Below are 71,765 nucleotides of genomic sequence, written 5' to 3' on the forward strand. Positions count from 1 at the left end.
ATTTATCTACAAAAATGACAAGACACTTCAAAGTCTTTATCAATGTTATCTAGAGAAATGTTAACAAACTTCAGATAAGAAAATGCATAATGGGCACCGTCAACATCTTCTCGAAAATAATCAATCGTTTAAAAAGATTTCGCTATTTTTTTGTTTTTGGTTTTTGAGAATGTAAAAGAACTATCGCAAATCAGTTTGTCAACAAGTAACAAGTGTTTTAGATGTTATGTTTATCAGTGACAATAAATTTTATCAGACTTACATTTTTTTCCCTATTCGTCATCTCCATTGAAAGAAGCCCTTGCTGTGACGTAAACATAAACCTGCATGTTTTAATATCAGCTATCTATTAAATTTATTAATTTCCCTTCTTACATCAAAGTTGCTCTTTGTTTTGTTTTCTAGCATTATACATGGCATTTATCAAGTTTTCTCACTAAAAAAGCATGTATTTTGTATACAGATATTGCTTTAACACTGCAACAACCAAAATAACATCTTCTTGAAGACCCTACTTTGAAGCTCATGGGTTATGATAGACACCTAGTACCAGGAGGGGATCTGCCCTCTTTTACCTAGCACAACTCAAAGTTGCGGGTCCTTCGGCTGAGGCCCTTAAAACGAGGCCCCGTGTCACTGTAGACGTTGGCACGATAAAGATCCCTCACTGCTCAATGTACGTAAGTACCGAATGAAGGTCAAAATTTGAAGACCGTCACCGGTATATGGTGACGTCTCTATACATAAAGTGGATGAAGTATTCTTGAATCAGATGTGAAAAAACCTATACAATCATTCAATGCAAACATAACATTTTATTACGAAAAATGCTCATTGATAGGCTTGTTGCCTCGTACCTAAATTAGAATAATTTTGTAATTAAAAATATTGCTTATGAAAATCGTTTGAACCTATATTTTTTACCTCCAACCCCAATTCCCCCACTACCAACCCCACCCACTCCGAAAAAAGGTTTTGTGGTATGTATTTGTGCATGTATGAGGAAAGAAAACCTTTAGATCACCTGCAAAGAAAAGGCCATTTTGATTTACATATTTGTATATGTACCAGTATTGCAAATAGCCTACGTATGTCACAAAACTAGTTTTCATTTTTAATGTTCCTTCACTGAAAATTCTAATATGAGAGAGAGAATGAGAGAGTAAGAGAAAAAAAGTTTCAAATAACTTATGTACATTGTGCATTTTTAAAATGATCCAATGATCGCTTTAAGATGTTTTTATACTTGTTAAATAGAAGTATGCAAGCCTTCGCCTTAATTAACAAAGTATATAAAAGCGAACCAAAGATCTTTTCCACCCATACTTCAATTTAAGAAATAATAATTCTAAATTAATCTGGACTATATTTCTTTTGAGAATGAGACACCCTATCTAAAATGGTAAAGTCATTTTACCCCATGTTTTATAGTACATGCCTTCCATCTCCTATAAAACGCGTTGCTAAAGTTAAAGGTAAATATTTTGACATACAATAAAGTTGATTAACTTTGTTAACATAAAATGACTTTAAAACGTTCTATTTTTCATACAAAAGGGAAACTCGTTTTATACTTGTATAATGCTTGTAGTATTTTTTCCTTTTCAATTGTTAGTTTGATATAATAATATTTCATTTAACATTAAAAAATATTTTTAAAAACTGATAAACATTTTTTTTCTCACAATTTTTGCTGTTGAAACACCATTAGAATTGAAAAAGGAGCATGATTAAAATTTCATCTTTTTCTCTCTTCGGACCTTTTTTTTATGTTCAAAAAACAAAAATCGATTAAAAAGTTTTTGTCACATTTTAATTTCTTTAAAATGAAATAGATTCAATCAAAAGTTAACAAAGAAATATTTATTTTTCCGTGAACTGTATTTGTTCTTCCACCTTACAAAATAAACTTTTTATTGACTTAAATGTGTATCGAAACATTATTTTCTTAGAGTGGCAGTTGTTTTTATTTGAACGTCACTTTCTACTTCTTATTTAGCATAAGAGTGCCAAACTTCAAATTTTTTTAATCATAGAATGCGACGTACTTTTATTGTGATTTTCGTTTTCTAGCAGCATGCTACTTTTATGTTTTCAAAATTACCAAACATAGTCATTGTATGACAACCTCAAAGGAATGACGTCAGAGCAGATACAATACAACATGCATAAGGCATAGATTGAATTGTCAAATCGAACAAATAAAATTAAAAGTAGACATAATTTGTGTACTTGAAGACCCCATACTGATCAGTTTATAGCTAGTTAATACGGATAAAAAATCTTAGTAAACTCTGAAGGACATAGGACCCGTCTACCTCTATTTTTTTATTATACAACAGTTGACCCGGAGAATATTCATTATTTTCCGATAGCTTTCATTCCACACCATTTTTAGTTGTTAAATTGTGTGTATCAATGGTTAAGAACATGCATGAATAATCGATGATAATTGAGGTGACTAGGTTTAGGAATTTATAAGAATACAATAAATATTTTAGTTAATTACAATTTATGTTTTAAAAGTAAAAACATATGCTAACACAAATTGCTTTTAAAGAAAAATGATTCAAATGTCCTTGTAACTAATTTTCTTTTTAAATACAATTTAAAAGAAATCAATACTACGGAAGCCCTAGAGGGACATTGACTTACTTTTTATAACTTATTTGTTTTAAATTATTTGTTTTGAATGTTTTGTTGCTAGTTATAAAAAAGTTGATTGATTGGTTGACTAACTTTTATAATTAAAATGATGTTTAGTCCTATTTTGAATGTGGTTTTTTATTGATAAAAGTTAATAACATACATAATATCAGCTTACTTTATTATTTTAATTGTTATAACTAAATTCTTCATTCCTTGTTTCTCTAATTACTTAATTCTTATATGTAACTTCCAGTTTGCATAATGATTGAAGGCAAGAACATGATTACTATTTTATTGTCGGTAAGTAAAAAGCAAGGGCAAATAATTACAGGCTTCTTTTTGAAACTACACGTCTTGCCTCCATCTTTCACGCCACTTTTTTATGTTATGTAAAATTGTAATAACAAATTTAAAATAACAGAAATTAAGTGATTTCATAAGAACATAAAAAACACATAAGAAGTTCTCCCTTTATCTGAAATTAACAGATAAAAATTTCGTAATCACATCATGTTTTGTTTAACCTAAACTACAATTAATCGTTCAGCGAACCACCTTGAATTTTTTTAATGTAATTATAAAAGTTAATCCAAAAAATAAATGGTGTTTTAGCAACATAAAATTCAAAATGAATAACAAAACAAAGATGTTATAACAAATAAGTCAAAATGCATGTCCTTCCAGGGCTTGCAATTATGAAACTTAATTGTCACAAATACTTTAAATATTTGACAAAGGAGTTTTAAAAATTTTGAATATATTAATTGTTTTTCTGCAATTTCAATGAAATTTGAGTTTTAAAAACATGGATTACAAAAACATAAGTTGATATAAAAATATATTAAGTAATCTGAATTTTTTATATTCACATTATCTCTGATACAAAGTTTGTAAAGTTTATCCACAGTATTTCTTTAAAGTTAAAGATTAAAGTTAATCATATTATATAGGGAAAAGTCTCAAATCTCAATTATTTTTGCAGAAAAAGCGATTTGGAATATCAACAATGCATTTTCTAATTGCAAATTGATCAAAAATATATGTTAGGTTCATAAAGTAGGTAGCTCAGGCATTCAGAGAAAATGTCATTTTTTCTTACTTGCAATTGGTATTTTTGTCCTTCAATTTTGTTTTTTTTAATGTAATTGATAAATCTAATACAAAAAAAAGGCTTTTGCTAACAAATGCAAAAAGAACACTACAAATCACAAATTTATTTCATATCATGCTAATTCGCATTGGTATCTAAGGCTGGATTCAAGAAAATCTTATTTCTCTAAAACTGTATTAAGTTTTTCCTTTTATAGGGTAAAAATATCAACTTTTATAAGTCCTTTTCTAAGACTTCCAAAAACCTTGAATCTTATGAATATGAATACAATGAAAATTGTTGCATGAAAAAAATTAATTTTCAAGCTTTATTTTGATGCTTTTCAAATTAAATATCAATTTTTGCAGAAAAAAGTGTATTGGAATATCAGCAATGGCTGTGGATTGAAAATATATATATAAAAAAAGGCAGATTTTATAAAAATATTTTTCTTTACAAAAACTCTTAGCTACTAAACTTGTGCACGTTAAACTTGTTCTGATCGAGATTTTAGATGATTTATGAGTTGAATATTTACGGTGTGATGAACACTCATCACTATCATAACAAGGAGAGCACAGGGGGTGTGACCAGTCGGCAAGGGATTCGCACTCCAACATGGCATCTGTTCCAACCTCTGATATTTTGGAGGTCCGTGTTTGCTCTGTTCCTATTTTATATTGTTTTGTGGACTTTTGATCTTGAAGACTGATCGTTATCTCCATATATTTAATTCAATAACGGGGAGATAGATGTTCCACTTTGGCCCTTGATTTAACCTGTGATATTTAGAGGTCTGTGCTACTCTGCTCCTGATTTGTATTGTTTTAGTGGACTTTTATGGTTAAGTATTGTTTCACCCCCTTAGTACTTTATGCATTATAGCTACTTCAAAAGTTAGAAGACAATGAACTCATAAGTTCAGTTTGCAGGGGTCTTTTTAAATTGTTGAAAAGAAAATTAAACTCATGTTTTCCCTATATCATTATTCATTTTGAATATAAATATAGTACCATTGAATATTACACCAAATTAACCTGTGTGATAATGTCCATGTACCTCTCAACGTGTGACATTCCGCACTTTACTTTTTTCCATCGAAACACAATTCATTTCTTGCTCTATTGAAGTTCTGTTTGACTTTATTTATATCATAATCAATAATCAATTACCCCTATAAATTGCATTGTGTGTAGCTACATAACATGACGACACATACACTGTTAATGATGATATAAATCATTGAAGAGTGCGTGAGATCTACGATAATGTATTGCATTATGTAGGAGTAATTGAGCAGATAGGCCAAAGCGGTGTCCTAGTGCAGAATATCGCACCAGCAACATTAACAAATGTGAACTGTAGACGATAGTTTATTATAAATCATTTGCAAGTAAAATTCAGAATATCTGCTGTATCACCAGATTACAGACTACAACTATTAAACAGTGTTTTATTATTCATTATCAAAATCACTGAATTTAGTTATGCAACATACTAAGTACGTACTAAGTACGCATGTTCTACATTAAAAGACATGCAATGAGAAATTGATTAAGGGTGATAGTTTTAAGGCAGTCTTATTAATTAATATTCTGGGCCAACAGAGTTTTCGAATAATGGTTTACAAGCACCATTTACTAATTTTTTATACAAACAATGAGTGATAGTCCAGTTACACTTTTCTTCTATGATGTTTATTATTGGTGTTCGTGTAGAAGACACATTATAATTATCTATTTTTAACCTCGTTGTGATATATTGTCATAAAGTCTCCAACATTGTAAGGATATTTTAGATCCGAACTGAAGCGAGATTTGGAAATGTCGGTTCATTGTGAAAGTAAGCATTACGGAACTTTAAAAGAACGTTTAAAGAACCAACAAACCTCTATTTTTGAACAGTAGTCTATAAGGCATGTGAGATCCCAGAATAGACTTTTAAATATAATTATTTTATCAAAGTCACAAAGTATTGCTGCATGCCTCAATCGATATCTATTTCTAAAAAATATCTCAAAAAACATCAACAAAGGCACTTCAACTTTTAAATTAAAGTTTTAATTTAAGAAATAAGAAGGTATTTAAGGACAGATGGATTCCTGGATTGGTATATATTTCTGGGCCTATCTTTGTTGCAAATGGTGCTAATAATACATTTCTAATATTTTAAATAATTGTAAACATTTTATGTTGCTCGAAATCCTACCTTTCTGTGACCATCTTTTTTAATCTATACAAATATTTTTCACTTCAGATCCAATTGAAAAATGTTTAATGCAAAAATAAAAAAAAAAGATAAATAAATAGAATAAAAATAATACGCGGAAAAAACTGGTTCATTTTACTCAGTGATACATGACTCAAATTCTTATTTTCATTATTTTTGACAAAGTTTTGTATCATTTGTCCTTGGGAAAAGTTCTTAGCACTGGAAAAATACCGTTAACAGAAAACATTATTATTTAAATGATGTAAGGATGGATCATTTTCGATGACATCACCTTAATACTGTTACATTATATACTAACAAAGATCATAACCTACGGTTATTCAGTAACATATAAAGATGATTGTTATTTTCATAAATTATCATTATGTAACAAATTGAATAATTTGCATATTCAAACATATTACAAAAATTTAATTGCATTTTAAAAGTGTCTCTTTTTTTCAAAAATAAAAAAAATATATTTTAACAGTAAAGTGTAAACAAATTTACAATTTAAGTATTCTGTACATAAACAACCCTTTCCAAGAATTCAAATTGCATATTGTTTTAAGACTGAGATAAATCTGGCCAAGAGATTTTATTTCATTTTAATCAATTACGTTTAATAAAGTAAACGACGTATTGCAGATTTGTGCATGAATAAGTAAAAAGAAATTTGCAATAAACATGTACAGGGAATGCTATTCCTCTGGACTATTCTTACATTTAGTTTAATAGGAAAGATTGGAAATTCAAAATGAAAAAACAGAATAAATGATGTCATCAATTACTGCATTAGTAATAATGACACATTGGAAACGGAGTACACCACTTTATTCTTAAGTACTTGAAAAGTGCTTTGATCCCTTTAACCACTTCGTAACATTTAAACATTTAAGCCCCTTGAAACATTATATGCCTCCACCCTCCTAGCCAAAAAAGCAAATTCGCAGACATTTATCTATCTCAAGGTCATAATTGGAGTTTAAATCTCATGTTCTTATTTGTTTTACCAGAAACTTTTGTTAGAATGGTGTTGGTCTAGATAAAGCAAGGCCCGTAAACATATAATTCAAATCTAGACCATCTCAAATGGCCATTTTTCTAGTATTGATTAAAAGGTATTTTGATGGGGCGTGCCATTAGCCCATTTAATTACATTTGGAAAATGATATTATTATCTCCCTATTGTTAAATAAGCATACTCAGATATCCTGGCACGATTCTTTACTGAGTCACGTACTCCGCCTTTTAATGCCGATTCTATGCAATATTTCGCAGATTGCATGTGTTGCCTCTTAATAAAATATATTGGAAAATTGGATTAGAGAGAGAAGGTACGATTTAGCTCCCACACAGCAAGTTAGCTTTGTTTGAATGGAGTAGCTGTCAGGACTCGTAAATTCATTGCATGCAGATGGCAATGGTGAAGAATTGGAATATATGAAAAAAAGAACTTAACAGAATGAAATTTGTTTACACGTGGTTGTAAATAGGTAGCTCAAACAAATCGTTAAACAAGGTATTCTTATGAGATTAATTGAATGTTTTAGTCAATTTGACAAGATAATGACAAATAATGATTAATAATTTTTATCATTAAAGGATTACCTCAAAATAAGCAGAAAATTATTTCAGAGATGGTGACCTTTCACATTCTATGCAGGCGATTCATATAAAGCAGATGACCACACAAAGCGTACAGTGCTCTTTACTGAATACGAGAACTTTATGTACACATATCTCTAGGGAAAATGGTTTTCAGTTGATATTAATTCTTTCTTTGTCGGATTTTTCTCTGAATTGATGGTGATTTTCTTCGATGGAGACCTTCGAATGATTTACATCTAAATTATTCTAAAAATCATGATGGTGCAATTTCTTTATATCATTGATGATTATTCAATTTCTTCAAGTTTTGAATATTTTTCAAAAGGGAAATAATTTCAGTCTGACATTAAAGTTCGATTAAAAATAAAACAATATACGCGTAGATATAAAAATGCAGAGATTAGCTTAACAATACAATAAGAAATGTTGCATTATCTACAATATATGTCTTTAGGAAGAATTTGAAAAGAAATACACCGTAAGTTCAAGGAAGGTTTCATAACAACTTTTGTATAAACCAAGTAGATAGAATATTCAATTCACAACGTTATATACGATTTCAAAACGTTCTAACTTTATATTATGTATGTGTATTTTTTTTTTAATTCTTTTACACATGTAACTTGTAGAGGTCTTCACGTCTCCGCCTCTAGCTCTTTTGAATTGTCTGACCTTTGCTTACTTTTTGCCATTTTATGAAATCAATTTTGATGTTGGGACGCTACTAATTACCGATAGAGGGCAGTTTGTTTAGGCCTGTACTCAGCACATATCACACTAAGCAGTATATGGATCTCTTTTTGAGCCTGTTACTCTTGACATGAGACTTTAGTTAATACGGTCTCATCTGAAAGACCAATTCTTATTTTTAGGAGTGGGATACAAATCTGCGACAAAAAAAATATTAACTCCTAACAACAAATTTCGAAACCAAAGTTCTCTTTCCATTCCGTCACTTGAAAATTAGCTTAAAAGAGTTAAAGTTATGTATGTAAGATAGATTTGTACTTTAAATAACGTCAGTGCACTGTATTATGATGGATTATTTTGATAGCCCCTGACTTGTGTTACATATATTTGCATTAACGATTCAATGTACCGGTATGTTATTTGTGAAGGAAGTACATATTTATGTTATGGTCCGACAAAGTCAAAAATTGAAAATGTTACCTTCTACTTGTTATTTATCTTTTAGCCGGTGCTTTAGTATTTACTTGAAATGATGTAAATAATCATTGCTTTCAAAGTCCATTATATAATTACATTGTATTTTGTTTCATACCCCGTTCGAAATTGTTTCTCTTATATAGAGACGTTGCAATAAACCAGAGAAAGGCGTAAAATTTAGAACTTTTCTCGTCATTTAATGCATGAGGGCTATTGAGCAGTGAGGGATCTTCGAATTCATGCCTCGGTTTAAGGGGTCTCATTTTTGGGATTTTTTCTTTAAATTGCCAACCATGTGGCAATGGAACATTCACTACCTAATTTTAATCGAAATAGATCAGTCGCGCTCAGGGCTCGAACCAATGAATGAACTACGTTGACTTTTTTGTTAGAAAGTAATGAAATATGGCATCTTTGATGACAATTTTGATTTTCATTGCAGTTAGATGACAGGTACTTTTGCGTTCATATTATTGATCAAATTTAAGAATAATAAACGTCAATATATCGAATAACTGGAAGAAAATTTAATAACAAAGTCAAACTAGTGCTAATTGTAACGGGAACCGTTACAGATGTTCCCCAAACGCTCCCCAACTCCCTTTTGGTGCCATATTCCCTGTAAGCCTTATTGAAGAAGACAACATCTGTGCATTTTTGACATTAACAACGTTTTCCCAAAAGGATACCAATTATATTCAAATTCTAACATTGCACGCGTGCCCATGTGAATGCACGTGTATAATGATCATATAATCTTGTCTACACTTTCTATATATTTAAATATACTATATATTAAAGCATTCCAGAAGTATTAAAAATCACACATTCAAGTGTATTTTTAATTTCACTCCTTCCAAATGCACGCGCGTGCGTGCACGTGCATGATGACCATACCTTCTTGTAGGAGGCCGTTATATCTGTCTATGTTCTAAATCCCATCCTGTTTGGTTGAAAACCAAGGGAATTATAGCCATCTCAAGTTTCAGCCAATCATATTGCAGCACACGTGCATCCACGTGATTTCAAGAATTTTTTTCTAAATCATATTGTAGAATATCCTAATGCATGACTATATTTTAAATTTCAAAGCATTTCGTCAAGAAACAAAGGAGATATAGCCATTTAAAGTTTCAGCCAATCAGATTGCAGCGCACGTGCATGCGCGTGATGTCATGAAATTTTTTCCATATTATATTGTAGGATATCCTAATACATGACATTGTTTAAAATTTCAAAGCATTTCGTTGAAAAACAAAAGAGATATTGAGATTTTTGTTTCAGCCAATCAGAGCAAGGCGCACGTGCATGCGCGTGAGTTCGTGCTAATTTGACAGTGTCATATTATTAACACTATTAATATATCCTTATGTAATGAGTTTCAAAGCATTTCATCAAAAAATGTAAAAGTTATAGCTATATTAAGTATATCAGTCAATTCACTCATTTCACGCGCACGCACGTGCAGGCGTATGCGCGCAAAATGACCTTCGTTCCGCACACCTACACTACACACCTATTAACCCTAAAAAGGTTTTAGCTCAGTTGGGTGAACAGTTTCTGAGAACACTCGCGGACAAAAAAGTACCGGAGAACAAATAAGAAAAAAAACTAGATGCGATCTCGTTGCAAGCAACGAGTAGGTCTTCCGTCCGATATCTGATGGAATAAGACCTGTGTTGGGATAATTCCACTGATAGGATAAAAAATGTCAAAAAGGCACAAGAATTCTTCAAAATATGTTAAGAAATACAAAAAAATGTACGATCTATCAATTCCAATCAACTTCCGGTTCTACTTCTTCACTTCCGGTGCGACCGTATGTGCTCAAAACTACTTTCAACTTTACATCAAGCAAGCAGTAATCAACCCTGAAAGTTTCGATGGAAAATACTCATTTTTAGACAACTTCCGGTTTGAACAAACCGTACTTCCGGTGGAAATATAAAGATGCTACGCATTCTTTAAATCTCTACTATGAACAATTACATTCATTAGAAAATGAAAAAAAATCGCTTTACATGTATTTAAATTACATGTACTTTCAGTTTACAACGGAAGTGTCCACGGACAAAATGAACAAATTGAAAGCATGCATATTGTTGGGAACATTATTTTGACCATCTTTTGTTGAATATTGCTTATCAAAATATTCACGCTTTTCGAGATATAAAGCGTAAAAGATTTAGCATTCTAGCCCCCTGGGACCCTTTATTACGTAACATATGATCAAAGTTTTAGCATATATTGTTGCAAATTGTTAAGTTGAATATCTTTGCTTCAGTAATGTATCACAAAATATTGATCATTTAAGAGTTAAAGACGAGAGAATTTTGGCCCCTCTATACCCCAAATTTGAAGGGCTAACCCCATTTTCTTCATATCAAATGAAAGGTCTTACTTTACTGCACATTTTTTATTTAGTATGTCTTAACAAAATATTAACCAGTAAAAGATATAAAAGAAAACGTATCAATTTTTGCTAGATGCGTATGAGCCTATTTTTCGGGCCCAGGCGAGCGTCTATGCCTTTTTACCTGGAAAGCTCTATATGCAAAATGTCACATCTACTATCCTTCCTCTACCTTCACTGAAAATCTCAAGTCGATATCTTCAGTCGTTTAGGAGGAGATCTCAGGACAAGCCGACCCTCTAAAAATCAGAAAATCGTCCATATCTCACGGCCGGAAGTGACGTCATCAACGACGAAAATTTCCGACAAGGTTCAGATAAATATCTAATCAGATCTGAAAGTTTGGTGAAAATCGGGCGAGCCGTTTCCGAGAAATCGCGTGCACAAAATCGGTAAGAAAAAAAATAATAATAATAGGGAAAAAGAAACCGAACGAAAACAATAAGGTCTTCCGTTGGAGACGGAAGACCTTAATAATAATAATAATAATAAGAAACAGAGTAAAAACAATATGTTCCCAAACTCCGTTTGGGGAACATAATAAGATAACCATTATAGAGACAATGTCTTATCACTTTTTCCATGCTAACAGACAGATTATTTTAGGTTCATTATAGAAATTTTTAGAAGTGTTAACTATATTTCTGATTTGTGTAACGTCTCTTATTCGTACGTCTACCTAATCAATACAGGGGGTTCACGGCGGGTGTAACCAGTTGACAGGGGATCCATACTCCTCCTTGACACCTGATCCCATCTCTGGAATTCCTGTAGTCCGTGATTTGTGCCCTGTCCAAAAAATTGTAGTCGCTCGCATTGCGCAGTGATAGAGTGACTGCTATGAAGTCGCAGAGTACATGTAAGGAGCTTATGCTTACATCGTGGTTTCGAATCCCGCTGTGGGACATGGAAGTAGAGACCGGTCCTTCGAATGAGACCATATAAATTTAACCGATATACCGTTAGCTGTAGGTGCTGACGAGAAAAAAAATCCCTCGATCACTGTTCAATGGCCCTGCGTGCCGAGCATCGGTCGAAATTTGCAGCCCTCCGCCGGAAAGCGGTGGCATCTCCATATGAGTGATAAATTCTCGAGAGGGAAGTTAAACAACATACGATCAATCAATCATTTATTCACTGTTCATACAGTTCTTTGTTTACAGGCTTTTTGAAATCGATCACGGTTTGCCTATTTTCGTTTTTGCTCTTGAACGTAACAAATACGGATTTCTAATATTATGCCAAATCATTTTCTTTTATACTAGTCTGGTCCTGAGTTTTAAAAAGAAGGCTAGAAATAACTTCTAACGGCAAATAATTATTATCTCGTCCAGCATAGTTTTTTAACCTAATTCGAGTATGCTTAATCCGAAAAAATATGCTGGCCTTCATGAAAATGGCGTTAAATAGGTCAAAATGGCGATTCAAAATGGCGGACATCCAATTTTTCCCAATTTCTCTTAATGTCGTTCTAAATGGAGAAATAATGAGTGAATATCTCATTGAGTGTAATAAAACTATAAAATATATAATAGAATTCTAACATTATTAGTTTAACTCAGAAAATTTAGTCGTTTCTTCCATTAATTCGAATTTTCTCTGATTTTTTTGTTTATTGTTTCTATATTCTTTTTTGTTCAGGATTTTACATTTGAAAATATCCATACGCTGCAGATTTGTATTTTTTTCCTTACATCTCACTATTCTACAATTGAATGATGATGCAGGTGTAAGTTAAAAGTCAAAATGGCGATTCAAAATGGCGGATATTCATTTCTTTTTCAAATTATTTCTTAATGTCGTTTACATAGGAGAAAGGATTTGTGAATATCTTACTGAGCGTAGTACAACCATGTAAAATGAAAAAGAATATTGATATTATCACTTAAATTCGGAAAATTTAGTCGGTAAAAAATTGAAATGTGTTTATTAGCTCAAATGGCAATTCAAATGACGTCTTATACACTCGAATTTTGTAAAATATCCAAACTGCTTGATTCTGATTCGAGAAAATAAATTGAGTTTTTTTTTATTCATAAAATAATGTTCAAATGCAATGAAAGTTGGAGGATATTTCTGTTAATGACTTAAGATTTTTATAACACGGATTTTTGTTTAATTACTTTAATCATTAAGATAAATTTTTGACAATTCTGAAGACATTTTACCTGTTATCTGTCTCTCCATGCCTTCATATAAAAAGTTGATAATATCATATACTAATTGCTGTTTTGAGGACAGTATGAAAATTAAGCTACCCCAAGAGCAGTATTCCCCGAGCATTAAGGCGAGTGAACATTGTAGTTCGAGGGTTGCTAAATCGTATCAGTTGTTGGAAATTCTTGATCTATATTTTATAGTCCAATGTAGAAAAAAAATAAATGTTTATATTCATCTGGAAGGGCTAGTGCAACATAACTTGTATGATTTTTAAAATGATGGACCACGACAATTAGAGGGCTAGTAATTTTTACATCATATACATGTAATTCTGAATATATCATAATATCCAAATATAAACATGTTTATTAAGAATTATCAGTATAATATACGTAAACCATAATTTTTCTTGATTGTCCAGCTCTGATTCTGGGTCCCTACATTTGCATTTTGTTATTCTCAGTCAAAAATTCAACTGCACTCTCAAATATTTTACGTTGTGAACGGATAATTTTGTATTGAACAGTGTATATAAATTAAAAAAAAGTTGAAATTTACAAAATATGAAAGAAGAAAATGTTTGTATTCAATCCCCCCTCTATTCTTGATACAACCTTACACTACCCTAACAAAGAAGTGTGGATCAAGTTGCCTTGTAAAGTTTTTGGAGTGTTCAAGAAAATTTTGTTGTCAAGAGAAGTGTTGACTAGATCGAAGTCTAGAATGGCTTAGGCCTATTGGTACGAAAGCTTGTAAGTGATAGGAATCACGAGGAATCTGCAGGCGCTCTTAAATTGCATAATTATACAACTCTTCTTACCAAAATATGCACACAATGTGATTCCAGATGATAAAGTTTGAGAATTTTCTTGCTAATAGAATGACCTTTCCACCTTAAAAGTCAAAAAATCTATACGCGGTCACGAAATAAAGAGCTACATGTCTTGAATATCAGAGATTTTATTAATACCCCCCACTCCGCTTGAAAAGCGGGAGGGTATAGAGTAATCGGTATGTACGACCGTCCGTCTGTCTGTTACGCTCTGGGGTACCCATCTCTTATCCGCAACTCCTCTCATACCACTGAATGAAGTTTGATGAAACTTTCACAGAATTTTTATTTCATATTACCATTGTGCACCTCTTATTTTACTTTTTGATCCGACACATATTTTGGGTTTCCCATAGCAAAACATGGACACTTCATTATATTCATATGGGAGACAGGGGGTATAATTTAGTGAGCTAATTGCTCACAGTACCTCTAGTTAATTTTCCATAAGGTTTTTGAAAAAATAAACATTAAAAATTTGAACATAAATATGTTGTTTCTTGAATGTTTATTGATTGAATGTATATTGTTTAACGCCGAGTAGGCAATTTTTCAGCCATGTTTCGGCGGACTATCAGTTTAAATAATCGGTTTTTGGAGGATTTAGGTTTCTCTGGCGGCCCCAGTGAGCTTACTCTTTTTCGAACTCCTAAGAAACGATCTTGTCATCCTTAACACGGGGCACCATTTTACTTGAGTGTTGACAATACCAAAATTCCGAAGACAGACCGAAACATTTAGCAAATAAATCTGGAATAGAAAATGTTAGGGGATAATACCAAGTTCTTATAAGTGCTAAAAAGCTGGAACAAAGTGTTCGATGGAACTGGACAAGAATTTCTTCAGTTATATTTGATGGTGTGCTGAGGGATGTTGAAGTAGAAGTGCGAGTTGATAATGACAGAATTCACAGGTGAATTTAGATGGAAGGGTGCTCAAAGGCTTTGGAACACGGTCAAATACGAGGTGGAAAATTTGGAAACTCTTCAGTCGAGTTTGTTTTAACTATTTCCAGGAAAAATGAATCTTTTCTAGTATTTTTGTGTTTGTTCATATTTAATGGACTAATAAATATACTATATATACTATATATACTATATGCTATATATATATAAAACAAACTGTAATTTATTTTCTGCAAAACGAATCAGAGCAGTTTGCGTATTTTACGAAATTCAAGTGAATATGACGTCATTTTGAATCGCCATTTTAACACATTTCAAAGTTAAACGACTAAATTTTCCAAATTAAAGTGATGATATTAGTGTTTTATTGGAAATTTACATGGTTGTACTACGCTCAGTAAGATATTCACAAATCCTTTCTCCTATGTAAACGACATAAAGAAATAATTTGAAAAAAAAATGAATATCCGGTATTTTTAATCGCTATATTGACTCTCAACTAACAGCTGCACCATCATTCAGTTGTAGAATAGTGAGATGTAGAGGAAAAAATACAAATCTGCAGTGTGTGGATATATGCAAATGTAAGATCCTGACCAAAGCAGCATATAGAACAATAGACAAAAAAAGCAGAGAAAATTCGAATTAAGGGTACACACGACTAAATTTTTCTGAGTTAATGTAATAATGGTAGCATTCTATCATCATTTTTATACTTGTATTACACTCAGTGAGATATTCACACATTATTTCTCCTTTTTGTATGATAAAAAAAGAAAATTAGAAAAATTGGATGTCCACCATTTTGAATCGCCATTTTGACCTATTTAACGCCATTTTCATGAAGACCAGCATATTTTTTCGAATTTAGCATACTCAGATTAGGTTAAAAAACTATGCTGGACCAAATAATAATTATTTGCCGTTAGAAGTATTTTTTTTCTATAAATCGGACCAGACTATACCTTCTTAATCTATCTTCAAGATTTAAGCAAATTGGATGTAATTATTGGCCATTTCCTGTATGTTATATTTATTATTAACCTTTAAAGCTAAATATGTTTAGCAAAGTATTTATTCTCAATTTCTAACGTTTGATGTCAAACGTATAGCGATATATGATAGCATTCTTTCTAAAATTAATATAATAAATGATTATATTATTAGAGAAGCAATTCACAAAGTGAAATAAACGATTTCAGTAATAACCCACTAATCTTTAACACCCTATCATTACCAGTAAATTAGCATTATATAACATATCAAGGTAACTGTTAGATCCAGGCACACTACGAACTCTTTGTAAAATAAACGTTCATAGGTCTCCGCACAAATCCCTGGCCATTGTTATTTTTTGTTAAATGATTTTTTTTTTATTTATTGAAAAGTGGACAATCGTTCAGGGAACGAAGTTAGTCGTATTTACCTTTTTTTCTTCTTCACTGGGTAATCTCTACCCAAATTAATACGTCTGAATAGCCTTTGCTATTTAATTATTGAAATAATTATGTTTAAATTCAATGATTATATTTTGCTTATTTTAAAGTTCTGCTCATGCTGCAAAGCTGGGAAAACTGATAGTTTTCCGACAGAGATTGTCAAAAGAATTCAGACATCAATGCACATCGTTATACCACTTGATATTCTCTTTAGATAGACATGTATCTAATACAAACAATGCATGCTGCTTTTCTTCCCCTCCATTACATACTATTGCCCGCGTGGCACAGTGTTAGAGTGTTTTCTTTGGACTTTCAGAGTGAGGAGTTGGAATCCCACTACATGTGGGACGTGGAGACCGGTCTTTCGTATGATACCGTATAAACCGAGGTCCCGTGTACAGTGTTGGCACGCCAAAAATTATCTCACTGCTTCATTACCCTGAGAACGGAGTACATGTGGTAGCGCCTCAAAAGAAGTAAACAATTTTTCGAAGTGATGTTTAAAATGATTACAAATCTCATTTGATTTAAAGTTTAGTCTTTGCTATTTAATCAATTTTTATGTTCCGGCAGTAGTCGGAGATTCGGGGATATTTAGTTTTTCCCTTGTCCATCTGTCTTTCTTTCTGTCTGTTTGTTTGTCTTTTTAATTTTGTCTACAAAAACTTTAACCTTGTCCATAATTTTTGACTGGGTGGGACTATGGCTTTCAAATCGAGGTGTATTCCTTGTGACCTGACCTTTTGACCTTGTTTTGGAGTTGATAGACTTTTACACACAATACTTTTTTTAGTTTTCCTTTGGCAAAAACTATTGAACGGTTTGTGCTAGGACTCATAAATCAAATATTTATTGTTTATTAAAAGTCCTTTCCTTGAATACCAAGAACTTTGACCTTTTGACCTTGACTTTAGCCTAATTTTTAAAAAAACTTTAACCTTGGTCAAAACTTTTGATTTGTAGAGGCTAGGGCTTTCATTCTTTAGATTTGAAATCCTTGTGACAAGACTTTTATCGGATACCGTCAACTTTGACCCTATGACCTTGACCTTGGAGTTTTACCTACTTTCAAATACTTCAACCGTAGCCCTAAGTTTTGAAGTGGTGCTAGGGCTTTCATATATCACAATTATATTTCTTCTGAGAAGTTCTAATTTGGACACCAAAATAATTGATTGGTCTTTGAGAAAGTTTAACCTTACCTATAGCTATGTTGCCATACCGGGGCGTCAGTGTTTCACAAACACATCTTGTTATGAATGCCATACGGTGTTTGCAATGATACGCGGTATATCTCTGTTAAAATGTTATTGCATATTATGTTGTTGGTATGTTTTCTTTCATTCCCATTGTACATATGAGCCTCGTCGGATAGAAATCGACCTTATGGCAATTAATTTATCGAATTTGAGATTTTTGTGTATTTTAGTGGTCCATGTAAAATCACGACAAAAACTGAAAACGGAATCAAAATATCTTCATTTATAACAAAGTAATTACATTTTGGAATTGGTATGTTTGCAAAATTAACTCTTAGCATATCGCAGTTTCTTTACGATTCAATTGTGACGTCATGGTTTTTTCTCAGTTGTTTGGTAGGGGCACCTGTTATCGCTTAGCAATCCAAGTGTTCATCATGTGTAAGTTAAATAAAATGCTTCATTAATGACAAAAATATTTGATCATAATCTACAATCCCCAAAATTGTGTTAACTGTATTATAAATCCTTTAAAAACCGAATACCCCCCCCTAAAAAAATCTACTTTTCTGTCTTTCGTACCGACGGACAAATGAACAACTGAACTTCCATTTAAAAAAATATAGATCTACATGTATGCTGATTTTACGTTTCATCATGTATCCTCAAAGCATACGAGTTAGTTAACACAATTTGTTTGATTTTACGTAATCCTCATGTAAAGGAAAAAGACACCAAATTAATGCGATCGAGTCCAAATTTACAGAGGGTCGATCTCAGAAATACCTCGTTTCTTACAGAAAATACATGAACCATGCAGCCAATAAAATCACAACTAAAATCATGCTACGATAATTATTCTTAAGTTAGATTTTAAAAAATCACAACAATTTGTATATAGTGATAACGTGAAATCAAACATGGTGTGATACTAGCCTTGTGTCTCAAAATTGACTCATTCTATTAGGATTTTTCCTAATACTGTTTCTACTGCAGCCACATTCTATTGTGCCTTACATTAACCCCCCCCTCCTCCCAATGAAAACCCGATCGTCTTTTTATCAAAATTCTCTTATCCATAATGTACAAAAATAAATAAGTAAAATTAATAGAATATCATTTTAATCAGTATACAGATCATTGATTGATTGATTGATTTTTATTTGACGCCGAGTCGGCAAGATTTCAGCCATTATCAGCGGGTAATCTATATCTGTTGCATGCAAAATACATGGACATGTAGTTGTAAACCTTAACATAGGGAATTATTTAACGTTCCATCTGAAGGATTGTAATTTCAAAATATGTAAAAATAATAATTATGCATCGTTCGTACATTATTTACTTCGTATATGAGAAAAACCAGCTATTTTTAAAAGAATATTATTATACCCCCCGCTTGAAAAGCGGGAGGGTATATAGTAATCGTTAATTCCGTCCGTCCGTCCGTCTGTCCGTCCGTCCGTCTGTCCGTTCTCACGAAATAATGGTTAAGTGACAGTTTTTGTGCCCATTTAAGATTTATGTGACTCTTTTGTTTTTATGTGACTGTCACATACAAATTTGATTTTTTTTTTTAGCAGAAATAGTGTTATGTGACTAAAAAAATCATTCTAAAGAAGTGTCACATAAAAAAATACGGACAATATTGTCCGTATATGGACGTCCGTCAAAAGGTTTTAGATTACCTCCCACCCCATGTATCATGTTTTGCGCCACATAATTTTTTTGGAAAAAGTCACATAAATTTGTCAGTCACATAACCTGCATTTCTGGATCTTTACTGTTTTTGGGGTACCCATCTCTTATCCGCAACTCCTCTCATACCACTGAATGAAATTTGATGAAACTTTCACAGAATCTTTATTACATATTGCCATTGTGCACCTCCTACTTTACTTTTTGATTCGACACATATTTTGGGTTTCCCGGCCACAGGAAAACATGGACTTTTTCACCAGTTATAACCATATGGGAGGCGTATCATTTAGTGAGCTCATCGCTCACAGTACCTCTAGTTTATAGTTACATGTAGCGAAATTTAAGTCACGGGAAACATGCATACACATTGGCTGAAATTCTCGATTCAATAAATAAGCATGCATTATTTTTGGACGATTTGTGCGTATTCTTTAAATAATCACTTCATTCTGACATTTTAGGCGGAAGTCAGATGATTCTTAATTTTTTTTTTATTAAATAGTTTATCATCATCGGATACAAGGGTTTCTGTTTTATAAGCACGAGATAAAGAATATTTATTTGTAGCAACATTCCAATGCATGAAAGAGAATTTACATAAAGTTTACAAAATATCTTAGATCAACAGAAAAAAATGAAGGTATTAATATGAATTTCGGAAAAGCAAAAATTATAATTTCTTTGTTATTGGAGTATTAGAAACATATTGAGGGAAAGAAAAACAAAAACACGTACAGGCTATGATGAATTACGATATAAAACCATGTGGCACATTTTCTTTCCTTTTTAATTCAATTACTGCAAACGAACTGAATGTTTAAAAAAGAATTGATTACGATACTGTATGGAGAATTTCTGAAATAATTATTTTATAAGGAAATACAGTTAAACCAGTTAAATAGGATAATTAATGCCATGAATTTCGGTTTCAGCTTTCCTTAAATAAATTTCATATTTAGCCAGCGAGGTATATATATATATATATATATATATATATAAGGCACACGACATATATATATATATATATATATATATATATATTTGTTTTCTGATTTTTATATATATATATATATATATATATATATGTAGAGAACTTTTTGATGTTATAATTGAAAGTTCTTGTAAAAAACTATATTCCTTCGTTTATTCACGAATCACGAACGTGTGAAATCCTGCCATGTCAAGGTGTTTTTTGCAGAAAAGTTTGGTAATAACGGGGCTCATTAACTTTATGGTGAATTTGAAAATTTCAAAAAGCTATTGGTTTTTTTTTTTACATGCAACTTTAATTTTTTGATTTACAATTCTTTTATGGCGTAGAAGGAAATGTTTCACAAACCGGGCTTATTCTTTTTTTTTACATTTATACAAAATTTTATTCACACAAAGTGAATAGGATCGGGCAGCAGGCAAAGCCTATTGTTGCCCTCTCCCTACAAGGTCAAGATGAACACCCCTCTTTGAACAATTTTAGCCAAGTTAAAGAAATTTAAAATCATAATAACATCGTCAGTATATTTTATAAACTTACAAAATAAGGAGTGGAGCATTTAAGAAAATAAACTGATAAACTGTAAGTAATGAAAAAAAAAAGACAAAGATAGAGAACAAAAAAAAACTTTTTAAAGATGATTCCCCCGTGTTGAGTGCTCAAAGGGAAGCAACTTGCACACTTCATCAAATCCATCATGCACATTATATTTCGTGTTTCCGTTTGAGACTTACTGATATATGAAGATATTGCCTTACACAGTACTAGTATTACTTGTTTCCTGATATCTTTGAATATTAATGTTAGAAAAATGTGTTTTGAAAGTTGATACTTTGTACTGGGAAAATGTTGTTTTTGTTTTGGTTGGTTAATTCCTATATAAATCTGACATTATTATTACACGTAAATTCTTCGAAGACATGAAACATTATAGTATATCTAATATAATATTGTGAATATATTAATCTTGAATGAATGAATACACACGATGATAAGTAATATGAAGTTCACACACTAGTACTTCATCAATTAATACATGTGTGATTTTCTGTGCCAGATACGCCTCCTTTGGCTAAAATTTATACTCTAAACACATCTTCCTAAGTAATTCACCATGCCAATTTTGCTTTGCTAATGTCTACCAACTTAATCTTAACTGGTGGTGTTCTGCTGGTTGAAAAAAAAATGTAGATCGGCGGCATTCCTCTGGCCTTTGTTTACATTGATCCATGGTAACAATAAAAAGGTTAGGCTCTAAAGTGTTATTAGTACAAATTTAAAAATCCGATTTTTTAAAGAACAAATCTGAGAACTGCAGTTGACGATGTCTAAACATTCCTTTGAAAACCATGTGTAGTAAAAATACCCGGAAATCTTTCTTAACTTTATTCGTTTATTTCTCATTATGACGTTGCATACGAAGGTCGATAACGAGGCTCATTTATGTTCCTGACACATCCTCACTCTCAGAAAATTGATTTCCTATCTAAATATACAAGAAGCTCACAAGTAAAAAAGTGACTGGGAAGAAAATATTTCTCTCTTTGTTCATTTGATGACATTAATGCACAAACACATCCTTTATTTTATTTTATTCTATATACGTCTGACCTTTTTTCAAAAGTAAGAATGAATTTGAATATATTGTATGTTCTTCCTTATTTTTTTTCAATGTTGTGATTCAATCTTGCAGTCTTCCTTCTGTAATCCGATTAATATGTATTCTTGTCTTACTCACGCCTATCTGTTTTCCCTTTCATTCTAAAGAAACAAAATGTACTTTAAGATTTGATTGCAAAAATATATATTTAGTTGCTTTCTCTTCATTGTAAAGTATTATAAATACAATCTTTCATTATATCAAATGCTTAACGTCATTTCTGAACTAATTGTTAGGCCAGTATTTACACATTGAATTGTCTAATGATTTTACCAGGGGATGCTCATTTGTGACTTCTCCATGGCATCTGATCCCACCTCTGATGTTTTGGAGGTCTGTATTTGCTCTGCTCTTCATTGGTGGCATTTATATGAACACTGAGGTCAAATAGTGTTCAGTATTTCCATATTCCATTGCATGCTGCATGAAGTTGCTGGTGTTATGGGTTTTGTTGAAATTTATTTTAATTTCCGCTTGAGATATTTGCGAAAAATGTCCAAAATAGTAACTTTGCAGTATTATTTCATTTTTTTTTTAAATTTGTCAAATGATGATTCAATATTCCGTACATGTATACCCTTTGTACTTGTACAAAATATTCAGATGAAATTGCATGACATTCAGATGATGAAAAATTAGTTAATGATCGTGTTTTCCTTTTTGTTTATTATAGGTTTTTTATATTCTAACAAACTTAGCTTAAAGCTTTATACAAATTTATATAACCGATGTTTATTCTTTCAAATTTTGTAAGTTAATGTAGTTAAGATTTTTATTAATTCACAGGTTGCAAGTTATTAAAAAATTGGGTCTTAGTATGATATTCAAATCAAATGTTCTTCATGTCAACAGAGGACACTGATAAAAATAATGAGATAAATCTCTTTTCAAAACAGCATGATGCATTAAAACAATGTAAATTAATATTGTATCTAAGTCCTGCCTGCTGAGTTTTCTATCTAATTTATTTTATATGGATAATCGTCAAGCCTAAAAGAAGACTGAAGATAAAACAGATAAAGTGACGATAAGATATCATAAGAATCACTTTGACAAATATGAATTCTTAACAAGTATCATTGAATAAGTGTTTCTTGAAGATTGTTTCGGAGAATGACGTAAAACAATATCGCGCCTTTATGAGGAATTTGGGAAGTATGTAGCATATACTACCGTAGATGGAGAAATGCTTATCGCTATAAGAAAGCAAAATCATAAATAATCCTTTCTTTTGGTATATTTACCTTAGTATTTTTATAATGACATATAGTCTAATGTATCGGCAAGTTCTCATTTTTTGTGAGAATTTTTTTTATATCTTGTATGTATCTGTATGATGTAACATATGGAGATACGAAGTGTATTCAAGATTAAAAGTCCATAAAACAATACAAAATAGGAAAAGAGCTAACACGGACCTCCAAAACATCAGAGGTGGGATCAGGTGCCATGGAGGAATGGATATTCCCTACCGACCGGTCACACCCGCTGTGTGCTTCTAATGATCGGGAAATAACGGAAAAATCCGTAGTTAATTCAGTGTATAAATAATGGACTTACAATTAGTATGATAAACGTCAGTCAAAATTTGACTCAATGCTAAACTGTATTTGCTGACAAGGTGATTGTATCGACCATAGAACTTACGAAGTGATGACTTTAAACGAGACTGCTGATATCCTTGTTTCATCAACTTGTTTGTCAATAATTTACCTGGTTTTAAAAATTGTTCATATGTAGAGCATATGATCTTGCGAACCGAATCCACATAGATACTCTGTATGCAGGTGATGAAGGTATATTGCTGCATAAATAAGGGAAGTTGACGATAGAAAAGTTAAAGTCATCAAGTTTATCATAGAGCTTGTCTGTTAGATTACCATTAATGCCTTTTTCAAGTAAAATATCCAAGCATGAGACAGATGTGTCAGACTCTGTGGTATCTTTTATCTTAAGTCCATCAGGAAATATTGTATTGACACAAAAATGGAAATTAAAATTGTTAATTGACAACACGTCGTCGATATATCTAAATGTAGAGTTGAAGGTCATAGCAAGTGTTTTCTTCTTTTCACGCATACGATTTTGCACAAATTCTGCTTCATATGAATGCAAAAATAGATCTGCTAATAACGAGGCGCAATTGATACCCATGGGAATTCCAATAGATTTTTTGAAGACCTGGTCACCAAAACAACATAGATATTGTCAATCAGAAACTCAGGCATCTTTTTATTGTCAACTTCAGAGTACTTGTGTGTACAATCAGAATATTTTATGATCTCATATAAATAAATCAACAACAAACAACACTTTTAAAGTGATAAACTGTAAACTAAGGCCAAGATTCATGATTAAAGACGTTCTTTTTAATTAGTCTGCACTTTGTGATCTGGATGACCGAGCGATCCTTGGATCTCTATACAAGTTCCCCGTACTCTGGCGGAGACGTGTTGCACCTATTCAAAAGGCTGACAGGAGCAAAACTTTATGTTAATGCCTGTTGATAAAAATGAGTATAATCATCAATATTTATAAAACACAACTGCAAAAAAAAAATGTTTTTCGATGATGAGGAAATCTTGAATGTATTTGATTTGCATTTTATTCAGTGAATTAGTTTATATTATTGGAAGGTTATACATTTAGTAGTAAATGCAAAAACAAATGTATTCAAATTTAACTCTGTACTAGGGAAACATGCACTTTTATATTTTTTATGTTATTATATACTGAAAGGAAAAAGAAACGCAGGGTAGCATAATGTGCGAAAAAATTTTGACCACATGACCGAAAATAACGAAAATTAGTCAGAAGAGAAATTTAGTTACTGTGCACCAAAATCACTATTCAAAATTACTCAACCGAAAAATTTATGACGTCAGGTAGGGAAAACGCTAAAAGGCCCAATACACGTGCGATTTGATAAAGACGAGTTTGTCAACAAATCTTGTTGCATTATTTGATGCATTTCAGGTATGCACATCGTTTTTCATTATTAAGAGACATTATGAATTTCTTGCAATCTTGGCACAGTTTATGGAAGTTCAATGGGGTCTTGATTTCGAATTGCCTAATTAATGAAAAAGGCAACAACGGTTTACTAAGCAGTTTCTTGTAAATTTTCCCCCATAAAACTTGTTACCCATTGTCAGAGAGGGCCTGGAATGGTTTTCAATCAACCGTGACGATGACGTTAATGCGAAACAGAACCATGTTACGAGCGGGTTGTTCGTCCTGCCATCTCTTAAATCGCCATCTTACTACCTCTAAAACAGCCATTTATACAGTAGACGATTATAATCGATTACATTTATACGAAATTTGAAAGAAAACAATTCCGCAATTTGGTTTTTTGAGCCAGTCAACTTACTGTTGTATTCCTCTCACTGGCGCATGCGCACGCTGTTCGACTTATTTTTTTGCGTAGTTAACCATGCCAAATATAGCCAGGGTTTGAAAGATAAACATTCTGAGGAAATTCCATGCGAAGAAGAAATAAGGCCCTGACAGATGCACGGGAGAGACATTGAAGATATTGAGAGTTTTCGATTTTCACTTTTGGGGGGTATCGTCATTTGAGCTTCAATAATTCATGAATTATTAGACAAAATCAAATTGGAATTTGGTTATATCTCTTTGAAAGATGATTTTAAAAGTTAGATAGGAAAACTAAAACATATTTTAGGAAAAACAAATTTAATTCACCTCAAAAGTTTACCCTGCGTTTCTTTTTCCTTTCAGTATATTTAAAAAAAAAAAACAAGAATAAAAAAGTTAATGTGTTCATAAGGAATCCGGATAGGATGACAGTAGACATTTATCTGTACTTTTACAAACTGATTTATGTTGAAACGGTAAGATGAAGTGCAAAGATATCAAATTTCACAATAAATATTGCATGCTATCGAACCCCTATCGACCGTTAAATCATCTGCTGAAATATAACCCTTACGTGCTAAACAATTCTAATAGTCATTCTATGTCGATATTGAGTTCATTTACTACAGTACATACATGTATATGTATGGAAGCATCCTAAGATTCAAGTTTGTTCAAATCACGAAACTTCTGGTAGGAGTGGGACTGGGGAAGGGCTAGGTCACAGTAATTTGTATTTAATTTGAGAATACATGTACATTGTATATTATTGGGGAAAATTCCGCTGATAGAGAAGAGCAGCCAGTGGGTGATTGGTCTCTCCTAATATTTCGGCTGTAATTTTTTACTTGATACAGTTACAACAAATGAATACTGACAATTATAATTTGGTGAAAAAAAATTCAAATATCAAAAGGTAAACGAAATGTGTTATGATTATTGTTCAAAATGTTACATGTATAAAGGCAGGACCCTTATTTTCTTCTTTTAGTATCATATCTGTTGGAGAAATAATAAAAAGTTACGAGAACTAGAAATCAGATAACTGATCCACTAATAAAGTTCCAAAGAAATCCGTTAATATGTATATGTGTATATGTTCAGAAGACTGCAAAACTTTTCAAAAATTGATATAAACCCAAAATGAGTTTTAAACTTTGATTGTTCAGCAGCAAGTAAGGCAAACATGTTTAGACTTGATTTTTTTGAGGATTTGAAGTACTTTATTGTCCTGATAGGGGACATTAAATTTCATTTGTCTGTCCGTCTGGAACTCTGTCTGTCGCAAAATCTTTAACCTTGGTCAAATCTTTGAACGAGAAGAGGTGGGATTGTATATGTGTATTAAATGTGACGAGACCTTCCTAAATCTTTATGAGTCTTGATCCCATGACCTTGGGGTGTGACACTTTTCAAAAATTTTAACATTACTTTAATTTATACATTTGCGAAAACTTTTGAATGATAATAGATAGGGCTTTTGTACTAAACTTGTGTGTTACATGTGACAAGACCTTTCTAAATGCGCTATAATTTTTATCCCGTCACCTTGACCATGCAGTTTGACCTACGTTTAAAAAAATTAACTTTAGTTATAACTTTTCGATGGGCAGATTTCGGGCTTTCACATGTATATTACCTGTGACAAGACCTTTCTAAATATAACATGATTTTGGGCCCCGTGACCTTCACCTCATATTTGGTCTACTTTTCAAAAATGTTTCTCCTTATAACTTTTAATAGAGATGAGATTCGGCTTTCATACTTGACATGTGCATTACCTGTGACAAGATATTTACGTGCATGCCATGATTATTTGCCCCTTGACCTTCATTTTTAACCTAATTTTAAAACATTCAACTTTTGGATGACATAACGGTGTTCGAAATACCGATCTTCTTTTTATCGGTGATAGGATTTCTGGCATGGTCGGGGAGGAGGGTCCGGTCCCTATGGATATTATGCACCTAACGGGATAAAAAGTTAAGATTCAAAATCCTTGTAAAGAATCGTAATCTATTTTGACATACCCCGCTTCATCTCTACCGTTTTGCCGGACATAAATGGCGAATGATTGATGTGAATGTGATGTGCCACAAATTACTAGTATATCAGGATTTAGTTTTAAGGTCCAGTACCCTGATCTTGATAAGGTGAATAACCAGTGAATTTTATTTAATTAAAACATACATTTATGTTTTTCTCATTTGTATAAATTATTTAATTATTGTTTACATGTGTTATCAAAATTAAGCTCTTTGCGAATAAGAAAGTCAAAGGGAGGAAACACCTTTCTACAGTTGTGATTCGCAAAACTTATACATTTGTACATATGGCAGAAACGTTAAATAAGACAAAGTACTCATTAAAGCAGCGTGTATTCAGAGTTAAATAATTTTTGAAATTTGAACTAATCGATTAATGTTTTGGGCTCCTTCTATAAATTATAAAAAAAATTGTTTAAAAAAAATTTTGGTGATCATTTTTGGACAAAATGTCAATTTTTATGCGAAGAGGTTTATAAATCAATTTGAAAATTAAATCGTCTATATGACTAAGTGGTTGTTATGTTGTTTTATATAATTTTTAAAATAATTTTTTATGTATTGTTAAGAAAAAAATCTGTTGAAAAAAATTAGAGAATATTTACAAACATAAATAACATAAATATGCGTTTAAATACAATTCTTATTATACTAACACATTTTCTTTTTTTTTCTTTTAAATTAGAGCAATATTTTACCAGAAATACGGAAAAGGCCATAGCAATCTATCTAATTTTTTCTTCACAAAAAAACTTATTTTTTAAACAGCAGAACAATTATTTTTCAATCATTTTATTTCAAGAAACGATTACATACTCCCTTGCAAATTCATCTATAAGCCTCTCAAGCTCTGCACATATCCCGAACATCCACTCCATTAACTTAAACAAAGTAGCGAAAACTTAAGTCAAACTACATGCATGTGATATTGTCTACGGAAACACCATCTAAAGCAGTGAATGTTACAAGTTCAAATTGCCTCTGTTTTCCCTGTTCATTGTTGAAAGTGATCAAAAATTTCAGTAAATAATAAAATTGAGACTTGGGGATTTTTTCATCATTTATTTTGAGATTATATGAACTATTTCAGAGTGCATAACGTTACATACAACCAAAGTACACAAAAGATAAAATTCTAATGGAAGTAATAATCGTTTGCTTCTACTACAATCCATACATTTTTGCATGTACCCGTGTATTGTTGTCAGAGTCCGTCATATACAAGACATACGTGTGTGGTTAGTATGAACTTTCGATCAGACCTTTACATGCAGGCTTGAAGAAAATGTGAAGGTCGTCTTTTTCATTCTTTACGCTCAATACTTGGTTGTATTTGATGTATTCAACCTCATTTATGACCACAGCTTTTGGATTTGGGTGCTGGTTGATTATTTCATTGAGGTCATCTGTAGCGAAAAAAAAAAAACATTTAAAGTTAAAGATTTTCTTCATTGAAAATTCATATATAGCATAGTTCTCATTAAATATACATTAATTTTGATATAAAGTTCGAATTCGTTGGGATATTTTTCTCAGTTACTGTTGATTGCAAAAATGTACTTTTTCAAAAACGGTGTATATTTTGTAACGTGCGATACATGTGGAATTATATGTGTAATTAAATGAAAGCATAATGAAATCGTTATGTACGACAAAAATTCTATTAATATTTGGAAATTCAAAACAACCCAGTACACGTGCAATAAATAATGATTATAAATACCTGAGTCATCTTGTTAGGGTGAAATCCTCCTCGTCTTCAGAGTCCGACACAAGAAATTCTATGTCCTCCCCAAATAGTTCCTGGCGGAGCCGCACGATTTCTCTCCCCTTGACCTTGGAGAACTTGTAATAGATGTCTCTCATTGCTTCCGTCACAGCCATGCGCAGTCTCAAAGAATATCTGAAACACTTCTGTCCCGCCTCTCGTGCAAGGAAGTACCTAATTCATAATTTTGATATCAATAATAAATAATATCAGACATAAACATGTATTTCCAAGAAATATTTTTACGACGTCTCACAAGTTACATATTCATGTATTTATAATGTATACGGCATGTAAGTCACATGCTTACATTTTGTTATACACATTGTTCATAAACCCTCTGCTAACTCATATAAAATGTTTCTTAACTCTTATGAGTTCTTTCCAAGATTTTCCAAAAGAAATATTATGTTCTTTATAGAATACAAATATTGATAGCATGGGTTGCAGGGCAAAATTAGACAAAAAAGACACTTCAACTTGACAAATCTATAAAGGAATAATAGACATTTATGTCATTAAGAGTTATCTCTCTTATCAGAGTAATAATGCACCTTAAGCGATGAATCATTATTTTTTGAAAGATTATTGTCTCATAACATAACTGCAACGATGTGTGCAAACAAGTGAATAACGGGCGATAGTCTAATTGATTTGTTTGATACAATAATTATTTCTAATAATTGTAAATCTTATACAGCATGTTTATTACATATGGAATGTATTTTATTGAATGTGTTTTACTCTGATTATTATATATTATGTTTTTCTGTGTTATTTCATTTTAAGCTGAAACCCATGTGTGTAAATATGTTTGGTGTAATGTATATATGTAGGGAGAGGGCGTAATAAGTTTTTAGAACTTTTGCCCAATCCCAATAGTAAAGTATATACAATAAAATATGTTCAAATCAATTAACACCTACATGAAAATATAGATAAATTAAAATAAAAATAAATTTAAAAAAAAAAACTATACCTCTTTTGAAGCTGGAGTAACTGCAGCTCAAGGGAGACAATCTGGTCGTTTGATTTCTCGAAGTAGCACTCGGCTTTATTCAGATTTTCTAGATCCATGTATCGCTTGCAGGACAGTATCACCGCCATACTCCACACTGACAGATTAAAGATCTCAAAATGACACGGAATTATTGTTCTTCAGCTGTTAAAAAAGTGTCAGCTTGAGCACAAAGCATTAGTACACCTTTCTGAGTAATATTATAACTCCTCATTGAGTTAATTACCTTAATTAGCGTGGTCTGGTGGTCTTTATGCAGAGTAAGGTAATTATTATGTACTAAGAGTACACTCGACTGTTGCTTTAAAATTATAAACGTTAACGAAATTATACAGTAGTATATATCGAGTATTAAATTAAAAAATGAAATATTTTTTTTTAAAAAGTTCAATATTTTTGAGTTGCATTTTTTTTAAAACTTAGGTTATGTATAAAAGATGTTTCTTCGACGAAAACCTTTTATTATTTTAAGTAAACATAGAATTAAGAAGAAATTGTTAATTTGCCAAAACAAAAAATAAAATCACTTATTATAGTATTATTGCTTTCATGAGTAGCATCCAATCATATGAAAATTCTTTTTTTTTTCGAGTGAAGGCTGACAGTCGAAAAAAAATCTTGGTCTTAGATACATAAACAAATCTTTTCTTTTTTTTACCATTTTTTTCAATTAACTCAGTGTTTCCGAAGGGGAGTCCAACATAGTTTTTCTTTGAAGATCCGACGGGGGTGTTAAGGATAATTTTTTTCGTTCCACTTTAAAAGTTAAGTCTAAACATCGGATAAATTTCGATATCTCTCATAATATACTACGATATACGACTCTGCACTTACTATAGATCTACACAAACTACACGTTAAAAGCAAAATATGACACGATATGCCAAGCGCATTTGTACACATCTCTAAAGAATCTATTTCAGGTCTTTTTTTTTCGATTGTTCAAAGTTTCTGGAATAACAAAACAAAAGTCTTAATTTCAATCAATGAAGCGACAGACGTAAGATCCAAAAATTGAATTTCACAATGATGTAGTACCAGATTACCTATCTGAGACTATACCAGATATGCGATGTAATGCTTCTGCATATACAACAAGAAACTCGATCACAAAATTATATTATACCTGTGTGTAAATTGCAAATTTACAAATCATCATTTGTACCAACTGTAATAAATGAGTGGAATTCCTTACCTCTAAATACCAGACTTTCGAGCTCTTTGTCTACTTTCAAAAGTAAAATTAAACAAAAAATAACAGAAGCTCCGCCTTATTTTAACTTTGGTAAAAAACGCACCACCATACTGCACACACGGCTTCGGCACAACTGCGTGCTAAACGCTGATCTTTATAGATGTAATATAATATCTAGTCCACTATGCTCCTGCAGTAAGGTAAAAGATAAACATCATTATTTTTTCTCGTGCCCTAACTACAAAGGCCAGGAAAGAGTTTTTCGATAAGTTCTTGAGATTTAATAAAGTCCATATTGTTGACATTCAGACTTACTCGAGGGGGGGATACATAACTCAATATTGCTGAAAATAAATATCTATTTTCTATTGTACATTCTTATATTCAGCATTCTGGTAGATTTAATTGATTGTACTCATTTTTATTATTATTGTTTGTATAAACAATAATGTAGCAGTATATATATGTCTACAATGAGAGTTTATTTAATTTACTAGTAATCCATTTTATACAAACTGTTGAACACTTCTAATTCATCCTGTTATAATATCTCATGTAGGGAGAGGGCGATTTAAGTTTTTAGAACTTGTGCCCAATCCCATTGTTTATATTTAGTACAATAAAATATGTTCAAATCAATCATTTTATTCTGAATTTTCAAGTAGTTATTTCATTCTTACATCAAATGAATCTATATTTTTGTGTTTATGTTTTTATCAGGGGTTTGCAGATTATTAATAACACCATTAGCGTGATCTCCTTTCTGACTTTCGTCTTTCAAACTTTTCTTGTCCATTTCGTCTAAGTCCTGACGCGATAGATGATCGACGATGCCCGCGCCAAAGGAGTCTCCCAGTACGTTCACTGCAGTCCGAAAACGATCTCTGAAATATTAGGTATTAAGTACATGCAAGTATCAATGCAAAAAGTTCGTGTGATTGATAGAAATTGTTGTATTTTTATTTAATCACCAAAAACATATATCATAATTCTATTTTTTCTTTTTCAAAATAAATATATTTTCTGTCTGAGACAACCTCATGATACACTGTATACCATATATTATAAAACTGTTAAATATGATGGAAGTGATAATATGCCGGTACGATGTAAACAATATTTATAATAACATGACCAATCATTAGAGTAAAAGCTATGATGATTGATTGTATGGCATTTAAATGAAATCCTGTACAAAATTTTCGAGACATTCTTGATTTTATCACTGGAATCATCATAAGAGTCGGGGGAGATAATGACAATATTTTATTAAGCAAACATATATACAAAATCATTAAAATGTGGACTTACAAAAACCAGTCAAGTGCAAGAACTAGTCTCACTTCCTCCACAGGAAGTCCGACCGCAGACAAAACTATCGCCATGGTAACGAGCCCCGCTGACGGAACTCCTGCAGCCCCAATAGCTGCCGCTGTGGCCGTCAGACTATTGAAAAGATTTACGCTAAATGAAGAAGTTTCATTTTATTTTACAAGTTATGGTATACTGTTTTGAAATGGAAATACCCTTAAAAGGAAAGTATTTTACATTCCAGATATATTCTTTTTTCAAGTATCGTTAACCTAATGATTACCTATTATTACATATTGTTCTACACTGTATGAATATAGACTGTTACTAAGTATTGAGAATACTATCTTGTTAGATTCTATTACAATTCGTCCTATGTCTAAATACTCTCCTAAGCCTTTATCGTGCTAAATGTACCTTGTTATTGCAACCCGTCCTATTTTCAAGCCTCTCTTAACTACTGTACATGTATTAAGTATACTACCCTATGATTATTATCCGTCCTAAGTATACATATACTACCTGATGATTATTATCCGTCCTATATCTAAAGACACTCCTAAAGATACCACCCTATGATTATTATCCGTCCTAAGTATACATGCACTACCTTATAATTATTATCCGTCCTATATCTAAAGACACTCCTAAGTATTGTGCAATAAAGATGGCCGCCACAGCCTCATACAGCGCTGTTCCGTCCATGTTGATGGTGGCGCCAATTGGAGTGACAAACATAGTCACACGGGGGTCCACGTGGTTTCTTTTCTGAAGGCAATCCATTGTCACGGGTAACGTGGCAGAGCTATACAGACAGAAAATCATAAAAATGGGCATACTGTAGTTAATTTTGGGCTAAGCTATATATGAATGAGTCTGCTAATAAAAGTGATAAAGGTCTTAATTTATTTAAGTTATTTAAGTTTGGAAGTATATTTATTTAAGGAATCATTGTCTAGTTAGGAGAGTATGCCAGGGCATCAACAATAGTGGGAAACATGGGATAATTTTCATAACGGGCGAAGCCCGTTATGCTAAAATTATCCCATGTTTCCCACTATTGTTGATGTCCCTGGCATACTCGCCTAACTAGACAGTGATTCCTTATATTTTCATTTCATTGCGAAATAAAATGGTAGATTTAGACTTTAAAAATGTAGACATAGACTTAAATTACACGAGGACTTCCATGCCAATTTCAATAGTCCGCGCCCAGTGACGTGAAACACCTAGACAGCCGCATGAGATTTACATGCACATTTTGCCTCTTTAGCGTCAGACATAGAGACAGATGCGCACGAGATTTGCATGCATTTTAGGCCTCCTTAGCTCCTGACTAATTTACATTCCGGCAGAATTATCAAGAAATAAACTCCAACAACTTTCAAAGAGTTATTGCAGAGAAAACAAATAGAAATGGAAATATTGAGCTTTATTTTGCCAGTTCTAAAATAATGTGATTTGAATTATACTGGCAGAAAGACATTGTCTAATATATCCCTGCACTTAGCTGAATCTGCATGAATTTTTCATGCAAATGTAAAAGATTCAGCAATCATATTCATAAGTATGAATATTTATACATTTTTACAAAAATGAATATTAGACAAATAACTAAATGTGCAAAGAATTATTTACAAATTTTCTCTAAACCTTTTCAAAATTTTATATTATAAAATAATGAGTTTATTTAAAAAGATTGCTTTTAAAAAGAGACTATTGCCTCCACAGCAATTGCAGACAAAAGTCTTCATATTTGTATTAAGGTCCTGAGGACGTTTTGGATCATATTAATAAATATAGCAAAAGAAAAAAGTGGAACCACCTTAAAGATACACAAAGAACAACAAATATGACGAGAAGAAAAAAGAACATACCGCGCATACCGAAAAGTAGAATCGGAAGGCAAGTCATAAAGAAGACTGTATAATTTGGCATATTGTATATCAAAACCATTTAAGTCCATTATAAGTAATTGTATTTTCGTATTTATCTTAAAAACCTTTTAAGTGCACATGTACCTTGATGCTGTGCCCCAGGCTGTAAGCATTGGCTGAAGCATTCCATACAGAAACTTATAGGGATTCTTCCTCGTAAATAAAAAGTAAATCAGTGGCAGAACTATAAATGCATGGATTGCCAGTCCGACCAATACAGTCAACATGTAGTAGCCAAGCTGAGTAAACATCTCCATCGGCTTCTCCATTCCAACAAGTTTTGCAGCGATAAGGAAAATTATTCCAAACGGTGAGTACCTGTTAAAAGACTGAAATCGTTATACGCAGAGAACAAGATATTTTGAGCAATTGCATGAATACTGTAAGTGATAAAAATTAAGCTTGCTTATGAATTGTAAGTTTCGCTTGCTTTATAGGAATCTTTTCAGGCCAATTTTAAAGATTGTACGTATATAAAAAAAAATAACATAACAAACGCATTGACTAAACACCTAATTTATCAATGCCTGGAAGAATACTGTATACAGGGTTATTTTCGCCCTGTGTAATTTTCGCCCTTTTTACACATGTTATCAATTTTCCCCCTTTTAAATTCGCCAGATCACAGATTTGTTTTAAGAATTTATGTTCTTTGAATTTGCCCCGTTTTAAATTCGCCTTCTAGTTACAAGGGCGAAAGGGGCGAAAATAAAACGGGGGCGAAAATTTCCATGTATTCAGTAATTAGATAAATTAAAAATCATAATTTATATTCTTAGTAGTTGATATGTTGGATTTTATACTTGTTTCAATGTGTAATTTACGTTTACAAACCATATGACTAGGGTTATCAGTTTCATAGTCGCCAGATGTAGACAATCAAAAACATCTACAAGAGGTTTCCCCTTTTCACCGAGATTTGTTAAAACTCCACCGAGAAATAGCGAGAACACCACGAGGCCAAGAACGTTCATTCCTTCGGCATAGTGCACCTTCATAGAAATAACGTCACCATCTATAAAATATAAAGCGCTTAATTTTTGCACGTAATTGATTAGAGGTTATGAACGAGTAAATGATGACGTCACAGAAATCAAACGCGTATAAATTTCACCCCAAATCTGTAGGTTTCATTCCATATACGTACATGTAAACCTATAAAAACTTACTAATGGTCTTTTGGGTGTGAATTGTCTGGTTTATGAGAGATGAATTGTTGGTATCACTGTCTGTACTGCTATTATATGTGGCGTTCAGTCCTATGGTATACTGTTTGACGTTAATTTTCTCATATTCAGTTACCGTCTCTTGCTGGAGAAATTAAAAAACAACCAATATATTACATTTAAAAAAATCAAAGGAAATATCAAACATGATCAAGAAACAAAGCAATAATAATGATTTTCACAAGTTGGATCTACACCATTCAGATAATTGAAAGGTGACTGAACGTTTACTGAGTGGTGACTGAATGACGAAACTCCGTCATTCAGTTGCATTTTCAGACCATAAAAGTTGATAGAATAGTGAAGGTTTATATCCAGTGTATAAACCACTACTTATAAACTTAAGTGTTATTTTAAGTTATAAAAACTATTTTCTGCTTTAACGTACTTTTGAAATCAGGAATTTAGGAATTTATTACTTTATTACTTATTACAGACTTACCTTTTGAAAACATGCTTGGATCAAGTTTGACGGAAAGCAATTCCTGAAAAACAAATCCTTTACAATGTATCTTTGTTTTATTTTAACAATGTCGAGGCACTGGGTTTCTATAGTTTCACAGTATAGTTTCTAGATTACTTGTATTCTTTTTTAATGATCAATTAAAGGTATAAATCTGGTTTCTGAGAGTATTTAGACAACCAAATAAGTAATACACTTCTATCGAACAATGACAAAGTTTATTGCACAAATTTTCAAGATCAATATACCGGACAAAAAATTCTAAAGTGAATAATAGATAACTATAATAATCAAATTTTAAACTATATATCTGATTAAATTTTCGAAAATACCACTATTTAGTTGTGCGGATATTTAATGTGTAGTCATGATAACTTTGTCACAGTGATCATTTTAGAGTCATAGTTATCATAAAATCAAAATGTCAATAAAATAGTATAATTACAACAGTGTACCATTTCTGGTGTTGGAAGTCAATTGAAATTGTACCCGGTATTTTCTAAAACCCAGTTTAATTTGTAATATAGATATCAGAAAAGATGAACATATTTATAGAGTTCATTCGTGTTATACAAAATACTAATTTAATGTTAGTGACAAACTACAAGTATATTGTACTATATATCACTTTGGTGAATCGTTAGTGTCAAGGTCTTCACCAAAACTAAGTAGTGTTAGCATTACCTGTTAGGGGTTCTTAATTTGATATAAAATTGTTCAATATCAAGTAAAGTTTGAACAAGTTCTGAAAGTTCTAGAATGAATTTGAATTAATTTATTCATTTTTATATAAATGATTTCAGTAATATTAATCTAGATGTATTTTAAATTTTCTATTACAATATTTTCAGAGAATAATGAGCAAACCAAACTCTAAAGCACTTTAAACAAAACATTTCTTTTTTAAAGGAGGAGGGGTATACATGTATGTTATCCGCAATCCCTCTTAAACTATGCACCGTCTGATAGTAAAAGAGACTTTCAAAATTATGCAACGCCATTGTACATCTCATATTTAACAAATATTGATCGAAGAGATATTTTTCCAAAGGAAAAGTTTTATTTCTATGCCTCCTATATGCAAATTATTAATGGTACTTATCGCTTACTTGCAACTTCTACTTTACCATAAAGCAAAAGAAATATATTAAATATACAATATTAACACATTCCTTATAGTATCTATTGTTTATTGGACTTAAGTTTGAGCGTGAATACTGTTCGTTATCCCTGTACATTCCATTCATAGACCTTTCAAGTAAAATTTCTTAAAAAAAACGTATTCCCTGAAAACTGTCACACATGCAAGTACGTTTTTTAAAAATGTGTCACTTGAAATGTCTACGAATAATCATTTCTTTTTATCGATAATTTCGGACAAAAAAGATAACCCACCTAAACAAATGTTTATTTAATGTATAAATTTGTGTGCAATCGACCAATTTCTTATCGAAGGAGGATATTGATCGCAAGGTGAAATAACCTTGGGTAAATTAAGTGGGCTAGGTGGTTGTGACCTTTTTCTAAAGACTATTTTGATCCTTTTCAGAAGAAATTCGCCCTATAAAGATATACAAAATTGATCAAATTTAAAACTAGAATGTATGAAAATTTTCTTTGTCAGATGATACATGTACATGTAGTTGACAGCTGAAAATATTACCGCATATCTGAGTTCATCTCACAATATGCGTCTTTATCAAAGCTCTATCCTTTTATTATATGTCATCATTCACCTCCTTTTTATGAAAAAACTAATAAATGAGATAAGCCGGAATTTATTTATCCATCCATACAGTGTCGGTACTTAGTCACTAGGTTTACGGGTTATCTCCCTTTTTCTGTGCATCAATGAAAGTGAAAGGTTGGTGATGTCTAAAAAATGAAAATCTTAAAAATACATGTATAATTATATCTGATGGTTAATTTGTTGACCCCCAGCCTCCTTAAATAACACGTGATGAAAAACGAAATATATTGCAATTCGTCATTACATCAGGCGTATAATTCATACAAATGAAAAAACGCTATGTCGCCAAAAAATTTGCATTACATGTAATGGTTATGGTTAATGCATTATTCAAATTAATGCTGGCCTTACATAGCATTACAAAGCATTATTTTGTATGCCACTATCAAAATAAAATAGCTATTATGGAAATTTTTTTAGGTTATATTTTTTATTCAGTATTTATTTTTTTGCAAATGATAAAATTGTGTAAAAAGTTAACCCAATGTAAACAAAATTTCTGGTTAAATGTGCATATACCTGGTCGCATTATGTTCTAAAGTCTGTAACTTATCTTACATTTAGTTTTAATTAATGAATAAACATGTCAAAATCATATAAAATAGTTTTAAACGATTGGTAAAAAAAAATAATTTTTGAGATACACTAATTAATGTACAGTGTCAACTGATAATTGCCAGTGTTTGAATAGCTAGAGTGTCATCAAAACACAATATCTGGGTTATGTAACAATTAAACAATGCATTGTTTTTGTGTCTAATATATATTAAAACTTTCTCCTGACTGTGTTTATAAAACATTAATTAAGCTGGTCAAACTTTTACTGACCATGGAAATTTCATTAATTGTACCAAAGAAAATAGAAGACACACAGTGACGTTATATGATTAGCAGATCAAAATGCTATGTCTACTATTTCAAAAAGTTGATCTGACACCATTTATTTTTTTTCATAAGGTGCTAATCAAAATAGCCTATATGCTTTATTATTATATATTTTAGGCAGATAGGGGTTACAGTGCCCCAAAAGTTAAATTGCTTCATGACATCAGTAGTTAAACAAAAAGGGGATATTGTACAAGTGTTGTATAACATAATTTAAAAGTTTGAATTATCTGTGAATGTAAGATATTGACAATGTAATATATACAAAAACTTAAAATCAAATTTGAATTATTATCTATCAAGTTTTGTTTTGAAGGGGGTGGATACATACTTATGAAAAAAAAAAACGCAAAGTTTTGTATAAATTTCTATGCTTAAACCCCCCCCCCAAAGTAATGGTAAAGGTAATGCATTACTTTACTAATGTAACGGTAATGTAAAGCATTAATTTAAGAAAATATAGTGAAATGGTAATGGTAATTTAATGCCCAAATTGTTGAAGTAATGGCAATGTAATGCATTACTTTACAACATAATTCGCTCTAAGCCTGATGTATATGTATTATCCTGAGTACCCAAACTCCGTCACTATAAGTGGAAAACGCCCCGGGTTTCTCTTCAAATGATGTTTGGATTTGCTTCTTGTTTGCTACACATAGTAATAAACAAGAACATTGTTTTTAGTGATATTAAAACAAATTGCAGTAACAGGGCTTATATAACACCACTAAATAGAACGCGTATCCCGCCAACGTCATTTCGTCCAATGTACACTCACTCCGTGACCACGGTCTTCCACAATATGCCAATGTATTAAAGAAATGTTTCCTCCAGTTAAATTTTTCATACCTTTTTTTTTAATTTTAAACATAAAAGAACTGTTTTAAAGATTTCAAATAGTATAAAATCGTATTTTTAGAAAGGCTTCAGCAATATAAATAAATAGCGTTAATTTAAAGTATTTTATACTAAAAAATGTCGCTCTAACGTTAATTTCAACGCGTAGCGCATTCTGGCATTTGTATACAAAACAATATATTTCAAGACCTATCAAACATATCATGTCATGTTAAACTTATATAATTTAATTTCAGTTGTAACACGCCATTTGATTGGGTAAAAGACTTTATCCATTTTGTATAATATTACTTGCCTAGGTCACAGTGAGTTAACGTCAAAATCGTATTACTCTGCATGCAGTTACTTTTAAAATATGCTAAATTTGAAGCCATTTTCTTGAGGAAAACATGTCTTATTGTCTACAATGAAATTAAATTATAAGGAATGAAGCTTCTTTATTTCAACTTTAGTAATACAAAATAACATAACTTGAGACAGTTTACGCTTTTTTTATAAACCGTTTCGGGGTTTATAAAACGTAAACTGCCACAAGTTATGTTATTTTGTATTAGAAAAGTTGAAATAAATAAGCTTCATTATATCGTATAACAAAAGTTGAAATAAGCTTGATTCCTTAAATAATAGACCTTCATAAAAATAATTTTTAATGAGCATGTTGAGCACCTGTCGAGATTTTGATGGAATGGCACACAGGGGAAAAGGTGCTTGCTGATTTTACTTTAATCATGATATCTAAGAAATAAGATTATTTTTTTTTAGCGCATTTTTGAACTTGACCATTATAGTAGCTTTGTATTTAATTGTAGATTTTCAGCATGCAAAAAATGACGTCACATTCGTATTCGTTTACTAACAGCGTGACAGAGTTAGGGTAGTGACGGAGTTAGAGGGTTTGCTGATATATTGACTGTTTTGCAGGAAATTTATCGGGTTTTTTTTCTTTGTAGGTTCATGAGTAATACAGACATTTTTCTGTATCTTGGAGTTTTATCAGTCAAAAACCTTCCTTCAAACAGGACGCCGATATATAGGCCACAACGCTCAATAAATAACTTCAATTGGCTCTATTGTTCTTCAGCTTGTTTACACCTATCTTATACCTATTATGTCGACACCCTGCCCCTATTTGTCATGATATGCAGATTTATTCTACCCGATGATGTTTTCACATATATTTCTGCTTTTTTGTTCCATTTATTCTTGAAAAGAAGATTTTTTTCCCTATTTTAATGTAAAAATTGGATACTCTATCATACATAGTCTTTTCTCGCATAATCACCAGTGTAAGATTGACTTGTCCGGTGTGAGACAGCAGTGTGAGATTTTTCTGTCTCACACTGTGTATTACTACGCCATGAACGATAACGTAAACTTTCCGTTTTTATACAAAGAATATGTAATAATGTTAAAAAATATTATATATACTTAAAAGGTTGTCATTTAATTTATAAAGATAAACTTTTTTTTCAAAATATTGTCGTATTTTCACTTTTTAAATGGCACTATTTTTAGATCGCGGAGGGTTCTTCTTGAATGAAAGTTTAAGGTAAATCACTCGTCAAATTTGTTAAATCAAGGCTTTTTGGGGAAGTATATTTTGGATAAGTACTCATATAGAGTGACTCAAAATCGCAGAGAAAATGTGGGGTCAGTGTGCATCTTACTGATCTTTGGTACAATGAAGTTGACCTTTTTGCATTTAAATTTTAACTCTTTGATTTATTACTTTATCTCTAATTTTATTTTATCAGAGGTCACTACGTTGATAAATTTAATCTTATTTTACATAAAATAGTTTGAATAATATTTATCATTGAACAAATCTTGCAAATTAATGCGCGTTTATTATTGTGTGACCTTTTTGCACTAAAAATAACATATTTGGGGTATTAAAAAACTAAATAGGCAATAAAATATTTTCTTATATCAAGCTTTTTAGGAGTTAAGTGCTGATCAGTCACAGGTATCGAGTAGTTTAAAATAATGAAGGAAAAAGTTGGGGTCAGTGATGTTAATTTTGAAATATTGGTCAAAATATGTGATTTTCAGGCAAAAAATGGTGTAAATTTTATCTTGACTTCTTTAATATATCTTCATTTCTTGGCAAAGTTTGTTGACGGAAGGTGTAAAACTTGTTCTAAAATTATAAATTAAGACCTATATTAAATATTCCTGCAATATCATAACGGAAAATATTCTCCGAGTAAAAGTATGTGAGGCTAAAGTTTCAAGACATCAAATTTAATAAATGTGCAGATTTGCAGAAATTTCTGCTCAATATCCTTCTACCACAAGAAACAGTCCCTCATAAATCTTGCTTCTTTGTAGAGTTTTAAGCAGTTTTTTCGATGAATGTTAAAAAAAATTACATTGTTGAATATAAATATTTTATAAAAATTGAATTTTAATAAATGCTTTTTAAGTAAGAGGTTCTGCGTGAACTTTTCTAAAAGCTGACGAGTGACATACCTTAAGGTATCGGATAGATAAGTTTTTTTATTCCTAGTTTTTATCTATCTAATTAATTTACATGGACTGAAATTCATTTTATTAGTTTACACTACGCGTAAACCATTTTCAGGTATTATTATCTGATGGTGCATTTAGTTTTTTAATTAGATGGAAAATTAAAAGAATTTTTATTTTTATATTTTTAAGCCCTATCATGGCGACGTCATCGACAGGCCGTTATTTTGGAAATAATGCGAGAAAAATAATTATTCATTACATACTCGTGTGGGAATAGTGAAATTCCACCGAGGGGCCAAGATTCACGGTCTAGGACTCGACAAAGCCTCGTCCTAGACAGTGAATCCCCTCGGTGGAATTTCACTATCCCACACGAGTAGTAATGAATGATTCTATTAGTCCTACCCCAAGGATCATGATTTTATCAATTTCGAATCTTCATGATGCTTCCACATAAGTTTCAGTTTTCTGGTTAATTGTTTTTTGAGAATTTTTAAATTTATATCTTTCAATGAAAACACAAACACAGTTAAATAAATATCAGCGATATTTTCTTCGACCCAACTATTGTTTTCAAAACTTTCATCCTTACGTTGCTGGTTCGAATCCAGCTGTGAGAAGTAGAGACCGCATTGGACACAACTCGGCAGATTTTGGTACCCTTTATCTGATGGAAATGGCCAAGGTAATCGAGTGGTGAAGACCGGTCCTTCGAATGAGACCGTATTAATCGAGAACCCGTATCACAATTGGTGCTTGTACCAAAAAATCTCTCCTTGCTCAATGTGTTGACTATAAGATAAAAGTTGGAGTATCCGGTAAGTGGTAGCGTCTCCATATATGAAAAATTAGAGGGACGCGAAACACTTTTAGATTCATTAAAAAATAATCAATTGGTTAGTTTTTGTTATCTATGGTTTTACTCATATTCAGTGCATCAAAAGATATCTCAAGTTTGTAGGTGTATCCTATATATATATATATTGCGTTCGAAGCAGTTATATTCTTCAATGTCTGATGTCTAGTGCCTGTTATTATTTTATGGATGTAATGGTAAGAAACTCTAAAAACGTTTCAGATGAAATGTATATAAATAACAAACAGTACTCATGTAATGAAGTGCAGAAATTACTTCAGGTCTCCAAAACGTCCTAGCGCACCAAATAAAACAAGGCTACCACAATTAAAGAAACTAGATACAAAAATGTATGAGAAATTCAAAAGATCCTAACTTAAAGTTTATGCACTGTTAATTTATCAAAATATTTTGAACGTTCGCAAATAAAAAATAATAAATTGGTAATTGATAAATTATGCTGTCGTTAAAAAGATGTCATTTTCAGGTAGTACTATTCATAATATCACATGTTGGAAAAGAAGACTGCCATCATCTATTCTTATAGTGTTGAAAGAGAAAAAAAATTGGCGCATACGTATCTTAGTGCAAATGCAAGTGGAAATGGAATGGCGTAAATAAATTTCGCTCGTTTTCGTTACTTAAAACATAAAATGTGACAATGGAATTGCTAGACAGAGGCAATAAACATTTCTTTTGTTGGACTTTTTTATGAATAATAAAAATATAGAAAGACAAATGTAAGGGTAGAACACTTTTTTGATATGTCGTACCTGATTAGGTCTAACAACGCCGACACTCCCTCGGCAGATTTCGGTGTCCCACTTCTCTCGATGTCAGTGTCCCTTTTGTGACCAGGTCGGATAGTCGACACAAGAATGATTCCAAGAATGACCGCACCGAATGTAGTGAGCATATAGTAAACCACAGTTCTGAGTCCCATTCGTCCAGTGGCCTGAGCTTTAAGGCCAGACATGGAGCTTACCAAACTGGACACGATCAGAGGCAAAATCAACATTTTCAACATGTTTAGCAGCAGATCTCCGGGAAATTGTAAATAAAATATCGCCTTCTTGTCTTTTGTCGAGATTTCATTTCTGAGGCCTAGTCCCATGCCAGTTCCGATGACCACCGCAATGATCATTAAAATGACCAGCAGATTGTCCTTTAAGATGGCCCTGCACCGTTGTTGTCCGACTGAAACCATTTTTCTGATATTTTTCGCCGTGCTAGAAAGAACAAAATAACTTCCTCCTTCTTCTATTCAACACAAAATAGAAGATAAGGGAAAGAGTAATGATGAGATAAGCGAACTGCACTGAAATAACTCGAATCAGCTCTGATATTCAAGTTTTAAAAAATATTGGGTTTTTTTTTAAATGTAAAAAGTTATTTTTCTATAATTTAATTTTAAGTTGTAACTCGTCATTTCATTGAATAATTGATTTAGTTTATACCGTATATAACATAATTTACGTCACAATTAGTGAATCAAAACGTATTACTCCGCTTAACAATACTTTTAAAACACACTAAACTTGAAGTCATTTTGTGAGAAAAAATGTCTTTGAATACACTGAAATTAGATTATAAGGAATAAAACTTATTTTAAATTATGTTATACGATATAGCATAATTTGCATTTTACCCATTTTTATCAATCGCGTCGCAGTTATAAAAAACCGTAATAAATGGTATAAGATTGGTTAAAATGAGCTTCGTTCCTTAAAAACACAAGAAAAGTGATAATCTGCAAAAAATCATTCCAGTCAAAGATTCAGCAAACTACGGTTTGAATGTTTACCTCAGGGGCTCTGTGTACTTCAAGAGGTTTCCGTTAATATTCATATGAGGTAACAGCTCTTGGAATAATTTCGTAGAAAAAACTATTCTTGTTCCCAGGAAATATTCTACACACTGACAGAAAGAGACTATGAAGTTTATAAAATACGTCAGAAAATGAAGCACAAAAGATGTGGAGATGACAATCAAATGTAATTAAGCATTATACATGTCCTTACAATTTATGAATAAATAGGAATTAAACGTGTATTTACGAAGCATGAATAAAATTACGTCTATTTATAAGCATACTTATCACGATTATTATCCTTTTTTTTTTTTTTTAGCCCATTAAGGTATGTCACACGCCAGCTTTTTAGAGGGCTCGAGGTTCAGGCAGAACCTCTTACGTCAAAACTTTCTGCTATATATATATTTCATATTTTTAGCATATTTGAATTAAGCAATATAATTTTTTCAACATACAATAAAAGACTGATCAAAAACTCATAAAGGAGCCAGATTTATGAGGGACGATTTCCTGCAATTGTGATGTAAGGATATTAAGCAGAAATTTCTGCAAATCTGCACATTTTATTGGTCATTGTATCGACCATAGAACATGTATTTCATTAAGAGAATTTTACTGCCCATGTTTCTTTTATTTGTGTAGATAAAATAAATAACCTTCATTTCAAACCAAATTCACTGCTGCTTTATTTGTATTCCATAGGATTGGTATTTTACAGTTGCAACGTGGGGCTGTGACAGCTACTATGTAGCTCTTATGTCAGATTTGTCTAAAGTTCAATGAAAGTGTAAATACCCCGATTTACAGCACTTTTCACTTGGCCTTTTCCTCTTCAGTCACATAAATATGAGATTAATTAGGCATCCATCACAGTAAATTTTGATGAGATGCAAATAATGAAGGTCAAACTAAGGTCCTCTCCATCATTTTAGGTAGAACGTGGTGTTATGCAAGCATTTAACATGTACAATTTCGAAATACATGTTTATGTGCTTTTTTCGATTTTTGAAATGTGCGCATTTTAAAAATTTGATTTCAAGATGAGGTTCTATTTATAATTCATCTTTAGAAAAGCTTATCTGTTTTTTTGAGTGCTTGCATTCTTAACAAAACTTGTAATATGCGAAATTCTTTCAATTTTCTGATAACAAATATGATCAATCAGGAAGAAGGAGACATGTGGAAATAACGAATATTATTAAGGGAACAAAAGTCTATAAAACAATACAAAATCGGATCAGAGCAAACAGGGACCTCCAAAACATCAGAGGTGGGATCAGGTGCCATGGAGAGGTACGCATCCCCTGCCAACCGGTCACACCAGCCCTCTGTTTTTTGTCATGATCGAGAAAAACGGAAAAATTCGTCGCAATTCAGTATATGAATAATGAACGTACAATTATTAAGTATGAAAAACGCCAGTCGTCAGCATTTGACTCAATGATAAATTGTATTTGCTGTCAAGGTAACTGTATCGACCATAGAACTTACAAAATTATGACTTAAACGAGACTGCTGATATTCTTTTCAATAACTTGTATGTCAATAATTTACCTCGTTTTATATATTATTCATACGTTGAGCATGCTCTTGTGTATCGATTCAACTAAAATATATAAATTCCGTATGCGTGTGATGAAGGTATATTGCTGCATATTTAGAAAGGGAAGTTGACGATTGTAAAGTTAAAGTCATCACGTTTATCATAGAGCTTAAGCTTGACTGCTCCCTTACCATTAACGTCTTTTTCAAGTAAATTATTGTATACAGGGTTATTTTCTCCCCGTGTTATTTTCGCCCTTTCACGCTTGCAAACAATTTTACCCCGTTTTAAATTCACCCAGTCATAGTTTTGTTTAAGAAATTGTACTGAATTGTTTCAATTCGCCCCGTTTTTAATTCGACAAATTGAGAGTAGGGCGAAAGGGACGAAAATAAAACGGGGTCGAAAATTTCCCTGTATACAGTATCGAAATATAAAACATATGTGTCAAAATATGTGATATCTTTTATCTCAAGCTCACCGGGATATATCATATCGCGATAAGAAAGCAATTTTCCATTGTTAATTGACAATACGTCGTCGATATATCTAAAAGTTGAGTTAAAGCCACAGCAAGTGTTTTCTTCTTTTTACGCATACGTTTATGGACAAAGTCTGCTTCATATAAATACAAAAATAGTTCTGCTAATAACTATTGAATAAAAGGTTATACGACGTGGTCGTAAAACTACATGTAAAATCATTCAATGTAACATAACGTTTGAGAAAACGAATCTAGACTTTACATGAGTTTTTATTATTTATAACAAATCAGGTACAATATTTCATGTTGTTCCACGTATCCATTTCTGTTCTCTTTGATCTCCTTGATCAGATTTTTCAAATGTTCAAGTGGATACAGACATTTCGATTGTCGTCTACTTTGAAATGCCAACGTAGTACTGGTATAGTATGTTTTATAGAGTGCATCAATGCGATAATTCTTTTTATAAAAATTCAATCATTTACTGTTTTGGTTATTTAGGTTTAAGAAGAGAGATTAATTAACAGCCATATTTGTTATAGCTGTTGTCCATCGAGAGTGAGCTATCGAAGAGATGTGTCCTTCGTTAAGCAATGTATTATAAAAGTCCAAGTTACAATAAGAAATATAGGTGAATATCTTATTAATATGATTATGAAATCTCTAAATTATGGTTTACTTTGGATTAAAACTTAAGATAAAAAAGAAAGTCACCATACTTTATCCACATTGGATAAACTACGCTCCCAAGTCATAGGAGTTGTGTTGTTCAACATGCTCATTCTGGGAAAGGATATCCTTATCAACCAATCCTAAAACTGATATTTATGGTTGTTAAATAAGATAAAACCCATGGTAAGGAAATAAGACTTTAATTTCATTCTGATACAGTGAAAATATGTAAAAGGCACACGAATGTGTAACTTAATATCTCTTAATATCTCTTGAACCTTCATCGATCCCACAAATCTGTTAAAACACTTGATCGACAAATTTATGCCATCAAATTTTATAAAACGACCGCCTATTTTCCTTTGATTGTCAACTTTGTCTTTTTCTCACAGTTAGGTCTCTTTTACGAATTAGTTTGAGCGAGATTCGATAAAAACATGGTAAGTTTGACACTCGCTAAAACAATTTCAGGATGAGAAGATCTCCAAAATAGAACACCGTATGATATATTGTAGTCTATGTAAACATTCCACCAATTGGCATTTGTGTCCGTTTGCTTGCGTCCGAGTACATGTAATGAGCAAAAGTTGTCTTGAAAATTTTAATTTGCTATGTTGTGACGCGCAATGACATAGAAGTTGTTTGGTCAAAGTTTACCTCGCTCTAACATTTGAATGTTTACATTCATGTTTAGCAGTCCAGTTCAGGAAATAATAGACAGTGAAAGAACAATGATCGCTGCTGAAAGTAATCTAACTATTTCATAAGTTCTTACAATATTTGAAGTCAAATGCGGTGGTATCGGCTGTTTTAGTTTACATAACTGCAAAGGAATTTCGGGTTAAAAAGGGAAGTGCAGTTTTTTGCTAATTATATATAGTATTCAAAACTTTATTCACACCAAAAGAAGATTTATTGTACATCTCGTGATTGAAGAATATTCATATTGTTTATCATTTTATCTTTTTCACCGTTATTAACTTAGAAATATATTCCAAAAGTTGAAAACAAGTTGCTGTATATATCGTGAAAGAAATATGTAGAATAAAAAAAAATATCAAAGTTGAAAACCTCGTTCTGTGATTCGGTCGCGCTATGACCTCTGACCCAAAATAACATTCACACAGAACTGAACACATTTTCTCTTCAATAGGTTCACCTAAGAAAGATATTATCAAATGTAAATATTTCAAGCTCAATGGGATATATCGAGTCGACATATGCATGGAATTTAAATAACTATTGTTAATTGATTATACATCTTCGATATGTCTAAATGATGTGTTGAAGGCCACGGCAAGCATTTTCTCATGTAGAATGTTTTGAATAAATTCACTTCATATGAATACAAAAAATTGGTCTGCTTAAAACGGGGCGCAATTGGTACCATGGGAATTACGACAGATTGTTGAAAGAGGCCCTTATTTACAGACAGGATATTGTCAAAGGTACGTACGTCCAAGACACACGGCTAACCGTAACGACCGCTATTTGGACAATGTTGCTCTCAAAGTGTTGTAAAGCTCAATAGACGATACTGAATTTCAGAGAGCAAGGGGTAATACCGTATATAGACGGATTTCTACTCAGACAGTTCGAAACAGATCTAATAGCATACCAACCAACCGTCCGTCCTGTATTAGATTTGGAGCATCGCATAGATCGAATACAGGTGGGCAACAGAACACGAAAACTGGCAACAGTGTCATTGGTAACTTTCTTTTCAGACAGTGGCAATTTTTTGTTGACTTCCATATGATGGCAGAAGACTTGTTTAGTGAGCAAATGGGGGAAGATATCCTGATTGCTATGAGGTGCCATTTCTATATTTTTGAGTTATTTTTGATATAAAAAAAGAATTCTTGATATCAATAATTCGTTTCTTCATATCAAAAAATAATTCTTGATATCAAGAATATAAATTTTTGATATCAGAAAATCATCTTCTGATATCAAAAAATTGATTTAATTCGAATTCTTAATATCATAAAATAATTCTTGATATCAAGAATTTTATTTTTTGGTACCAGAAAATCATTTTATGATATCAAAAAATCGATTTGATATCAGAAAATGATTTTCCGATAATAAAAAAAAATGCGTTCGAATTTTTGATATCAAAAAATCGATTTTTTGATATCAGAAACTATGAGTGAAATAGATATAGAATTTACTTTTATGAATGCTCCCTTATTCCCGTGTCATCCTGAATGCAGCATTGCTGATTCCGCTGCTGATAAGTGATTAGTGTTGTCACTTGATAGTTGTTTCAGTCTAGCCTAAGTCTTTAATTGTAATAGGGTTTTTTTCTTTTAGCATTTTAGGCATAGATAAATTTAGAAATATGAACAAATATACAGAAAATCGAATTAATAAATGAGTTTCAGTTCCTATGAAAGTCCAAAAATATAGGGTAACTAGTGAATATTTTATGGCTTAAGTAAGTTGTTTTTATTTATACATCTTAAAACCAAAATTTGTAGCTCTCATTTTATAAATATATACAATACATTAGTTTGCCTTTCCACAAATACTATATACGAGTGTTGTTTAATTTCTGATATCAAAAAATTAATTTTGTTGTATAAAAAAAATCCAACTATGAGGCACAGTTTTAATATTTTTGAGGTATTTTCTGATATCAATTATTACAATTCTTGATATCAACAAATATTTTTTGATATCAAAAAATAGATCTTTTAATATCAGAAAATCATTTTCTGATATAAAAAATTAGAATTCTTGATATCAAAAAATAATTTTCTGAAAGCAGAAATTCGATTTTTTTAATATAAAATAATCTTCTTTATTATCTGATATCAGAAATTCAATTTTTTGATATCAAAAAATGATTTTTGATATCAAAAAATCGAATTTCTGATATCACAAAATGATATTTAGAAAATATTAAAACGGCGCCCCATATCCAACTGAATTTTTGATATCACAAAATGAGATCTTTTGATATCAGAAATTCTAACTTTTTATATTAAAAAATCTCGTTTATTTTCTGATATCAAAATCATATGTTCTGCCCCTCCCCTTTCAACAAACACGTTAATTGCAGTACAGTCAAAGAAGGATAAGTTTTACTGGTAGTGTTTGTAAAATATTGGCCGGTACTGAATTCGAAAGAAGTTCGATCATACCTCTCACCCCCACCCTATCCTTCGAGGGTTGATTTTTTTTCAAGGTCACATCACAAAATTGATGATTGTTTTATCGGAGTGTAATGTGTCCAGTGGTTCAGTAACTTTACATAAAATTGAAGATGAACATGTTAAAAGCAGTATTTAAAAGTCTTTGCTTGTTTAAGTATAATAAACAATTCATTTCATGAATGTTCGGGAAACATGAAGATCTATTCAGCCGAGAAATAATTCCCAAAACTTTGCATTTGCACCAAAGTCAATGTAAGTTATATATGGCATTGGCGGGTGAGTGCGTGGGTGGGGTTAATTGACAGAGAAAACAATTGACAGGGTGGTGGTGGTGTTATGTTCAAACTTCTTTCAGTACCAATTTTTTACAAACACTACCAATACACGTACCGCCACTTACTATGCTGCAATATGTCTGTTGAAAAAGAGGTGGGGGGACTAAACACATACGAAACCTATGCCCCAATGTTGTTCAAAGCCTATATTATTTCTATCTTTTCAAAAAAAGTGGGGACCAAGTCCCTCTAGCCCCCCCCCCCCCCGCCCCCTCGGTTCCAACGCCTATGCATGGTATAAAAATGAAGAGTTCCTCTATTGTAATTTTCTAACAATAAAACCCCAGCCTTAACTAAGGAAATAAATAAAGTTTTATGGTAATGCAATACAAACTGTACCAAAATAGTAAATACTGCTATTTCAGGTATTATGATGAAATGTCATTTGAAGTTTAATGTAGCAACAGCTGTGCTTATTGAAAAGGCTATAGAAAAGCGTGTTTTAAAATGAAAAGGATTATTGAATTTGATATCCCATGTAAGTTTTTAGAAAATCTCTTTGATGCTATTACAATGTACATGTATACTTCCAGTTCTTCTGTATTGTAGTGATATATGGGGATTGGATCTCTCTCCAATAGGATTCAAAGCTTCCTATGATTTGAAGTGACCGTCGGTTCAAACCTGGTACAGAACAGGAAAATCAATGAAATTCTAATGGATAACTGTACAAAAAATTTAATGACTTCCCTCGAACAGACAGTAGAGTTTCCCGGAATAAATTGTATGTTCTGAATTTTAACATACGCTGACGATGGAGTGTCATCCAGTTGAATGGATGGTCACTCAAGAAACTGTTTATGTACGAGTGTGTTGCATTGTTAAAATGTTAAATTGACAGTTATTTTGTTGTTGATCTGGAGAAATTTGTCGGAATGGAACCTCGGAAACAGGAGACAGAGGAGGGGTACCTCCGGAAGTTTTTACCTCTCTGTGTTGTTGAATTCTTCTTCTTCCTTGCGTACATAATGGGATATTTCATATCAATTCAATATGGGCATGGCAAATTCCGTGAATCTCTGTTTCCCAATCAAACTCATTTAAATATAACAGATAAATCTCAATGCGATACCAATACTAGTTCTGCGAGTTATAGAAACGAGCAAGAGGTGCAGAGAGTGGTCTCGGAATGGACTGTGTACATTAACCTAGCTCAAGGAATTCCTTTAATATTTGCATCAATTGTATTCTCTCCTCTAAGTGATTCTGTGGGCCGTAAGATTTTCCTTTTGATAGGTGGCGGGGGTGTTTGTATAAAACATTTACTGATGACCCTAGCTATTGCATTTGATTGGAATATTTATCTGTTTGTGCCTTTTACATTTATCGAGGGCTGTACTGGTAGTTGGGTGGTCATCTTAGCCATCGCTTTTTCCATTATGTCTGATATATCAACAGGCCAGTTTAGATCCTTTCTCTTTGCTGCTATAAGCTTTGTGTTCGGAGTGGGTAACTCCGTTGGTAACTTCATACCTGGCTATGCAATCGTAGCTTTAGGCTACACTTATGCCATGGCATTATCGTGCGGTATATGTTTCCTATCGGTTATTGGTATATGTTTCATGCCAGAATCCCTACCTCCTAGTCGGCGCTCAACAGTACATTTTCACTGCATTACCAACTTAAAAGAGATTGTCCAATTTTACATCAAAGAGAACGAATCGTTCAAGGATTCTAAAAGATGGAAATACATAGTGGGTCTTTCTGCATTTGCTTTCATCATGTTTGCAAGGCTGGGTGCTTCTTTTGAGCTACTTTATCTGATCGATTCACCATTTTGTTTCAATCCAATCAAACTAAGCCTGTTTGAAACTTTGAAAGCAGTATTGTCTGAAGTCATTGTTTTAGTTGGAATAAAACTGATGCAGCAATGTTTAAGAGATGAAATTACTGCATTCATTGGCAGCATTTCCTGTGTAGCTTATTACATCTTATTTGGATTGGCCCCATCTGAGAAATACCTTTACATAGGTAAGACTTTGTCTGCATTTCTTTTTTTTAATGAATAGTGATGTGAACACTGTTACAACATTATATTAGTTATAATTTCCTTTCTAGCTGCTGCAGTTGGTGCTGTTGGCATGTGCTCCATTCCAATGATCAGGGCGGTGATGTCAAAGATGACACCTGTAAACAAACAAGGTAATATTGAACTATGAGACCACAAAAGGTTATTTCCATGAAAAAGAAATATTCAATAACCAGTGTTGTACATGTATTTTATGAACTCTGTTACAGCGACTTTGTATGTAATTTATTTTTCTGGTTGTAGGTACACTCTTTGGAAGTATAGCTATTATAGAGAACATATGTAACCTGTTTGGCTCTGTACTTGGGACAGCTATATATTCTGCAACAGTTTACTATAATCGAGGGATGGCCTTTCTGGTCCTAGCTGGATTCATGTCCCTAGCATTCATTCTACTGCTGTGAGTAAAATTATGTTCTTTAACAACATTTTCAACTGATTATAAAGTTTGAGAAAATTGTAGTGGCATATTTTGTAACTTTTAATCACATTCTTTATGAGATATAACCCTCCAGGTTAACTGTAGTGATTAATGTAAAGAAAATAAAATAATGACAATGTTTTCTTAACTATTTGTTTAACTTTTCCAGAAAAAAAAAACAATTTTTAGAATAATAATTGTATTTATGTATTGAATGCGATAACTTAGTTGGAGGTTTCCGGGAGGATTGATTTTAGTAAATTGTGAAAATTCTTAGATCAACGCCTTGGTTGATGGATTACATGTAATAGAAGGTGTAAGGTCACGTGGTCAGCTCAGCGAGTCATTCAGTTGTATTGTGATAACCCGGATGCTGACCACGCTAACATCAGGCACGTTTATTTTGAAGACCCTCCTCCACCCCTGCATTCCTACCCCTTAAAATGGGTATTAATATGTCATGTAAAATCATATATTTGATTCGTTCTGACTCGATTTGTTTAAACTATTTTTATGTACGCCTATTTTGTTTTGATGTGCCATCTTTTTGCTAACTTTTTCAAATGATGTTTTGATTGTCTTGTCTTACAGATACTTTTTTCAAGTCAGTTTTGGGGGATCAGACATTATCATATTTTACGTAACTGCTAATCAAAGCTTGTGAATCTGATCCCCGTCTTGTTTGTTAGATTGTTCACATTTATACCGTCATTTTAATAAATGACATTATTCATCTCTATGAAAGTCTTTTATTTGACTTGTACAAAATTAGCAAAAACAAGCTGCGGTGAGCTTGCCTATAAGCATAGGAATACATAAAGTCTTTTCTTCATGTTAAAATTTCAATTCAATGACTGCTTTCTGAAAGTACAAATGATATAAAGATTATATTTTCTATTTTATAGAATTCTGGTTATTTGTGGCCGTGGACAGAGAGATAAAGATGACTATGAATCCATTCCAACAAGTAAAAATATAAACTGATTTCAAGTTTATTCTTTAAAGGTAATAAGTAGAATATCTTGACTGAAGGTGCATTAATCTTTCTACGAGGCAGTTTTGGCTTCCTCGTCCCTAATTTACATTTCATTTGCCTTTCTAATATAACTGCTCAGTAAAATTTAAGACTGAGATAAGCACCAGACAGGCTTATTTCTAACTGAGAATTTTATGTAGAATTTTATTCTAATCAGGTTGTGTTGACTTCTCATATTGTAAATAAAAGCAACTGACACCACTGATACAATTTTTGAGAAAATGAAATTCTTTTAAGCAACCACTGTAGATTTGAAAATTTTACATTATGACACTTTTATTATAAAAGTATTAATTCCTTTTTGAGCTCATGTTTGTGATTTTTTTTATTTTATTGAATTTTATTTTTATTTATTTTATTTAATATTTTGAATGAATCTCTAATTATTCACCATTTTAGGTTAAAAAAATTAATAGTTCTATTTTCTACTTTCATTTTTTTTTTTATCTTTCTGTAAATATGTTTTATACAGGACCACAATGTAAACTATCTAGCAATCGGTTACTAATTGTGCTATCACGTTCAAATTAAAGAATTTATTATTATTTTTACATTTGAAAATATTCCGTGGAAACTCTATACATTTGTTTTTTTCAATCAGATATTTTTCTTCTCATTTTTCTAATTACATGTGTACCAATTATATAACTTGTGATTATCAGTGATAATAATTATCCTTTCTTCATGTATGTCAAAGCAATTTTACTTGTACATGTTCATTTTTATTTCACTTATATTGTCAGTTTTACAAAGGAACATATTACATGAATGTCTATCAGAAGAGAAATGCTATAATATTCAAACAGTTGAAACTTGACATAATTTCAAATAACTTATTGAATGTTTAAATTTCATGTCCCTTCAGGTGGTGGCTGAACTAATTTTTTTTTCTTTTTAACTCAATATATATATAAATAATTATGTAATAATGTTTTTTGAAAGAGAGAGATTACTTGTCAGCAATATGTAGTACAACATAGTTGTGGATATCTTTAATTTTTATCAAAGAATTGAGAGTGCTGAGGATTTTAAGTCTACGAATGATTTATACCATTTTCAAAAAGTATTGATTTAAATTTAAATTCTCGTGTGAACTATGATCAGCTGAAATAATTGTGAAACTTTATTTTTTATGCCCCTGCAATCAAAGATGTAATGACAAATAGTTTTTGTAAAAATGGGTCATACTCAAAGTTCAAGAGGTCAAATTTGGTGGTTCCCGAAGCAAGGTTTTGTCACAAACTTCTAAATTTTTTAGTTAATGTTAATGTGGGACTCTGTCTTACCTAAAGACACCATCCACTGAGGTGAGATTTGTAATCTCTGATTACCTCTGTTTTTAACATTTAAATCTGTCATTGCAATTGTAAGAGTTGTGACTTTATGTATACTATATGTACATGTATTTGTTTTTTATTTCCATTTCCTTGTCTGAAGAAAGTCATTTTACTTTTGAATAAACTTATTTATGCAGACCTTATTTCTTAATATTTTTGTCAAAATTTAATAGCCATTCTCTGTAAACACTTAAACTTCGTTGCCACGCGTGGTCACCGATTTTGATGAAACTCCCCCATTCTTAGTACTTGACACTAGAAACCTATATCAAATAAATTTTTGTTGCTATGCATCTCAGTCATCAAGGTCTTCAACTTTAGGAAACAATCATTACCAATTGTGTGCTTTGCTGCAAATATTAGCGATGAGGCTCTAAACATGTTAAAAAATGCCATTTTTCAATCTTTAAGACATGTTATCATGGTAACTACAACACATAGCCAACGACTTTTGTCCGATTTTAGTTAAGGGTATCAAAGGCTTTTATCATAGAGAGTTTGGAGAAATTCTGAGACTATGCGTTCGAAAGCTCCTATATAAAATTTCAAGTCATTACAGAGAATGGCTCCAAATCTGTCATGCAAAAGAATTCGAAATCAAAGAAGGGTATCCAGTAAATTCCTTGAGAGAGGGCCATCACTTTGGCAAGTTTTAATAGGGTTCATCAAATAAATCGAGCTACACTTTTCGAGAAGAATAAAATTAAAATTGAACAAAATATTCTCAGGAATAGAGTATTTAACTTTCCCAAAATTGTTTGCTTGTGTCTGTTAATAATCATGAAATATGGAGATTACGAACAGTATTCAAGCTCAATAGTTCATTCAAACAACAAAAATCTTGAGCAGAGTAAACGCGGACCTCTAAAACATCAGAGGTGGGATCAGGTGCCATTGAGGAGTAAGCAAACTCGCCTTATGTTCATTGTCATGATCGGGAAATAACGGGAAAATCCGTATACGATTCATTTTAAATATTATTTAAATGATGGTCTAACAATTTGTTTGTAAGCCGTTAGTCAGCTTTTGACTTTATGATAGATTGTATTTGCTGACAAGATCATTGAATTAACCATAAAACTTGCAAACTGAAGACTATAATCGAGACTGTATTCGTGTCGACCATAGAAATGGATTTAAAACATCCAATACTGCAATACGCAAACAGTAAAAATTAAACAAATGCCTGCATTAAATGTGATTTATGCTCTATCCATCTGATGACAACAACTCCCATTTCTTACATATACATGTACTGGGCTTCTCATTACCTTTATAAAAAAAAATAATGATACAAACACCAATGTAAGCTATCAAAAAAGTTTAATTTTGTAAATTTTACTTCAAGTTTATATTGAAGGATCAATTGATTTTACTTTCAATAAATAGTACAAATAACCATATATTTTAATTTTAAAGAGTACAGATATTATATAAATATTGTACTTAACTTGCACAGTGTTTTCTTCTGTGAAGCAGGGTTTTTTTTTTTTTCGTTTCACATAAAGATAAACAAACAATTATTCAGACATACGTTATTTATTCTCGATATCGTTTGTCCAAAAGGATCAAGGATAGGTTGTTTTGACCATCGTCCTGGTTTAATAAACAGGTACCTTGATAAAGCACCTAGAGATGATATCCACTCGGTATATTTTTATAAATACAGTAAGTCAGTAATCCTCACCATCTCCGAAGTCTCAAACCGTTGACATTGTGAAGATGACTAAGAGTATGATGACTTATTTTACAAGATGACAACTGAATCCGACACCAGAGATGGCAATTTACGAGTATATAGTTTCTTGTGTGCTGCTGACTTTTGTCTGTTTTTCTCCTATGTATTATGCCTAGACACGGCTAACGAGTACGGTCGCGACCAATTCCGGGAACTAAAATTCCCTAATAGAAGCCTTTTCAATATCAGTGATGATTCGTTCTGTGAAACTAATACCTCGTCACAAAGGTACGAGGAAAGGAAAACTGTTCAGAAGTTAGTGTCAGAATGGGATGTGTACATATCAATAGCCCAGGGAGTCCAGCTTATTCTGTCCAGTATGTTGTTTTCACCACTGAGTGATTCCATTGGGAGAAGGTCATTTCTTTTCGCTGGATCGCTTGGTATTTGTGTTAAGCAACTTCTAATGACCCTTGCTATCTTTTTTTTACTGGGATATTTATCTTTTTATTCCATTTGCTTTGGTAGAAGGTTTCAGTGGAAGCTGGTTTGCTCAGCTGGTCATAGCTATGACGGTTGTTTCTGACCTAACCAAAGCAGGAAAATCCAGATCCTATTTAATCACTGTGTTCAGTTTTATGTACAGTGTTGGATTTTCTTTGGGAACATTTAGTTCTGCCTATGTGGTTGCGTATTGGGGATACGAACACTCTATGGCAATCCCCTGTTGATTGTCGGCCTTTGCATTCATCATCACGTGCTTTATTCCTGAAACATTGCTCAAATCGCAAAAAAAGAAAAATAACTTCAGTTGCCTTGGAAACTTTAAAAAGATTTTGAAACTATATTTCAAAGAGGACCCGAATTATTCAGAGTTGACAAGGCGGAAATATCTTACTGCTATCTCTTCTTTTATATTCATTATGTTGGCAAAACATGGTGCATTTGCTGTAGAATCATTATATATCAGGGATTCTCCATTTTGCTTCAACCCCAAAACAGTCACTTTATTTGAAACATTGAAAACCATCTTTTCCGAGGCTGGGATTTTAATTGTTATAAAACTATTGCATAGATGTATCTCAGATGAGAGCATTTCATTTATTGGGGCTATTTCAGGCATTTGCTGTTTTGTTTTATATGGAATAGCTTCTTCAAAAAAGGACGTGTATACACGTTAGTAATACGAAAGCGAAAACTTATTCATGTATATTACAAAAATATAGGATCTTCCATGATTTGTAGTTGAATATAATGAAGGAGTTGTGTGTCTTTATCCCCGAGCCTTGGCGAGCCTCCCAAGACTCATGGGAGATTCTTTTTATCCCATGTTAAATACTTCACAGCCAGGCCAGAAAAGCTGAAACTTATGTGGAAGCATCCTGGGGTAGTGAAGATTCTAAATTGGTAAAATCATGACCCCTGGGGGCAGGGCGGGGCCACAATGGGGAAACAAAGTTTTACATAGAAGTATATAGGAAAAATCTTTGAAAATCTTCTTCTCAAGAGCCAGTTGGCCAGAAAAGCTGAAACTTACGTGGAAGCATCCTGGGGAAGTGTAAATTCTAAATTTTTCAAATCATGACCCCCAGGGGTAGGAAGGGGCCACAATGGGGATCAAAGTTTTACATAGAAAAATATAGGAAAAATCTTTGAAAATCTTCTTCTCAAGCACCACTTGGCCAGAAAAGCTGAAACTTATGTGGAAGCCTCCTGGGGTAGTGTAGATTCTAAAATGTTCAAATCATGATCCCAGGGATAGGGTGGGGCCACAATGGGGAATCAAAGTTCTACATAGAAATATATAGAAAAAATATTTGAAAAATTTCTACTCAAAAAATCTTCTACTCAAGAACCACTGGGCCAGAAAAGCTGAAACTTATGTGGAAGCAGTCTGGGGTAGTGTAGATTCTAAATTGTTCAAATCATGACCACAGAGGTTGGGCGGGGTCACAATGGGGAATCAAAGTTTTACAATGGTGAATCAAAGCATCCTATGGTAGTGTAGATTTCAAAATATCTAAATTATGGTCAGTGGGGTAGGGTGGGGTTACAATATGTATTACAAGGGGGAAATCTGGTTAAGAACGGAGTGGTCAAAGCTTCTCAGGTGAGCGATGTGGCGCATGGACATCTTGTTATATTTTGTTTTGTTTTGTGTTTGTTTTTTTTTTTTAAATTTAGATTTAAGAAAGAACGTTCGTTTCAGAATGTATGGTGCTTGCGAAGGGCGAATGTTGTCCCATTTTTGACACTGTTTAGATCTGAATATATGCATTCTGTTTATTTGACATTTTTTGCATAACTCATTGAATAATTTTGTAAACTTAAAAAATTGGTATTGTCAATTACACTTTGTGTAGAAATATTTATTTTGATTTCTCATTTATTTATTAATAAATGTTCATTCAAATTTTAACCCTGCATTTTCATTTGTGTCAAACAGAGCACAACCAAATCAGGTATCCATAAAAAAATTATCTTTGTTTTAATTATAAATTAATTAAAAATAATTTATATAAATTAACTGCAAAAATCAGTGTTATGAACTTGCCTGAAATTAAAGTCTAATGTAATTTAACTGAATATATTCCGGGTACGTGTTCATTGGCACAGAATGTTAAACAGCGAGTTCTTGATGCACGTAAAACTTTAATCAAAATATTAGAAATCTTGTAATCATTAAGTGCTAATACAGATTATTCATATTAAGGATCGTATGATCGTTTAATATTAAAACAGATTAGTTATATTAAAAATAGTGTGAGCATTTTATGCCATATTAATTCAATCGTCTTTGGATTCCCTCTGATACTATATACAATATATCCTCTGATCACTGAAATTAATTTAAAACACTTCAAATGCTAAAACATGAAACATTAGAGAAATCTTTATCGATATAAATATTTGAATTGGAATGATCTTTTATGGATTATCAATAATTGACATTCCTTTTTAGCAGTTTTTAAAATTTATAAAAAAAATAAAGGAAAATAGACGATCAAGTGTTGAGTGTTTATTGAAATAATGAAGACGTAGGGACCTGCAAGTGGAGATCATTTATATGGACGCCATAGCTATCTATGATTGAGCTTCATGCCAGTTAGAATAAAAGGAAAACTGATTGAACGTTTGTTTTGAATTCTTTTAAAGGAAGCCTTTTTGCTTTTATGATCATTTTAGGTAGGTTTGCATCAATTTTTTAAAAAAAAGTGATTATATGATTTTATGAAAAAAAAATCCTTAATATACCACATTATAAAACATTCCCATATGATATTTTGTGCACTTTTGCACCCAGAATCGCTTTTCTTTTATCGTTGAATTTTAATTTTTTGTCAGCAGGGGATGCTCACTCTTCCATGGCACCTGATCCCACCTCTGATGTTTTGGAGGTCCGTGTTTGCTCTGCTCCTATTTTGTATTGTTGTTTTAGGAGTCAAGTCTACAAAGTTCTCAATTACATAATTATGTTTTCTAGTGCAGCACGGCATTGTTTAAATGTCTTGTTATAACACTTGTTCGCAATTATTCAAAACAACCTTAAAAGTATTGCCGATCGATGTTCTTTAGAATAATAATTCTGATGATTTTTCAAATGATAAAAGCCATAAGAAATAGGCATCAGTTATGATAATTGCATCACGTTTAAAGCTAATATATACATTTGTTTCTGTATATTAGGTTATGTTATTATCTTGTTAATTAGAGGAATCTTGATTTCAACATACTACATCCAATACCACCCAGCTTACACGTATTGTACATGTTACCCATTTGGGGAAAAGAAACTACAACACAATATAAAGGTGTATTTTATTTTATTAATCTAATAATATTTACTGAATTTAATACGTTCTGCAACTTTAGAATTAAATACTTTGAAATATTTTGAACCTTAAAAATCATGTAAGCAAATAAATAAAAAAATTTTTTTAAAAATATGTGCCAAAGGTGATTTTTTTAATCAGACTAAAATCTAAATAAGTTCAATTTCGATCTTATTGTTCGATATGGATTGTACGATGCAACACCAGAATTAATACATTCTAAAAGCCTTTTGTAATAGTATCTTCCAGCAAATGTTGTTTTGATACAAGGTAGAATGCTGTCACTCGTTTGTGGTTGATCTGAAATATAGCAGAATTATTATTGCATTTCTATTTCTCTCATCAATGTATAAGAAATAATAACACCGTAAAATAATTTTTATTTGGAAAATCTTATGGTTTTCTTTTATATTGAGAAACCCGAGATTTTACATAGATATATATGTATATAGTACACATTTTGTTTAAACTTAAGATTTAATTCTTAATTTCAATTTATTCATGTCATTTGCCAATATTATTTACTATGTTACTATAATGACAATTGTACTAAGTATATCAATTTTACTAACACCAGGAGTTATTGTAAGAACTTGTTAATCTGATTCTTTTGTGGAAAACAATAGAATATGTTCAAATGAAATCAAATGTTTAAATTTCATTTTGCAGTAAGATGCTTCTTTTGCTATTCACAAATTAATGTCATGAAAATAAATGACTTTACAGTTTCCAGCTCACACTGATATAAGCTGATATTTTAACTCCCGGTTTGATCCTTTGTTTTTAATAAAAAAAAAAAAAAAAAAAAAGATAGCTTTAACTTGATGTTCTTTATCAAAGACCTTTTTAACATTCTGTTTATAAAGTAATTCATACGTAAAATATAAAAAAAAACGAACAAAAATTGCATTTATATTGTTGAACTAATTCATAATTTATGATTCATCATTCAAAAAATTTGTTTTCTCTTTTTTATCGATGAAATTACGTTACCTTTAGGATATGGAACGAAATAATATGTTTCAATATTCCCACAGCAAAACATTGAAACAAAAAGAAAGAAGAAAACAATCATCATGCCTGTAAAATGTTGATCCCAGAAGGTTGTACTCACTCACTGTAGTGATCATAAGCAAATGCAGAATAGAAATATTTGATGCATTTGACAGGTTGATCATTATGGGTGTTCTATTTGTTAATGCTGCTATTGAAAATGTAATGGAAGTGAAATGGCATTTTCTTTGTGATGATCAGTTAATGAATCACGTTGTTGTGTAGACAATCAAATTACTTGCTTCAAAATGATAGCTCACATCATATAGACATAATGGCATTTTGACTACGTGACAAAAACTTTATTTTTATCGATGATTTGTCATCAGTTGCCGATTTTTTTGCTCTTTTTTGATTTATTTTTGTTTACAATCATCTGTAAGAGTCTCTAGTTAATTTATTAAATTTGAAGTTTGAAATTTTGAGCTATATATATTGATTTTTTTCATATGCTTATATACATGTATATAGATAGATAAAATATATCAACTTTACCTAATGGTTCATATAAACGTCCTTTCATCAGTAAGTATCGTATAATATATATAACAGTTTTGTAAGCACTCAAAAAGAAGCTTTTCCACATCTTAAGGAGGAACCTCTACTAGCTGGATAAAATCATTTTTAAAAACTCGTCCGTTTCATACAGTCGTAGTTCAAAATTGTGCATTATTGCTTTCATAATCCAATGTTCTACCCACAAAGGCGGGAATGACCTAAGATTTATCTTCATTTTTCACATCTTTTCTTTCAAAATGTAATCGTGTCCGTGGGACATACCTGGCAATGCAGAATAAGTTGTCATCCAACTTTTAAAAAATCAATTATATTTAAACATTTTCTTGATTTCTTTAATACTACAAGCAAAGCATGTTCACCATTTTTATGAAACAGAATAGAAAAAGGGGTCTGCACCCAAATCCATTTTTATTCCAATATATAAATCTTGAATGCAGTATTAAGTCGACTGTTCTTAAAAGTCAAAATTTACAAAGTGAAATCTAATATGTTGCACATGGATGTTCTTGGACTCTTTCACTTTTCGTTGAGTTGACTTATACATGAATACAATACAGCTGTAGCTGTATATCTTCCAGTATATATCGAATTAAAATGTTTTACTGAATTCCAATCTAAGTTGATTGCCCTATACTCTGACATGTAGCTAAATTTTGTTTCTCTCAAATTAAAGACATGTTTTGTTTGAACGTGTAAATTTTATGTGTTTTTTCATTCATTATTATATTTTTTTTAGTTTGAAATAACCTTTGATAGGAGATAGAAACAGCCATCACAAGTTGATATAAAGACACAATTAATACAGGTGAGCTTTTCTTACAGTTTGTATTTATTTATTGTGACATGACCCAGCGACTTTTCCTTTGAAGTCAAGCATTCTGTAACTGCGATACAGAACACTTTTTGTGGGCGTTTCTTATGCAAATGAGCAGAAACTGTACTGTATCTTCAAAATATCAACGATACAGTACGGTTTATTTTTAGCCATGACGGAAAGCTGTATCTGTATATACAGACACAAAATCGTTCAACTAGCATGATACATGTAGCACTGTTAGTATTTACTCAAAATTTGAGGTGAATTAAGAATAAAAGTGCCAGAATACTTAATGGATATCCTTCCAAATATGCGCTGTAACACATCTATCTACTCGACAAGAAATTCTCAAAATTATGATATTCCAAAGTGTCGATTACAAACTTATAAGTCTACGTTTATTCCCACTGTAGTTAACGAATGGAACTCCATTCCACTTGAAACTTGAAATTTACAGTCAATGTCGAAATTCAAATCTAAAATTAGTAATAAAAAAACTGAATCTGCCCCACCTTCTTACTTTGATTACGGTAACAGAAGACTTAATGTTCTTCAAACCAGACTACGACATAATTGTGTATTAAATAACGACCTTTATAGATGCAATTTAATATCAAGTCCCTTGTGCACGTGTGGTAAAGTTGAGGACACATATCAATATTTTTTCGTATGTCCAAAGTATGCGAACGCCAGGAATGAATTTTTACATAATTTTTTATAATTTGATACAATCCACATAGTAGATACACATGTTTTATTATGAGGGTTTGAATCACTGAGTGCTGCAGAGAATGAACATCTCTTTTCTTTAGTTCAAACATTTATTAAGCATTCTGGTAGATTTCCTTGTTAATTACTGTACCAATATTGATATATGAATTTATTTAACTTTTATATATTCATACATATATGCAAAATGCATCATTTTGTTTACGTTTGCAAATTCTGAATACTTTATATAGCATGTTTAACTGTGACAATATAAATGTGTAATTTACATGTATAGGGAGAGGGCGTTATAAGTATTCAGTAATTGTGCTCAATCCCTTTGTAATTATATTACAATAAAATATGTTCAAATCAATCAAATAAAATTTTACAACGTAAATTTATTCGTGTCGGATTCAAAAATTTAAGAAAAGAGGGAGTGGGGTTGTTCACAAATGACTACTTTGAACCCCTCCCCCTTAAAAAAAATCATAGGAAAATCATATTTCGTGGGGTTAGATTTATATCCAACCAAGACACTGTGTGCGTGATATCGTTACTTGTTGATAAATTAAATAACGTATGTATACAAGTTTACCAAATATCATTTACGAAAGCGAAAAGAAAAAAATCAAGTAGGGTGGGATGGGGGGGGGGCACCAGTGATTACTTGGATCCCCTTTGGTTACATTTTATTAAAAACATGAAGTTTTAAAAAAAAATATGGATGGGTCCCCTTCCTTTCATCTGTTTATTTCAGTTTTGTATTTGACGACCGGAGGAGGACATTGTCGGACATTTCTCTCAGATTACGTTCTCCCCGAAGCATTTTTGTATCAAAAATATTCCTGCACGATTCTGATATATCAAAATGTTTTGCATTTATTAAATCGAGGCTTAAATTAAAAAAAATGTCACCAATAGCTGAATAGAGCAAAAAGCACTAAGTAGTAAAATCTAAATTTAATTTTTTTGGAAAACAAATTTTATTATACATCCCCTAAATATTTTTTTAAAATAATAAATACCTGCACGTCCACCTCACTCGGCACTTCAGTTGCGAATGCTTAAAATGGGATACTAAAACAGCTTTCTGCAAAATCATCTGATTGGTTGAGTGATTGGTACCCAAATACGCATATAAATTAGTGAGGTCAAAAGAAAGGTCATGTCACAAGTCATTTAGAATACTCGTTTCCTACTGTATCAGAGATACAGGGCGGGGCCCGGCTCGAGCTATCGCTCTCGCCTCAAGCCCCGCCCTGTATCTCTGATACAGTAGGAAACTCGTACTCTAAATAATACTTACTCACCAAATGAAGAAAATGATACATTAATAGAATAAGGATAGATCTAAAATAGATTGAATGGTTTAAATGAAGGCCTGAGAATAATTTCTGTGAATGAAGTGTCATAGTAAAGACCATTCTATTCCAGCTCATGAATGTTCAAGAAAGCAATCCAATCAAAATTGGATCCATCAAAATGGAACCTGATACATGTATATGCCAATACCAGTGGCCCAGGATTTGGAGGAGTCTTGTTACCCAATAAATGTTGTCCATGGACACAATGATTTCATAACGACATTCTACCTACCAGCTGTTTCCTTATATTTAGAAAAAAGTAAGAGTCAGAGCTGTCGATTACAGTAAATTTCTTGTCCATCTTTTAGCTTGTAATATTCAGTGAAATAAATGTATGCATCAGAGTTGATAATTAAAGGTGGCATATGTATGTTTAACAAGTTTCTGTGTATCATTCAAAAAGTATTTGTAATTTTTTTTTGTTTTTTGTTGTACCAAAATATCAACAACAAAAAAATGAACATAATATATAATTTTATCTGTGTCATATATAGCATTGTTATTATGTCGTCCCAAACGAAGTCGGGGACGACATATTGAGATTGTACGCATGTTTTGTTGTCCAGGCTGTTTCTCGAAGATGGCTGGGACAATATTCCTGAAACTTTCCTCAAAGGATGATCACAGGTTGTAGTTGTGTCAAAATGGCTACCGTTTCCATGGAAACCTGTAAAAAGCGACGATTTTTGTCCGCGAGTGTTCTCTCTGGTCCCTTGAACATTCGTCATGGAACTTTTTTTATTTTAGTGATTAGTAATTGTAGTTGTGCGATTCGCATTTAAAATTTTCAAATAATCGATTATTGCCATGGAAACCAGGGGAAATTGAAAATTCTTTAACTTTGATTTTTAAATCAAAGTACTGAAAGGACTGGTACGAATTGATGGTTCTCAAAGTTTAGCTAATGGGTATTGTTATAGTGATACAAAAAATGAAAGTCTTGTCCAGTTCGGGCCGACATACGCTATTGCTTGCAAAAGCAGACTTCTAGTTTCCCTATTCTTTTCCAAATATTTATGACAGTGTAATAACTCTGCAGAATTTTACAATTTCTTCCAAGTAATTGCACTGTTAACTTATTAAAATACGAATTTGTTACTTGGAATGCAGTTTCATTGTCTTCATACATGCAGCTGCATTTATCCAGAATGTAGGACTGATCAAAGATGCTTTGATTATAAGGACTGTGGTTTAGGCATTTGCTCTAGAATCCTAAAATATAGGTAAAGAAATCGAAGTTGATCTTTGCGGGACTTGGACACCAGTCCTTCGAATGAGTTTGTATGAGCCGAAATACCCCACCGCTCATTGGCCATAAGTGTTAAATACAGGTCTACATTTGCAGCCTTCAATTTTCAAGTGGTGGTGTCTTAATAAAAGTTATCAAAGGGATATTCTTATTCACCTTCTTACTTTGATTACGGTAACAGAAGACTTAATGTTCTTCAAACCAGACTACGACATAATTGTGTATTAAATAACGACCTTTATAGATGCAATTTAATATCAAGTCCCTTGTGCACGTGTGGTAAAGTTGAGGACACATATCAATATTTTTTCGTATGTCCAAAGTATGCGAACGCCAGGAATGAATTTTTACATAATTTTTTACAATTTGATACAATCCACATAGTAGATACACATGTTTTATTATGAGGGTTTGAATCACTGAGTGCTGCAGAGAATGAACATCTCTTTTCTTTAGTTCAAACATTTATTAAGCATTTTGGTAGATTTCCTTGTTAATTACTGTACCAATATTGATATATGAATTTATTTAACTTTTATATATTCATACATATATGCAAAATGCATCATTTTGTTTACGTTTGCAAATTCTGAATACTTTATATAGCATGTTTAACTGTGACAATATAAATGTGTAATTTACATGTATAGGGAGAGGGCGTTATAAGTATTCAGTAATTGTGCTCAATCCCTTTGTAATTATATTACAATAAAATATGTTCAAATCAATCAAATAAAATTTTACAACGTAAATTTATTCGTGTCGGATTCAAAAATTTAAGAAAAGAGGGAGTGGGGCTGTTCACAAATGACTACTTTGAACCCCTCCCCCTTAAAAAAAATCATAGGAAAATCATATTTCGTGGGGTTAGATTTATATCCAACCAAGACACTGTGTGCGTGATATCGTTACTTGTTGATAAATTAAATAGCGTATGTATACAAGTCTACCAAATATCATTTACGAAAGCGAAAAGAAAAAAATCAAGTAGGGTGGGATGGGGGGGGGGGGGCACCAGTGATTACTCGGATCCCCTTTGGTTACATTTTATTAAAAACATGAAGTTTTAAAAAAAAATATGGATGGGTCCCCTTCCTTTCATCTGTTTATTTCAGTTTTGTATTTGACGACCGGAGGAGGACATTGTCGGACATTTCTCTCAGATTACGTTCTCCCCGAAGCATTTTTGTATCAAAAATATTCCTGCACGATTCTGATATATCAAAATGTTTTGCATTTATTAAATCGAGGCTTAAATTAAAAAAAATGTCACCAATAGCTGAATAGAGCAAAAAGCACTAAGTAGTAAAATCTAAATTTAATTTTTTTGGAAAACAAATTTTATTATACATCCCCTAAATATTTTTTTTAAAATAATAAATACCTGCACGTCCACCTCACTCGGCACTTCAGTTGCGAATGCTTAAAATGGGATACTAAAACAGCTTTCTGCAAAATCATCTGATTGGTTGAGTGATTGGTACCCAAATACGCATATAAATTAGTGAGGTCAAAAGAAAGGTCATGTCACAAGTCATTTAGAATACTCGTTTCCTACTGTATCAGAGATACAGGGCGGGGCCCGGCTCGAGCTATCGCTCTCGCCTCAAGCCCCGCCCTGTATCTCTGATACAGTAGGAAACTCGTACTCTAAATAATACTTACTCACCAAATGAAGAAAATGATACATTAATAGAATAAGGATAGATCTAAAATAGATTGAATGGTTTAAATGAAGGCCTGAGAATAATTTCTGTGAATGAAGTGTCATAGTAAAGACCATTCTATTCCAGCTCATGAATGTTCAAGAAAGCAATCCAATCAAAATTGGATCCATCAAAATGGAACCTGATACATGTATATGCCAATACCAGTGGCCCAGGATTTGGAGGAGTCTTGTTACCCAATAAATGTTGTCCATGGACACAATGATTTCATAACGACATTCTACCTACCAGCTGTTTCCTTATATTTAGAAAAAAGTAAGAGTCAGAGCTGTCGATTACAGTAAATTTCTTGTCCATCTTTTAGCTTGTAATATTCAGTGAAATAAATGTATGCATCAGAGTTGATAATTAAAGGTGGCATATGTATGTTTAACAAGTTTCTGTGTATCATTCAAAAAGTATTTGTAATTTTTTTTTGTTTTTTGTTGTACCAAAATATCAACAACAAAAAAATGAACATAATATATAATTTTATCTGTGTCATATATAGCATTGTTATTATGTCGTCCCAAACGAAGTCGGGGACGACATATTGAGATTGTACGCATGTTTTGTTGTCCAGGCTGTTTCTCGAAGATGGCTGGGACAATATTCCTGAAACTTTCCTCAAAGGATGATCACAGGTTGTAGTTGTGTCAAAATGGCTACCGTTTCCATGGAAACCTGTAAAAAGCGACGATTTTTGTCCGCGAGTGTTCTCTCTGGTCCCTTGAACATTCGTCATGGAACTTTTTTTATTTTAGTGATTAGTAATTGTAGTTGTGCGATTCGCATTTAAATTTTTCAAAAATAATCGATTATTGCCATGGAAACCAGGGGAAAGTGAAAATTCTTTAACTTTGATTTTTAAATCAAAGTACTGAAAGGACTGGTACGAATTGATGGTTCTCAAAGTTTAGCTAATGGGTATTGTTATAGTGATACAAAAAATGAAAGTCTTGTCCAGTTCGGGCCGACATACGCTATTGCTTGCAAAAGCAGACTTCTAGTTTCCCTATTCTTTTCCAAATATTTATGACAGTGTAATAACTCTGCAGAATTTTACAATTTCTTCCAAGTAATTGCACTGTTAACTTATTAAAATACGAATTTGTTACTTGGAATGCAGTTTCATTGTCTTCATACATGCAGCTGCATTTATCCAGAATGTAGGACTGATCAAAGATGCTTTGATTATAAGGACTGTGGTTTAGGCATTTGCTCTAGAATCCTAAAATATAGGTAAAGAAATCGAAGTTGATCTTTGCGGGACTTGGACACCAGTCCTTCGAATGAGTTTGTATGAGCCGAAATACCCCACCGCTCATTGGCCATAAGTGTTAAATACAGGTCTATATTTGCAGTCTTCAACTTTCAAGTGGTGGTGTCTTAATAAAAGTTATCAAAGGGATATTAAACAAACAAACGAACAGACTAATAAAATGATTGATATGTATAGCTATATGTACTGCTTTTGAATTAGCAGCTACCCACTAGATGCAATGCCTACAACTTTTCACTCAAAACCTTACCAGTCAAAGCTGAGTAAAGACATTTTCTAGGATGCCTAGATATAAACACAAACCATATAATTGAAATCTTTTGGAATGATTAAATAAACTTAAAGTTAGAAAGTTTTTATTGGTTATTTGTTTAGTTTTTTTATTGTTTTTCTACAGCAGCATAGCAAGAAACCATGATGAGCAAAACATGTACATGTATACACATCAAGCAAGTTTACATGTACATGTATTTCAAAAGGCGTTGAAACATAATTCCATTGACTATTTCATAAACTGTAAAGTTGCTTTTAGTAGGACATGTATATCTAGAATCTTTCCATGAGCTGAATATTAAGTAACATAGGAGTGTTCTTCTGAATATTAATGGTCAATTATTTTTGCCAAAAACTGACATTTCATTTTTAACTTAGTTTGACAAGTACAAGTATCAAAACTGTATCAATGTTTACTTTTAAAATGCTTTGATTTTCTCGGTAGATCGGTAGATTTTGAAAGTGATGATTTTAACTTATTTGTTCTCATGGCAACGGTTTTTCTTTATTAAAGAAAAATTGGAAAAACAAATATCATTTTTTACCCAATTCTGTACATTTTAAGTAACATAAATAAATATTTAAGATGAATTAAGTGTTTGTATTGTAATAATGTCATTACGTAAAAGTGTTTCCATTGTACTTAGTTTTATACAAAGCATACACACTGTAAAATTTATTGAACTAGTTTTACCACCTACACCTAAACGTTTATTGAACTGTTGAGTTTTTCGAAACCACCCGCCACCCAATCTGCCACCAATGCTTGTTATTTCTTTAAGATTGACATATTTCAGGCAGCAGCTGTTTGTTATTTTGTTTTACCCACTTTATTTAATGGCTGGCAGCAGTTTTAAGCCCTTTGTATATTTTTATGGCACCGTAAACAAACATTCGGGGGAGTACAGTTTTGCTTTGTCCGTCCGACTGTCTAGCTGTATGCTTGTTTGTCTGTTTGTCCGCAATTTTAAATTTTAACCTAGTCAATTCCTTTTGACTGGGTGGGACTATGGCTTTCATGTTTCACATGTGTATTCCTCCTGACACGACCTTTGTTTAAGTACCACCAAACTTGACCTCTTGACCTTGACTTTGCAGTTTGATACTCATTAACACTAAATTTCCAAACTTCTGCTTTCGTTATAACTTTTGAACGGTTAGAGATAGGACTTCACATATGTAGTGTTTGTCTCAAGATTTTCCATAGCAAATCAACAACTTTAATTTGACCTTGACATTGGATATTGACCTGC

The 71,765-nt window shown here is 32.1% G+C and overlaps 4 protein-coding genes across 4 annotated transcripts; 2 read left to right on the plus strand and 2 right to left on the minus strand.

Moving 5' to 3' along the window:
- Positions 1 to 29,185: 29,185 nt before the first annotated feature.
- Positions 29,186 to 30,337, minus strand: LOC134248627 (uncharacterized). Its single transcript, XM_062731037.1, has 2 exons — positions 30,205 to 30,337; positions 29,186 to 29,399 (listed from the first exon to the last, which is right to left on the minus strand). The coding sequence occupies exons 1-2, from the start codon at positions 30,330 to 30,332 to the stop codon at positions 29,186 to 29,188; spliced, it is 342 nt and encodes a 113-aa protein (XP_062587021.1). The 5' UTR covers positions 30,333 to 30,337.
- A 1,777-nt stretch (positions 30,338 to 32,114) lies between these two features.
- On the minus strand, positions 32,115 to 44,455 carry LOC134248623 (excitatory amino acid transporter 3-like). Its single transcript, XM_062731034.1, has 8 exons — positions 43,970 to 44,455; positions 36,355 to 36,397; positions 35,856 to 35,997; positions 35,521 to 35,701; positions 34,771 to 35,004; positions 33,360 to 33,554; positions 32,750 to 32,884; positions 32,115 to 32,322 (listed from the first exon to the last, which is right to left on the minus strand). Exons 1-8 carry the CDS (start codon positions 44,401 to 44,403, stop codon positions 32,130 to 32,132), a joined length of 1,557 nt encoding a protein of 518 aa, XP_062587018.1. The 5' UTR covers positions 44,404 to 44,455; the 3' UTR covers positions 32,115 to 32,129.
- Positions 44,456 to 51,834: 7,379 nt separating this feature from the next.
- Positions 51,835 to 54,659, plus strand: LOC134248624 (proton-coupled folate transporter-like). Its single transcript, XM_062731035.1, has 4 exons — positions 51,835 to 53,175; positions 53,263 to 53,346; positions 53,477 to 53,633; positions 54,560 to 54,659. The coding sequence occupies exons 1-4, from the start codon at positions 52,080 to 52,082 to the stop codon at positions 54,636 to 54,638; spliced, it is 1,416 nt and encodes a 471-aa protein (XP_062587019.1). The 5' UTR covers positions 51,835 to 52,079; the 3' UTR covers positions 54,639 to 54,659.
- A 3,122-nt stretch (positions 54,660 to 57,781) lies between these two features.
- LOC134248625 (uncharacterized) lies at positions 57,782 to 58,436 on the plus strand. The gene is made up of 2 exons (XM_062731036.1): positions 57,782 to 58,148; positions 58,234 to 58,436. Exons 1-2 carry the CDS (start codon positions 57,782 to 57,784, stop codon positions 58,434 to 58,436), a joined length of 570 nt encoding a protein of 189 aa, XP_062587020.1.
- Positions 58,437 to 71,765: the final 13,329 nt, after the last annotated feature.

Source organism: Saccostrea cucullata, unplaced genomic scaffold (assembly GCF_032062105.1).
Source record: "Saccostrea cucullata isolate Sc308-1 unplaced genomic scaffold, CSIRO_AGI_Scuc_v1 ctg2683, whole genome shotgun sequence".
NCBI lineage: Eukaryota > Metazoa > Mollusca > Bivalvia > Ostreida > Ostreidae > Saccostrea > Saccostrea cuccullata.

Coding starts and splice junctions, on each gene's coding strand:
- LOC134248627 (XM_062731037.1), bottom strand. CDS start 30,332: ATGGCGGTGATACTGTCCTGCAAGCGATACATGGATCTAGAAAATCTG. Junction 29,400..30,204: donor TTACTCCAGCTTCAAAAGAG/GTATAGTTTTTT, acceptor ATTATGAATTAG/GTACTTCCTTGCACGAGAGG.
- LOC134248623 (XM_062731034.1), bottom strand. CDS start 44,403: ATGGTTTCAGTCGGACAACAACGGTGCAGGGCCATCTTAAAGGACAAT. Junction 35,702..35,855: donor TCACACCCAAAAGACCATTA/GTAAGTTTTTAT, acceptor TATATTTTATAG/ATGGTGACGTTATTTCTATG. Junction 32,323..32,749: donor CTTGCACTTGACTGGTTTTT/GTAAGTCCACAT, acceptor CTAATATTTCAG/AGATCGTTTTCGGACTGCAG.
- LOC134248624 (XM_062731035.1), top strand. CDS start 52,080: ATGGAACCTCGGAAACAGGAGACAGAGGAGGGGTACCTCCGGAAGTTT. Junction 53,176..53,262: donor TGAGAAATACCTTTACATAG/GTAAGACTTTGT, acceptor TTTCCTTTCTAG/CTGCTGCAGTTGGTGCTGTT. Junction 53,634..54,559: donor CTAGCATTCATTCTACTGCT/GTGAGTAAAATT, acceptor TCTATTTTATAG/AATTCTGGTTATTTGTGGCC.
- LOC134248625 (XM_062731036.1), top strand. CDS start 57,782: ATGACAACTGAATCCGACACCAGAGATGGCAATTTACGAGTATATAGT. Junction 58,149..58,233: donor TCTTTTCGCTGGATCGCTTG/GTATTTGTGTTA, acceptor TTGCTTTGGTAG/AAGGTTTCAGTGGAAGCTGG.